A 71680-nucleotide genomic window follows, 5' to 3' on the forward strand; every position below is an offset into this window, starting at 1 on the left:
TATACCACAAGGTGATCTAGCTGTGTTGAATCAAGGTGATGTTTACTGTTTTAAAATACAGATTTTATTATAATTCAGGCCTGACAAAGGCAACAGATTAGGAGATAACTGTCATCAAAAGATAGTTTATTATACTCTCAGGTCCTAAGAGGAGGGTATATATCACGCCATGAGGGGCCACACAGGAAAGTGCTAGAGTTGGTCAGAAGGCAGAGGAAGCAAGGGGAAAATCTGACTATAATTGAAAATGTAGCCTTTATTGTGGTTTCCATAGGAAGGGACAGAAGAGGCAAGGTAAGCAGGTTTAGGATTGGCTAGTTGGAATAATGTCAGTAGGCTCTGGGACTTGGAAATTGTCCCTAGTTATCTGGTACCTGGTCCTGAGTGTGAGCCCGACAGAGGAGAGCTTGGGCGGTGGGCTCTAGACTGGCTGCTTTGCATGTGAAAGGCATGCTCTCAGGAATATGATATTCCTAGAGATAGCAAGGTATATCTCCAGTGCTACCTATATCCAAGGCATTAGTTCACCCTCAGTGGGGCAGTCCCTCCAGAATCAGCAGTATCAAGATGTAAAAGCATCAAACACAAAAACTTGAATAATGTGGTTGGTTATTAGACTTAAGAATAGTCTCAGCCCAAACTCCCTATTTTCCTACCTGAGATCTCTGCCCAGACAACTTCAGGAGCTACCTGGAGCTCCATCTTTAATCCTTTAAAGACACCCAGACTTAGGTTTTGACAGAGCCTCATGTTCACCAACCAGAAATGACATTCACCATCTAGGATTGAGAAAAAGAATATTAAGAACTTTTATTTTCTTCTGAAGTTATAGCAAAGAAAGGGGAAAAAAAAAACATTCTTATGGGGGATAAACGGGCAAAGGATACAAACAGTTCAGAAAAGAATAAATAGTAAGCAAATGAAAAGATAACTTCCTTTTTCATCAAAGAACTGCAAAAGTAAATAATAATAAGATATTTCTCACTTTTCCACAAAGATGAAAGTTAATGCCCAGGGTGGCTGAGTACTGTGCTGGGATTGTAAAGTAACTGTTATAGATCTCTCTGGGGTGCTGTTTGGGAAGAAACATCGCTGAAAACTGTGTTACCTCTTTTCCTATGAAATTCCCCTGAGCAGGTGAGTGAGCTGCTGCTGATAGTCACCCGAGCACTAGGCCAGACAGAAGGAGAAAGCCCTCAAAGAGGCAATGCTGTGGCTCACTGTCATATTTCCTGCTCAGCCTGAGTTCACATGCACCTGATTTTTCTCAATATGGCATTGCCATTAACTTGGAATTAGGTCAGGAGACCTAAGGCTGAGCCAAGCCCTGTCATTCTCTACCCCATGACTGCACATCACCAAAACAGCATCGGCAGTGACTTCCACAGACGGTACCATTGCTATATACCTTAGCTTGCATCATCTCCTTTAATGGCCATAACAATTCTAGGACACGGGTATTCTTGTTTTACAGATGATGAAAATTACCTCTGGAAGGAAGATTACTGGCACACAAAAAAACGCTGACCAGGATTCAGATAGACTGACTCCAAAGTCAGTCTGTTCATCTACAAAATTATCTACTTCTCAAGGACCTTCCTTCATGCGAATTCAAATTTCTTGATTCACAGAGCATCTGGTCCAATGATGTCTGAATTATCTGCTGTCTCTGACCTTCAGCCATTCTCAGCTCCTTTCCTGATCACATTGGGACCCCAGGGGAGCTGGCTGAACCTGTGAGGATGGCATTTGCTTTGGAATTGAGTGGCCACAAGTACACATCCTGGTGGGGACAATGAGCACCCCTTTTCTCCTGGAGCAGCCTGGCTTCAGATTCTGGCCTCTGCTTGGCTCCACTTTGTGCTTTTCAATGACCAAGAAAATCTCAGGCCCTTGGAATTGTTTACTCAGTTAATTTCTAACTAAAGAACCTCTTGTTGCCAAAAGGTATAAAACAGAGCCCTTGTAACTGTGGGCACAACTGTGACCCCCAATGTCAATCATTTGGGGTCTCTACCTATTAGGGAAAAGAACAACAACCACCTCACAGCCTAGAAAAGGAAAACACTGTGTCAAAAGGGAAAAATATTCCACCCCCATTAAAATAATTAAGAAAGAGAACCAGAGGATCATTGGAGGAGAGATTGCCAGTGGGGGACAGATATATATATATAGATATGAAAGTCACCTACTTGTAAAAGGATTAATTCTACCTTTCTGGTTTCAGGTAAGGCTATCTGCAGCTCTCACTTCTCCTAGCCGCTTCTCCCATCTAGTCTTTGCCGGCTCCCATTCTGTTTGAGGGATGGGGGTCTGGAAATGAAGAGATTGGACACTTGAATCAAACTTAGGATAAGTCATTACTTTGCTGACTATTGACTTTAAGGGCTTTGGTAAATCAACTCCCCTCTCTTTGATCTTGCACTTCCCTAACAACAATGACTACAATTTTTGCATTTGTTCAATCCATATTAGTGAAGTTCCTATTATATACCAGGCATTGGGGATGGATAGAGCAGTGAACAAGAGCATCTGCTCTGAACCTGCTTTGCACATATCATCTTTGTTAATACCGGGATGATAATATGCAGTCTGTTATTAGCCAAACTGTAGTTCACATCATTTGTGGGTTACATTCAGAATTTTCTTTTAATTAGAGACAATAGGATATATCAGCAAGGAATGCACATAGTAATGGTAAGAATTGTTTTATAAAACATTTATTTCATGTGTGCATGTGTGTGTATGTGTATTAGCAACTGTACTGGATCATGTCATAAAATATTTTCCTTATAGCAGATCATGGTCACTAAGGTTTGTAAAACACTTTCCTATGAAGCAGGTTCTTTACTAACAGGAGACTTCACACTGAGCCTAATGCATTGTAGCCATTCAGATTGTGCAAGCAATAATCTCTATTTCATAGATGAGGAAACTGAGTCTTAGTGAATTGAAATATATTGCCCAATGTCACATGTGAGTTTACCAGTCATAGTGATTGGTAAAATAGGAGTTCAAATCCTTGTTGCAGCCTCCAGGTCCTATGCCTTTAACCACCATGCCACCTTATTATGCTGCTATAAAAACTGGGGTATTAGTAGACTATTTTGCCAGGTGAGTGAAATAATATCTGAGTACTCTGGAAGCATTAAAATACCTTATGAAGATTAATCACCTCTCAAACTACTTATTTCAAGCCACTTCCTTACAATAGGTGAATTGCATGAAGTCAGGGAACTTGTCTGTCATTTGGTGCTTAGCTTCCTGCTTGGCACATAGTAACTACTTAATAAATTTCTGTTGAAAGAATAAATGCATCTAGGAAAGTTCAGAGTTTTCCATGAGGGGATCAGGAGGTAGGAAAGTTCAGGGTTTTCCGTGAGGGAATCAGGAGGGTGCCTCCAATAAAATGGTGAGTCCAGAACACCCACCCCCATATCTTGCAGGTTCCTGCTCCAGATGAGAGACTCAGCTCTTTCAAATGCACTGAGGCTTGGGGAACTGAGGCTGGGATGTGGTGGGAATTAAGAGTAAGGCCACAGAGGGGAAAACTCTACCAAAGCAAGGACCACAGCACTACACACTTTTTGTGGTTCACATAAATGGCATCTCCTGGATTTGCACAGTACACAAACAAAGCACTTTTCCCAACTGTGGGGAAGGGAGTTCCATCATGTGTTTATCTCATCTGACTCTGTTCACAGGACTTCAGGGATCAGGGACGGAAAGGAAATCTCAAGAGGCCAGCCTTTCCTTGCTTTTGGGAAAGTCTTCCTAGACCAGAAGAAGCTGTGAGGAGCAGAAAGGATGAAGTGTCTTTTCTCTCCAACCTTGATGTGGATGGCAGTGGTGGTGACCTCTTGGGTCATCATACCTGCAGCAACTGACACCTCATCAGCAAGTAAGTGCTGTGTGTGCAGAGAGCAGTGTCACCATTAGCAGAAGAGGTCTCAGTCCCTCTCCTTTTATGCTTGGGATTTGCATAGTCTATTTTAAATTCATTTCTTATACTTTAATGTACATAGGACTCACCCAGGAATTTTACTAAAATGAAGATTCTGATTTGGTAGGCCTGGGGTGGGGCCTGAGACTCTGCATTCTAACGAGCTCCCAGATGATGCTGATGGTGTGATCCTTGGATCACATATGGAGAGACAAAAGTTTAGAACATCACTAAGCCCCCCTGCCCTGGCACTTTACTGGAAGGTCAAGAACACACTCAACCACACAAGAGATGTGAACATACCTGTGTGGTACCCAAAGACATCCCCTTTCACACATACGTGACCCTTCCATTGGGTTGCACATTGCTGTTAGCTTTTTGTTGGAGAAGGGAGCTAGACACCTCTACACAACCCCCAACTGGAGTTCTCTGGAACAGAGTAAATACCATTGTGTCATCATGGAGCACACACACTGTGGTCCTATAACCTCGATTTGTGTCCTGGCTCTGCTGCTTACCAATGAAGCAGATAGCTTAAACCTTCTGACTCTCTAGTTTCCTCACCTTTAAAATATGGCTAAATACAAAAGTCATTCCCCAGGGCCACTGGAGAGGATTCTATCAGATAATGGATAGAAAATGCCTATCCCAGTGTTTGGCATATCCTAAGTGCTTAATACATGAGACCTCATCGTCTTTACTGTTATTATCGTCACAGAGAAACACACAAAGTGTCAGTGCCCCCTGCTAGGTAGAGAGGGGAGGCAGAGAAGGAGATCTGAGCAAAAGGCATAGAATATATCAAGTTGGGGAAGGGGTGACAGGGTTCCCTAAATCCTTAACGAAGTGTCAAGAACTCTGCATTATTCCTCTGGTGGTGGAAAGGTGGATGTTTGAAAATATGATACAGCTTGAATGCAGTGCTTAACACAAGAATGCAGGTGGGTTGTTTAGACATCGGGGGAGGTTTATTGTTTCTTTCAAAGGGGGTCTGCTATGTCTCAAAGAACCCTAAGGACCATGGAAAGAGTCTCTTGGTGAAGAGTGGCCAAGCGGTCCCCACTCTGAATCTGGGTTTTTCTGCCTGCAGAAAGCTGCTCTGAATGTCACGCCAATGCCACTTGTACGGTGGACGGCGCTGCCACGACCTGCGCCTGCCAGGAGGGCTTCACTGGTGACGGCCTCGAGTGTGCGGATCTGGATGAATGCGCCATTCTGGGGGCGCACAACTGCTCCGCCACCAACAGCTGCGTGAACACGCTGGGCTCCTACACATGCGTCTGCCCTGAAGGTTTCCTCCTGAGCTCGGAGCTCGGCTGCGAGGATGTGGACGAGTGTGCAGAGCCAGGGCTCAGCCGCTGCCACGCCCTGGCCACCTGCATCAATGGCGAGGGCAACTACTCATGCGTGTGTCCCGCGGGCTACGTGGGGGACGGGAGGCACTGTGAGTGTTCCCCGGGCTCCTGCGGGCCTGGGCTAGACTGCGTGCGGGAGGGTGACGCGCTAGTGTGCGCTGACCCGTGCCAGGCGCACCACATCCTGGACGAATACTGGCGCAGCACAGAGTACGGCTCCGGCTACGTCTGTGATGTCAGTCTGGGCGGCTGGTACCGCTTCGTGGGCCAGGGCGGCGTGCGCCTGCCCGAGACCTGCGTGCCTGTCCTGCACTGCAACACGGCCGCGCCTATGTGGCTCAACGGCACGCACCCATCGAGCGACGAGGGCATCGTGAACCGCGTGGCCTGTGCGCACTGGAGCGGCGACTGCTGCCTGTGGGACGCGCCTGTCCAAGTGAAGGCCTGTGCCGGCGGCTACTACGTGTACAACCTGACGGCGCCCCCTGAGTGCCATCTGGCTTACTGCACAGGTGAGTGGGTGTCTCCCAGCAACCCCGCCCTGGGCCCTATGGGCACCCCGAGAGACTGGAGCTCATCCTTGTTGACTGTATATGTGACCCTGCAGACCCCAGCTCTGTGGAGGGGACGTGTGAGGAGTGCCGTGTGGATGAGGACTGCAAATCGGATAATGGCGAATGGCACTGCCAGTGCAAACAGGACTTCAATGTCACTGGTGAGGCCGGTGGGGAGGTGGGGTGGTACTCAGAAATGCCAAGGACCTGCCTGGGGAGGGACACATTCCCGTGTGTGAATTGGGGGCCTGTGGGGATGACCCAGGGTGTGCATATTATCCAGTCAGAGTGGAAAGTCAGTCCAGTAATACCCATTAAAATCAGCAAGAAGCTCTCTGGATTCCTGGAGTCTCCCCTTAGTTGATCCATAAGCTCCCAGAGCTTGAGAAACAACCCCACCCCCAGGCTTCTTTCGGGGGCCCCCAAAATCCTGATGGATAAGCAGCAGGTTGCCACCTGTTGGCCAAAGGCTAAACTGAGCTGTATTCCCAGAGCACAAGAACACAGGCCTGGCCAGCAGTCTGTGGTTTCTTGGACTGGGCCCTCCACTGACCAGATGAAGACCCTGAGCAGGGCCCTGGCCATCTCTAAACCTGTTTCCTGTATACATAATGATTGAAGCAGGCTAGTGTTTCCCAAATTCCAGTCTTGGTTTTAGTCACAACCTGCTTTTAAGTAAACTTGGGACGTTGAAGTTCACTACTGTGTCTTATCTGTGGCAAGTAACATCTTAGGTCTGTAGTAGCAGTAATAAGGAGAAGGCAATGGCACCTCACTCCGGTACTCTTGCCTGGAAAATCCCATGGATGGAGAAGCCTGGTAGGCTGCAGTCCATGGGGTCGCTAAGAGTCGGACACGACTGAGGGACTTCACTTTCACTTTTCACTTTCATTCATTGGAGAAGGAAACGGCAACCCACTCCAGTATTCTTGCCTGGAGAATCCCAGGGATGGGGGAGCCTGGTGGGCTGCTGTCTATGGGGTCGCATAGAGTCGGACACGACTCAAGTGACTTAGCAGCAGCAGCAGTAATAATGAATACAATGAAAGAAAGTTGTTAAATTTCAGCATCTATGTAATACTTTAATTTAAAAAATCTAACTGGATCTCTTTATATGCTGCAAATACTTAACCAGAGTTCTGCTCTCTGTGATTTCAAGGAAAATTAGCAAGTGTCTGGATGCTGGGAGGGATTGGGGGCAGGAGGAGAAGGGGACGACCGAGGATGAGACGGCTGGATGGCATCACTGACTCGATGGACGTGAATCTGAGTGAACTCCGGGAGTTGGTGATGGACAGGGAGGCCTGGCGTGCTGTGATTCATGGGGTCGCAAAAAGTCGGACACGACTGAGCGACTGAACTGAACTGAACTGATGGTGTTAATAATAAAAACATTAGCAAATCTTGAAGATTGTCCCCTTGATACAGAAAGGATGGAAAGAAACTACCATTAACTTGTTAGCTTTGTTTGCTTGCTATTTGTTTTGTTTTACTAGGATTCAATGTTATTAGTGCTGGGGCTGTGGAGTCTGGCAGGCTACAGTCTGTCTATAGAGTTGCAAAGAGTTGGACACATCTGAGCACACAGAGAGAGCAGTGAATGACCCAAATGTATTACTTTTCTTTGTGTACAGCCTGTGCTTAGGGTAACATGGGCTGGTGGTTAGTCACATGGATCCATCCAGTGATACTGGGAACCCAGTCTCACGTCTCCACCTCTCTGAGAGGGGAGACCACAGCATGACTCTGAGTACTTCCAGCTGGTGGCCAACCTGGCTAGCTGGACCTGGGCCCTGGGCATGTGCTGAACCTTGAATTGTGGTCACAGGCCTCCAATCCTGCCTTCCCTGACCATTTCAGATGTCTCCCTCCTGGAGCGCAGGCTGGAATGTGGGGTTGATGACATTAAGTTGTCCCTGAGCAAGTGCCAGCTGAAGAATCTGGGGTTTGAGAAGGTCTTCATGTACCTGCGTGACAGCCAGTGCTCAGGCTTCACTGAGAGCGGCGACCGGGACTGGATGTCTGTGGTGACCCCAGCCAGGGATGGCCCCTGTGGGACAGTGATGACGGTACGTTCTGGCCAGTGTGGGACGGGGTCGGAGCACTGCCTGGTTCAAGCCCAGCCCCACCACTTACTAGTTGTGTGAACTGGGTGAGTTATTTAACCTGGATGTGGCTCCACTGAAAATGGAGTAATAGTAACTCCTTCATAGGGTTAGGAGAGTTAAAGGTGTTACTGTGTGTGAAGTGATTAGGACAAATGACTGGCACAAAGTAAATGCTCAATAAATGTCAGTTTCAAATAAAGAGGACAATCCATAGTGACAGTTCCCCATTTGACAGGTGGGAAATGTAGTGCCCCAACAGGGCAATGACTATTCTAAGCCAGTAGGTATCAGCACTGAGTTCAGAAGCAGATCTGTTTGTCTCTGATGGTTCCTGGGAGGCAGAGTCTGCACTTTCAGTGTTCAAAGAACCAGGGCCTCAGCTACAGAAGCCTCCTCCAAAGGGACCCAGAGGTAAACATTTGTGTGAGTGGGTTCTGCTTCCTCGCATGTCCCTCATCCTCCACAGAGGAAAAAAAAAAAAAAAAAACAAACATAAGAAACAAGGAAATAATTGTCATTTGCCAAATATGACTTTTTGACAATCTGCCATTAATGATGACCCAGTATGTGATGTTTAGTCTTTTGGCATGTGCGAGAGGAGGTATGAGGTGATGGGAAGAGTCCCAGGCTTCTTAGATCCCCTGTACCGTGGATAAGTTGCCCAGTTCCCATGAACTTCCATCTGTATTAGGGAGGTGGTCATCCTGCCTCTCAGGGTCATTGAAGGATCCATGCAAAGATGCAGTAGGGACATTCAGCTTGGGCAGGGGGTGCCTAGCTCATGACTTGTGCTCATTGAAAGTGGGAGGGTAGTTTCAGCAGTTACAATGCCTTTGGTTTTGAATCCTACTCAAATTCTATGCCTTTTCTGCCCTTCCTCCCCCCACCTTCCTACCCCAATACAGAGGAATGAGACCCACGCCACATACAGCAACACTCTCTACCTGGCAGATGAGATCATCATCCGTGACCTCAACATCAGAATCAACTTTGCGTGCTCCTATCCCCTGGACATGAAAGTCAGCCTGAAGACCTCCCTGCAGCCAATGGTCAGGTGCGGCCAGAGAGGGCCCCCAGTGTCCCTGGCCAACTCCACCCCACAAATCCTTGGCCACCAGGACCTCAGCTTCTCTGTCAGTTGCCATCAATAAGAAGCTGATTGGAGGTGGTCAGCTGGGAGGCAGTGTTGGACTCCAAAAACAGTCCATGAGGAGCCCAGCTAAGAAATCTGGAGCCCACTTTCAAATCCTGGCTCTATCACACAAATGGCTTTGGGAAATTGATAGCCTTATTCTAGGTGTCAGTCTTCTTGTATGTGAAATGGATTTAGCAGTAATGTACAAAAGTGCTCCACAGAGGTGAAACCCATATTAGGGTCCCTGGTTTACCTGAGGGGTAGGGTGGTCGGGAGAAGGCAATGGCACCCCACTCCAGTACTCTTGCCTGGAAAATCCCATGGACAGAGGAGCCTGGTGTTGCAGTCCCTGGGGTTGCTGTGAGTTGGACATGACTGAGCGGCTTCCCTTTCACTTTTCACTTTCATCATTGGAGAAGGAAATGGCAACCCACTCCAGTGTTCTTGCCTGGAGAATCCCAGGGACGGGGGAGCCTGGTGGGTTGCTGTCTATGGGGTCGCACAGAGTCGGGCATGACTGAAGTGACTTAGCAGCAGCAGCAGCAGCAGGGTGATTGGGCCAGAGGAAAGAAGCGAGGGGTCTCAGTTCAGACCTGCTATGGGAATGGGCAAATTGTACCCCACATTTGGACCTCAGTTTCTTTCTCTGTAAATAGGAGAAATTTGAAATTATGCTTCCTGGAGTATAAAGGTCTTTAAGGAGGTGATTTGGGGATGTGAACCAGAGAACGTTTTTAATTTTAATTTTATTTTTTCAATTGAAGTATAGTTGATTTATAATGTTGTGTTAATTTCTATACATTCTTTTTTTATATTCTTTTTCATTATGGCTTGTCATAGATTATTGATTCTAGTTTCCAGTGCTATACAGTAGGACCTTGCTGTTTATCCATTCTGTGTATAATAGCTTAAATCTGCTAATCCCAACCCCCCTACTCCACCTCCCCTTCCCCTGACAGCCACAGCTCTGTTCTATATATCTGTGAGTCTATTTCTGCTTCATAGGTTGCTTCAGTTGTGCCATATTTTAGATTCTACATGTAAGTGACATCATATGATATTTATCTTTCTCTTTCTGACTTTACTTCGTATGATAATCTCTAGTTTCTTCCATGTTGCTGCAAATGGCATTATTTCGTCCTTTTTTATAGCTGAGTAGTATTCCATTGTGTATACGAACCACATCTTCTTTATCAATTTTGTTACTTAAAAAATAAAAGGATCCTGTTGCTAAATAAACTTGAACATTTCTGAATAGGATGAATCACAGGCCAGTGATGCAGATACTGGGAAAAAAAATAAGAGCTGTGTTCATAACAAGTGTTTATCAAGAGCTGACCATATGTCAGGCATTGTGCTAAGTGCTCTAGTTGGAACACCTCATTGAAATCTTAGCATGGCCTAGAAGGTGTAAGTATTATTATTATTGAAATTGAAGTTCAAAGAAAGCTTAGTAACTTGTCCAAAGTGGTAGAGGACAGTAAGTTACAGAGCTGGGATTCAAACCCAGGCCATCAGGCAGAGAGCCTCCACTCTACCGTGACCTTTTTTTTTTTGAAGCTTCTCCATGGTCACATGTTTTCTGGGCCAACCAGCCTTGGGGAAGGGCACTGCCACTGATGAAGGTGCTTGGCTGACTTGAAGGAAGACAGTTGCTCCTTGTCTGCCTCTGTGTGGAACATCACCTGGACAATGTGGCCGTGTCCCAGACCTGCTAGGTTCTAGGGAACAAAACAGCTGTATGCAGATCTCTCTCTGGCTTAAGCTAGAAATCTCATCCCAGTTGAACACCAAGTCCAAACAAATAACCCAGTACTCACCTCTAAAATGGACTTCTGCATTACTATTTCTCATGTACTCCCTTTCCTGGGGCATCAGTCTTTCAGTGTCCTTTGTAGGATAATCCCCACGGAGTTGCCATCAGTGTGGCTGTTTTTAATGTGATTTAAAATAATATATTTTAAAAATCCAAATCTTCTGCTGTAGGTAGAACCAGAACTCTGACTAAGGCCTGTAGGACTCATAGCCCATCTTTTAAAACTGTTCTATATTAAGATCAAAAGAGGAATCTAGGTGATTCCCTTGAGAATGTGTTTGCCACACTTAAATGCAAGGGCCACCATATGAGGGGGTGGATGTGTTACAGAAAAATATGATCTCTGGATCAGAAGGAGCAGCGTCACCTGGGAGCTTATTAGAAATGCAGAACCTTGAGCCCTATCCCAAAGCTACAGATCCAGAATCTGCATTTCAACAAGATCCCTAAGTGACCTGTGTGTGACTATTGTATTTTGCAGAGCAATGGTTGGTGGATTCTAGTCCTCTTGCTGGATTAAAATCCAAAGAACTGCCAGGGACTGCCCAGGAATGCAGATCAGAAAGAGTGGCCTATCTGTTGCTGCTCTTGGTTCTGGTTCTCTCACCAGCCTCTCTCCCCCTGCAGTGCCCTCAACATCAGCATGGGCGGGACCGGCACATTCACCGTGAGAATGGCGCTCTTCCAGAGCCCTGCCTACACACAGCCCTACCAAGGCTCCTCTGTGACCCTGTCCACAGAGGCGTTTCTCTACGTCGGCACCATGCTGGATGGGGGCGACTTGTCCCGGTTTGTACTGCTCATGACCAACTGCTATGCCACGCCCAGCAGCAATGCCACAGACCCCTTGAAATACTTCATCATCCAGGACAGGTAAGGCCTGTTGGATGGAATTTGGGGCCGGGGAGTGTCTTTAGAGTTGGATGGGTACAAAGTACATCTTCACATTCATTCACCTGTAGCTGAAATTTAGCACTGTCATTCATTATGATATAGGCAACAAACCAGAAAAGTATTAGCAGGACATTTGAAGACATTTACACAAGTCAATATTTTTAGTTACTATATTGTAGTATTAGAATTTCAACTAGATCTTATTATTTGATATATATCAAATACATGTACTTGTAAATATATATTTATATCCAGATATGTAAATATATGATGTATTAAGTTCAATATTTTAAGAATTATATTTAATTTTTTAAATTATCTTATGTAATTTAGTGTATGCATTGAAAGCATTACTTTTGATGAGGAATGCATGGGCTTCATCAGATGGCAGAGGGGGTCTAGGATTCAGAAAAGGATGAGGAACGTATGGAAAGGCAGGCCCTGGACAGCAGCAGGCTGGCACTTGGCTGGGAGGAGTACAGCAGAGGCATGGTTAGACAAGGGTCAGTTGAAACAGGGAGGACACAGATGGACTGCTTTTGACTCAAACACATTAGAGAAATAGTAACCACACTGTGAGAAAGTAGTTCACATTTTCATTCATAAATTGAACAGATATTTTTGGAGGCTTATTGTGTGCCAGGCTATGTGGATAACAGTGAATAGAAGAGACAAAAGTCTCTGCACCCTTATCACTGACATTCTAAGTGGGGAGATCAACAATTAAATGAAAGTGCCATCCATGGCATGTTAATGATGATGGCGCTATAAAGAAAAAAGTGAAGTACAAAAAAGGGAGGGGAATTGCTGTTTTAACAGTGCAGTCAGAGAAAGCGCTCCCAGGAGACCCTGGCCTATTTCTGTCTCAGTTCTCTTAGAATCCGCCTGGTCGCGTCAAAGGGAAAAGGCTCAATTGGGTGCTCATCTGGTGTTCACACTTCTGTTATTTGCTAATCTCCCTTTACAACAAAAAGAAAGGAGAGCAGAAGTCTTTTGATGGTCTTTTACAATCAACAGTGTTGAAGTAAAATGTCATAGCAGTGTCTGACTGTGTTTGTATGGTCGTGTTTTATATATGGCAAGTAATGTGTTGTGTTCCCAGTCGTTCAGTTCTTTGTGACCCCAGGGACTGTAGCCTGCCAGGCTCCTCTGCCCACGTAAGTCTGCAGGCAAGAGTACTGAAGTGGGTTGCCATTTCCTACTCCAGGGGATCTTCCTGACCTCAGGATGGAACCCTCATCTCTTGCATCTCCTGCATTGGCAGGTGGAGATTCTTCATTTTGCCACCTGGGAAGCCCTTGGTTTGCTATTTGTGGTCATGATCTTTTTAAAAAATAAATGTATTTCAACAAAAACATCTGTAGATTTAAAGAAAAATAGTAATAATAATATAATAATATGAAATAATAGTACAGATATTGGTAAACAGGAAAACATTCAGGGAGGTGGTTTCTGTATTAGGCAAAAAAGAACTGAAATTTGAAAAATCCTGACATGACTTTGCCTGGGACATCATGGAGACTTGGGCTTATAGCATGGGTTTGCTGTTTCTTAGTTCAAGATACAAGTCAGCTCATCTGTCTGGATATTCATGTTCTCATATGCGAAACAGGCATGAAGAAAATCTACTGTGCAGGGATTTTTAAGCTTTGTGTGTGTATGTGTGCAGGGATTTTTAAGCTTTGTGTGTGTGTGTATGTGTGTAGGGATTTTTAAGCTTTGTGTGTGTGTGTGTGTGTGTGTGTGTGTGTGTGTGTGTGTATCTGAGTATAAAGGTAGAGCATGTATATTGTGAAAAGCTTAAAAAGTCTTGAAAACAAAGCATGAACAAGTGTTGGCTGTGGCCCTGTGTTTCTGCTGTGGCATGGGTGGGAGCTGGGCTGAGGACTGCCAGTCTGTGAGATGCTCAGAATATCACTGGGGTGTAAGGAGGAGATGAGTTGGGGAGGTGCTTAGGGGCTGGAGGAGATGCGTAGGCGCCTTACTTGGGTTGACTGCCTGGAGCTGCCAAGGACAGTGCTGGCTGCCTCTCCCTCTGCTTTTCGTAAGGTGGGTCCCCTTAACCTCAGGGCTTTTCTTTTGCAAAGTGGAGTCAGGTTTGAATTGTAGGGGACACAGAGCAAAGTGAACGCCATCCCGAGAAGTTCCTTTCTCAGTCCTCCTGTGCAGTCAGCCTTCAGCCCCTTTTCTAAGTCCGTTTTGAGCGGATAGTGTCAAAGAGCAGAAGGGATGCCCTATTTGCCTGCTCAAAGAGCCTGCATACCCTGATCCAGCCCAGCACCCACGTGAGTCTCTGGACGTGCAGTTTTGATTTTCTGTGTGTTTGGGTGTGCTGGGTAGTAATGTGTGCTGATGAGCACACATACACACCCCTATTTGGCCAGCAGCCTTCAGTGCTCAGATGTTTCCAACGTTAGAATTAACACCAGACACTAGTAGATAGCCAATAAATGGTAGGTAATGACTCCTGAATGCCATTTCCTGGGAAATCAAAAAGTGCTTACTTAAGGATACACTTACTTAAGTGCTTACTTACTATCCTTAAGTAACTGTCCTTAAGCTCTGAACTGATCACATTTGTATTTTAGAGTTACATACATGTAGCACCTATTGTACGGCAGATGCTGTTTACTTTGTAATTTTAACTCATTTGATTGTCGCAATTATCTCACGATGTAAGGTAAATTATTCCTCGCACATGGATAGGGCAACAGGCTCAGAGGGATTGCGTAAATTGCCCATAGTCACACAGCTAGTAAGGGACAGATTGAGATCGGAACTCAGGAAGTCTGGCCCCAGAATGTTTGCATAACCAACCATGTTATATGATGTACGCTTCCCAGATGTCCACGCGCTGTGGACTCAACCATCCAAGTGGAGGAGAATGGGGAGTCCCCTCAGGGCCGGTTTTCTGTCCAGATGTTCCGTTTTGCTGGAAACTACGACCTGGTGTACCTGCATTGTGAAGTGTATCTCTGTGACACCGTGAATGAAAAGTGCAGACCTGTGAGTCAGACCTCCCTTCCCTCAGCCTGGTTGCCACACCCTCACACCCAGCTCCCGTAACCGAAGACACTTGGCCACAAGGTTAAAAGAAAACAAACGTCTCTGCCATATTTCCATTTTAGTACGGGGGTAGTCAGAGCTATAGGACGAGGCTGCCATGGCCAGACAGGAGACTAGGCTGTGGGGAAGCTGGGTGCGATCAGGGCACTGCAGTAGGCTGGTAAACCTCTCACTTATCTGCAAGCTTGTGTTCTAATAGCAGAAACTGACATTTTTAAGCACTGTGTGCAGCTTCTGTGTGTTAACTTTTTGATACTTAGCGGCAACTCTATAAGGGAGGTATTTTACTAGCCCCTTTTTCCATATGGGGAGAGAGGCTTAGAAAATGTAAGTGACTTGCCGAACATCATACATCTAACAAGTGGCAGAGCAGGGACACTAACCCATGTATACAGATCTCCTAACAACCCCTACCTCTACCATCCTCAAGTCCCAGCCTGAGGCAAGAGGTTGCTCCTATGAAGGGTGCACCCAGCTCCCCACGGCAGGGCCTCATTCAGTCTCTCTTGTGGAAAGCTTTCTTTGTCACCATCTCCCTGCAGACCTGCCCTGAGACCAGATTCCGCAGTGGGAGCATCATAGACCAAACCCGTGTCCTGAACTTGGGTCCCATCACACGGAAGGGTAAGAAGGGCACTCCCCCCTCTATGTTCCTGGTGAGAAATGTTCTCTGGAGATGAGGAGAGGTGAGAGAACCTGGCACTTGGGATCTTACTGGGGTCCAAAGAGCTGGAGCAAGTGAATCCTGTGAGGCGAGGTAGACTATAAGAGGCCTTCCTCCTGCAGGTTCTCATTCATTGCACAGCTGTCTTCTCATGCCTGCCTTGTGCCAGGGCTTGTGTTAGTGGCTGGGGGCTCAGGATGAGCAGCAATGGGTACAAGCCTGGCTCGTGTGCCACTTATGGACCAGTAGAGGAGACATCATTTAAATAATCATGTGTCTCTGGAGTTGTGATAAGTGCAGGCATGAACATGGATCAGGAACTCTGAGCTCTTGCCACAGGGGAAGCAAACCTAGTCTGGAGGACTGGGGAAGAAAGGAAATGAGGTTTGAAAACTGAGAGAGGATTAAGTAACAGGGGTCAGGGGAAATGGAAAAGAGGGTGGAATCCCAGGGAGAGAGTGGAGAATGAGCAAAAGGCCTGTGCAGGAGGGAACCCAGGGTGTCAGAGGAACTGGCCAGGCGGGCTGAAAGGAGGAGGAGAGGTTGGTGTGGGTGAGCTGATGGAGGTGGGGGACCAGACCACGTGAGGCCTTATCAGTTCAGTTCAGTCACTCAGTCGTGTCCAACTCTTTGCAACCCAATGAACCGCAGCACGCCAGGCCTCCCTGTCCATCACCAACTCCCAGAGTTCATCCAAACTTACGTCCATTGAGTCGGTGATGCCATCCAACCATCTCATCCTCTGTCATCCCCTTCTCCTCCCGCCTTCAATCTTTCCCAGCATCAGGGTCTTTTCAAATGAGTCAGCTCTTCGCATCAGGTGGCCAAAGTATTGGAGTTTCAGCTTCAACATCAGTCCTTCCAATGATAGTACTTCTCTTTTCTCTTCTTCTCCTTCCCCTTCCCTTTCTCCTTCTTCTAATTGAAATATAAATAGCATGTAGTTCTTGCTAAGGTTTTGGGCCCTTTTTCCTGAAAGCAGACGGCAGCCTCTGAGGGGTCCAGAGCAGGGGAGTGAGATGACCAGATTGGGGTTTTTAAAAGACCACACTCTGGCTGCAAGGAAGAGCAGATGGAAGGGGCTTCTTCCAGGCTTCCCGTACACTGATCCTTCTGTTTCCTCCCACAGGGGGCCAGGCTGCAGTGTCAAGGGCTGCTCCCAGTAGCTTGGGTAAGTTCAGATCCTCTTTGCACAGGGACTTGACCAAAACCTTCATCTGGGGCTTTTATCTGTTGGCCTAGGGTGTGCTGGAATGCCCCATCTGCTTGGCCTGAGCGCTGAAGAGGTGACTGCATTTGCGGAAAGTGTTGGGCCTGGGGCTGCACATGCGCACACATACCTGTGTTGTCCCACGACAGTGTACATAGACGCAGGCACACACAGGTGCACAAGAGCAAACATCGCCTAGACTTTTCACACACACCCACAAGGTCACATGCACATATTCATACTCACACACAAAATGCCATGACAGCTGCAGCTGCTTGTGTGTGAATCTGCATATGCAGACGTGTGCATGCTTGAACACACCTGTGCGCAGAGGACAAGCACACTGCATTGTGATCCGCACCCTGGGCATTTCCTGAAGCTTCAAGAGGTATCTCCAACACCTTTGTCAGGATGCTTGGTGCCAGGATGAACATGGCAGACAAACAAAAATCTCTGCTTTCTGCTTCTCTGCTCCTCTGACCACAAAGACCGGAGACCGGCAGCATTTTAATGGCCCTTGACTTATGGCTGCTAAATTGTCTGAAAATCTGGATGAAAAGTGAATCTGTGTAATTGTTACTCTCTTTGGCTCTTGGCATCTAAATCTGAGTGGGTTGTTACACCAACCTAGTGTTTGACATGAGTTAGTTCATTCCAGTATCAGTGAGCTCAGTCCTGGAGACCAAGGTGCCCCCAAGAGGCTTGCCTTTTGTGACTATCCCTCAAGGTCACCAAGGTTGAGTAGGTTGGTCAGTTCACAGGAGTACCCTTTTGAGTGGCTATCAGCTAGTGCCTGCAGAAAGGCTGCCTTTTTCAGATTGGCCCATCTGGGAGGGCACCTTTTCCTAACTGGTTTTCAGGGCAGGTAAAGGAAAAACTTCCTTTTTCTAACTGATCTGCTCAGACAACATGTCCTTTCCTAATTGGTCAATTTAGAGGAGGCATTTTATGTTAGTTTTGCACATAAAATGTGCACGTCAGTGCTAGCGGCAACACTGTAATCTCTTTCTTTTCAGAGCTCCTACAGGTCTGGCTGCCTCTGCTTCTGTCGGCCACTTTGACCCTGACGTCTCCGTGATCAGTGGCTGGAAATCCTGTACTCTGTGGCTACCAACTCACTTTCTGCTGACTGGCGAGGCGATGCAGGCTAGCACTCCACTCACAGAAAAAGGAGCCCACACTTCAGTCACTCTGCTCCTATTTTTCTCCCCTTTAATCCTTGCTACCAAAAAATAGCCTATGTCTATAAATGCTGCTTTCTCTCAAAATGGGGCTTGCGATGTGTCTGTTCACGAGGCCCCTATCTCCTTAAAGGGTATTGCAAAATAATAACTAAAAAAAGCTCAGTCCGTGAGTCATTCATTCATTCAACAATTATTTATTGAGCAACTGCTCTGTGTAGGCACTGTCCGTGGTGCTAAGGATCTGATGGTGAGAAAAACCAGACTCCATTCCTGCCCTCATGGACTTCATGGTCTGGTCACAGACTGGGTTCAACTCTGGTTTTATGAGCTTAAATAAAATGCACACTGTCCCTGAACTTTATCCATCCATCTATCCTTTCAGTCTGTCAAGAAATATTTGCTGGTCACCTACTATGATCCAGGCAATGTACTGGGGATACAGCAATCTCTGCCTTCCCAGAGCTTAAGATCTGGAAGGGGAAAAGTACAACTCATTATAAGTCTGTCAGGCATTGCAGAAATGGAGAGTATAACAGGAGGCTCCTGCTTCTGTCGTATGGGGATAATCATGATACCCTCACAGGGTTCATTCAGCTTTCCAGAAACATTTATTTGAGCACCCAGTATGTGCCAGGCACTATGCTAGGTGCTGGGAAAAGATAGTCATGAATAAGATAGACACAGCTCCAGGCTCTGGAGTGTCACAATCCTTATATAAAGGACTTAGATGGCATGTCCCGCCTCCTTTGCACTTCTCTCCCTGCCCAATGCAGGAGATGTAGACCTGTTTACAAGGCCTTGGCAGCAGAAATGGAAAGCAGACCATTAACTCCATTTAGAGAGGATGTCTTGCAAGGGAGACCTCTAGGAGGTTCCTTGGAGGCACAACTGGAGACCACCCAGGAGACCCAGATATCTCAAGGGGCTCTGGACTTCTTTGACAAGTGGACCAAAGGAAGTTGATTCTCATGGGAAATGTCCACCTTGATGCCAGCTGCTTCCCTGGACCCCAGCTGTGGCTTTCAGAAGAGACCAAGGCCCTGACCCATTTTTAGAACCTCTGATCCCAGGGAAAACCGCACATGTGTATCAGCAAACAGGGGGCTGTGAGGTCAGCATATCTCAAGTTAAGAAACCTCTTATCAGAAACAGACATGCACTGAATCCCCATGCCTGCTGCCTTTATGTCAGAGCTATGGGAGGATGTCCATGGTCAGATGCACCTGCTAGATGTCTGCACAATCTATACTTTGATTCAGGTACAAGAGAACATAAAAAAATTAAAACAAGGGTCAAAGGCCAGGAGGAAAAAATATATCAGAATTTATCCCTTTATCTCTCTGTTCCTTTTTTTCCCTTCCCTTTACGTGTTACTCTTGTTTGCTATCAGGCAGTTGTTCAAGTCAATATTCAACAAATATTTTGAGCATAAATTCAAGACTTGACTCTTTTATAGGCAGCAGGGAAATTGCCAGTGATCAGAACAGAGCCCTGGCTGATAAGGACCTTATGTTTAAAGGGGGGATATGTTTAAACAATTGGAGAAGGCAGTGGCACTCCACTCCAGTACTCTTGCCTGGAAAATCCCATGGACGGAGGAGCCTGGTAGGCTGCAGTCCATGGGGTCGCTAAGAGTCAGGTATGACTGAGCGACTTCACTTTCACTTTTCACTTTCATGCATTGGAGAAGGAAATGGCACCCACTCCAGTGTTCTTGCCTCGAGAATCCCAGGGACAGGGGAGCCTGTTGAGCTGCTGTCTATGGGGTCGCAGAGAGTCGGACATGACTGAAGCAACTTAGCAGCAGCAGCATGTTTAAACAATAGCTATGTTATAAGCCACCTGGGGCATCCCAGGTGGTACTAGTGGTAAAGAACCTGCCTGCCAGTGCAGGAAACATAAAGAAACGTGGATTCAATCCCTGGGTCAGGAAAGTCCCCTGGAGGAGGGCATGGCAACCCACTCCAGTATTCTTGCTTGGAGAATCCCCGTGGGCAGAGGAGCCTGGTGGGCCATAGCCCATAGGATCATAAAGAGTCAGACACGACTGAAGCAAAGGACAGGGGGGCAGGGGGAAACAGCAGTAATAAGGTGATGAAGGTGTTAGTTTACATAACATGACTGGGGAAAGGTCTTACTGAGATGTAGAAACTGAAAAAAGAAAATGAATATCTAAGGAAGACTACCAGTGGTGGGCCAGCAAACGCAAATGCCTTGAGGCCTTGTATCTTTCTACCAAACTTTCACTAAGACTTGGACACCTGAAGTTTGAGACTCACAGGAAAGGGTCTTAAACATACATACTGTCATTTTTGTCCATTTGTTAACTAGTACTTACTAGGTGCTCATTAGAACTGCAAAGATAAGATTGATGTCTGCAAAGATCTTACAACCTTCAGAGGGATACAGATATGCTAGTGGGTAATTGAGTGCGACTGCAATCAGCCCCGAGAGGCGCAGGAGCATGGAAAAGCAGCACCAGCAAGCCTGTGGAATTTAGGAAAGACTTCCTGGAACAGGCAAGCCTGAATGGTAAGCAGTAGGAAGAGGCTGGGCACAGAGTGATCCAAGCAAGCATATAGTATGTCAGCAGAAGCCGTAGATGAGGTGGGAGCTGTGAATAAGGGTCAGATCCCAGGATACTTTGCATGCAAGTCATGGGGAATAATGCAGAGAGGTGATGCCGTGACATCTGGCTGCAGGGAGATAAGAGAATCAAAGGGGACAAGAATGAAAGAGATCCACTAGGCAGCTGTTAAAATCACTCTTCTAAGAAATGGTGGTGGCCTTTCTTAAGGCTGATGACATGGGCATAAAGAAGGAAAGATAGGTTCATGAATATTTGAGATATTAGTGATTATTGGAAATGTTAGACTGAGGAGTAAAGGAAGTAAACAGGTTTCCAGCGCAGGTGACCAGGTGAGCAGTGGTGCCAATGATTAAGATGGATGATGCAATGAGGAAGGTGAAAGTGAAGCTGCTCAGTCGTGTCTGACTCTTTGCAACCCCATGAACTGTGTAGCCCACCAGGCTCCTCTGTCCATAGAATTTTCCAGGCAAGAATACTGGAGTCGGTTGCCATTTCCTTCTCCAGAGGATCTTCCTGACCCAGGGATTGAACCCGGGTGTCCCACATTGCAGGCAGATACTTCACCATCTGAGCCACCAGGGAAGCCCAATGAGGGATCCCCAACGAGGGATGCAATGAGGAGGGAGGGAAATAGGGGAAATCATGGGTTAGGATTTGGACCTGCTCAGAAGCAGGGACATTACTTTGCCAACAAAGGTCCGTCTAGTCAAGGCTATGATTTTTCCAGTGGTCATGTATAGATGTGAAAGTTGGACTGTGAAGAAAGCTGAGCACCAAAGAATTGATGCTTTTGAACTGTGGTGTTGGAAAAGACTCTTGAGAGTCCCTTGGACTGCAAGGAGATCCAACCAGTCCATTCTAAAGAAAATCTGTCCTGGGTGTTCTTTGGAAGGACTGATGCTGAAGCTGGAACTCCAATACTTTGGCTACCTGATGCGAAGAGTTGACTCATTGGAAAAGACCCTTATGCTGGGAGGGATTGAGGGTGGGAGGAGAAGGGGACGACAGAGGATGAGATGGCTGGATGACATCACTGACTCGATGGACATGAGTTTGAGTGAACTCTGGGAGTTGGTGATGGACAGGGAGGCCTGGCGTGCTGCAGTTCATGGGGTCGCAGAGTCAGACATGACTGAGTGACTGAACTGAACTGAACTGAAGGTTCAAGGTGCCTTGAGCATCTCAGTCCAAGTAAAGCAGTCCAGCAGGCACCTGGGAAGGTGAATCTGAAATTAAGGAAGTATTCAGGGATGGAGGTTCAGATTTGGAACTCATCAGCCTGTAGATGGTACTTGAAACCATGAGATAACTTGACAGGTCCTAGGGAGAGTCCATGGAATAACAAAGAAAGATAAGACCCAGCAGCCCTCTCAAGGACAACTGGAGGAAGAAGGTGATTATCATGACAATCATCAGGATAATTTTAGAGCACAGGTATCCAGATAGAGGAGAATAAACAAAGCAGTTGGTGCAGGGCAGTCAAGGAAATGCAGAGTGCCTAAAGGAAGCAGCAAAAAATCCATTGACAAGAGGCCAGAAAAAATGCCCAGTGGACTTGCATAAGAGGGGATGTTTGCAAGGCAGTCTTAGCCATATGCCTCAGATTGGAATGGAGAAGTCAGAGACAGGTGGAGGAACTGATTTTGAAAAGAGGAAAGATCACCTTATCAGAAGCTGGGGAGGAAGTGGAAAGTGGAAGTAGATGTTTATGTTTCTAGAGGAAGGGGACACAAAGGTCAAGTGTGAGGGCCTAAATTTTCTTGAGGTGGAATGTAAGACACCTGCTGAGAATGGAGGCAGCGGGAGAGTGAAGTGAGTAGTAATGGCTGCAGAGACTTGAAAGGAGAAGGTTGAGAGTGGCCACTGGGGAGACTAGGGTGGGTACCTGGCTAAAAGGAACAGACACATGGGCTATTTTGTGGGCTCAGATGGATTTCTGAATCCAGCATTTGTAGTTGTTATAAGTTCCACATTTAGGGGATTCTTCTCCAAATGCATTATGGTTAAGAAGGTGGCTTGTACCACCTCTTCCCTGTCCATGTTGAGTTTTTGCTGGAAGGTGTTATCAAGGCAGGACCTCCAGGCTCCTTGTAGCCTTGGCTCCTTGAAGAGTCCCTGTGTAACACAGAAAGGCAATGGCCATTTATTCTGCTGAAGCTTTGACTCTTTTGTTAATTCCGTAATATCCACTTTGCCACAAAGCCAGGTTCAACCTGAAATTTAAAAGTCCAAGATCTTCAAGTTCCTCTCAGTTCTCTACCTCCCAGTCTCTGCGGTAGCCCACATATCGACAGGCTCTTCAGATGCTTATTTTGTCCAAGGGTCTAGGCTATCCTTTGCTGGTCTGTGATTCACATGTCCCCAGATTGGCCTTTCCCAGACTGCTCATGGAGCATCGGAAGTTGGGTAGATCCTATAGGCCAAAAATGAGAAACACCCATCTGCCCTTCCTTATTTAGTCCCTTGTCCTAACTGACTTCAAGTTGAATGGCTTCCAGACAGAAGCAGAAGTGTTCTAAGGTGATTAGCTAGGAACGCAAAAAACAATTGGAAATCTATTGTGCAAACAAGTGTCTGTTTGATTTCTCTCCACTTCCCTTTGGATATTAAGCTTCCTTTTGATTAGTGTTTGGTTTCCAGTAATAAATATGGTGCTACTTCATGCGTTCATTGTGAGGATTAAATGCGAGAAATAATGGGTGCAAAGCAGTGCCCAGTTATGTTCAGCATTCAGTACATGTTGCTCTTGTTTATAGAGAAGTATTTGCATGAAGGAGAGACTGCTAGAAGGGTTACATGCAGGGGGGTGATGGGCAGGGGGTGTGGGAACAAAGGGGCCTTCCCTTCACCACCCTTTCTGGTAAATTGTTTATCTTACCTGCACCCAACCAACCCAGTGTATGCCTGGGAAGGTAGCTCCAGTCACATCTCTGCACCAATCCCAGAGAGCCACATCGGTGGGAAGCGGCAATAAAAGGACGGTCCACAGCAGACGTGCATTTCCACAGCCAGAGAAGGAAGAACATTCCGTGTTCTCGCTACCAGGTAAGTCCTGCTTCAAGCCCCGGAAGGCTTTCTCCTGAGCCTGGGGGCCTCCTCTGATACTTGACCCTTTCAGAACCCAACAAGGAGTTTGGAGACTGGCCTTTATTGACGACTCCAGATATCACTGTATTTCCAGTTCGACCATGACTCCAGCTACGTGCTGGCTGCTCCAGGGCAAAAAAAGGCCCCCTTCCCTTGTCTCTGAACACTGTCCCCCCCACCCCCCAGGAAGACAGGCGTCTACTTAGGATTTCACCTCTAAGAAATACCAGTCCTGGGCACTCTCTCATAACATAGCCACAATATCCCTTCCAGAAACAAACTTCTGTCTTCAACTGAAGTCTTTCAGAGGCTGTAGAACTTTATCCAAAGATTCTCCCATTTGAGAAGAGAGTTTCCCAGAAGAGGCAGTGTTATTTATTTGAGTGTTGGCAGGCTCTTCACAGTTCCTTGTTCCTATCCACTCCCTCCTTGCTCGTTATGCACAGCTCCCCCAAATGTCTCCTGAGCACCTTCTGTGCTCTGGGCACAGTGTGAGGAGGCCATGACGGGCTCAGTCTGACATGGTCTCACCCTCACAGACATCTGCATACACAGAGGATGCTTTGGGCTCTCTCTGCACAGTGTGTGATGCACAGAACCGAGAAAGGGAAGCTGCTACTTTTGTCTGTAGACACTCATAGCTCTGCCACCCTCCCTTCCATCCAATCTCCAACAGCCTCTACCTTGACCCGAGTAGGACCTGCCCTGAGACCTTCGAGGACATTCACTAGTCTTGCTTGCCTTTGGTTCTCTTGCTGTGAACCTCACCCACTTGACAAATCTCCTGCTCCTGTTATAACATCTCTTCTGTAAGCCACAGAAAGGACTTCAAAGCAATACATCTTTCATGAAAGAAACCATCAGAACAATTCTGAGAAAATGGGCCTAAGCAAGCTATTTCACTTCCAGCATAGTACTTGCACATAGGAGGGATTCAATAAATATTTCTGGGATTAATTTACTCTGAGTCTCCGCTATTTCATCTGTAAAATGGAAACGATAAATACACCTTCCCTGGAGGGTGGTTTGGTGTCTTAAATGAGCTAAGGTATGCAAGGTGCTTGGTACAAGTCATGTGCTAACTGATGTGAGTTCTCTAGTTTTTTTCTTACCCCTGCCGTCAGGGGAGCAACCTCTGTCTCCCTGATCACATCTGGGTCTCCCCACGACCACTGCATGGAGAATCTGCAGGTTGCTGAGTGACCCACATGTCTCAGCTCCTGGAAAGGATGACTTCTGTCCTGTGGCTGGCCCTGGCCTCCTACATTCTGACCCTGTCATCTACAGAGCAGCAGGGTGAGTACTCTGCTCACCTGGCATCTCAGATAACCCGTGATACCTGGAGAGGCAGCAGGGGAGAGCAGAAAATTGGTTCAGGGTCAGCAAGAAAACAGGGGCATGATAAAAACTAAAGGGAAACAAGATGAGAGAACCCGGAATCTAGTCACAATCTCTCAAAGAGCCAAATCAGAAATTCCCCCTCAAGGGCAATGGGAGCCAGTTAAAACCTCCTATGCCTGGATATGGTGGCAATCAGAGGGCTGGGGGTTCATGTGGCTGTGAAGCTCCCAGTCGCTCTGTGCCTTGTTTTGGCAAGCATCTCTCTTTCCTCCAGATCAGTTTGCTCATCTGTAAAATGAAGAGACCAGGCTTAGTGATCTCTCTGTGGTCCTTCCAAAGATCCATGGATTGGGCATCTTAGATGCTTGTAGGAAGGATTCTCAGGCTTTGCACAAGGGTGAAAATTTCTGCTTACGTCCCTGTGGAGGGAGCTGGAGGCACTTAGCTCATGGCCTCCCTTGGGAAAATAGTGTGTGCGATAACCAGTCCAAGAATAATAAGTGCAGTGACTCCTTTCCTTAAAACAAACATGTACAAAAGCAAGGCTTGAAAATCTTTTTCCCAAAAAGTTCCTCTAATGTGATTCAGCTTTGTGGGGATGGACTGAGAGCCCCAGTAATCAGTGCATCAGCGCTGGGCACATGATCACCCATTAAATAGTTTAATACATCAAAAGAAAGGAAAGGAATGCGACCCTGGTAGAATGTATTTAAGTCATCATTGGGGCATTTCAGCATATCAGAACTAGAGGAGAGAACTAGCTTGAACTACTAGGCTCCAGGTGCTGTGCTTGCCATTTTGCACCTAGTACCTCATTTAACCTTCTAACACTCCTTTAAAGGTTTATTCTCCCAAATGGGGCATGCATATCCTGAAATGAGGTTGCACGGCAAACTCTTAACTGCAGGGGCAAGAGTTCACTCCTTGGTTAGGAAACTAAGATCCCACATGCTTCAGGGAAGAGCCAAAAAAAAAAAGAGAGAGAGAGAGAGAATTTTTGGTAGCTAAGCTATATGTACTTTTCTTCATGGGTATTAAACCATATAACTAATACATCATACCTATGGTATCACAAATACTATTCCTTAGGATGAAATGAATCTATAAAGAGAATCACTGAAAGAAACATATGAAATATATAATGACCTTGTTAATCACTCAATACAAAATAAAATACAAAATAAAAGGTTTTTAAAAAATTTAAAGAGTAAACTACAGACATCAGTGCATTTTATCTGTAAATATTTCAGCATGCAAATGATTAGTCTGAGTTCAATGTTGCTTTCACTTGCTTTTTTTTTTGAGATAAACTTAAAATACAATAAATGTACAAAATTTAAGTTATAAATAAAGAGAAAAAACACATGAGACAAATACAAGGACAGATGGACACCTGTGTGGCAACCATGACCTGAAGTATAGGAATGGATGATATTTGCACTAGCTTACAGGTGGCATTTTGCAGAAGAGTCTCAGGGGAATTAAACCATCTGCCAAGGTCAGCCAGTCAGCAGGTGCAGAGCTGGATTTAAACCCAGACTGTCTGGCCTGTGACTTCCTCCACCCTCCACCCCACCCCTGCTTTACTTCTCCATATCTTCACACATCACAGTCCTTGAATCTGTTAAAAACCAGAGACCAGCAATAGGAAATGGCCCTATTAGACCCAGTGGTTCTCAATGGGGGTGGGGTGGTGATTTTGCTTTTCAGGGGACACTTGGCAATGTCTGGAAAGAACTTCAGGGAGGAGTACTCTTGGCATTTAGTGAGAAAACTCAAGGAAGCTGCTAAACATCCTACAGTGCACAGGACAGAGCCCATCCCCCAATATAATTATCCAGCCCAAACATCAGTAGTGCTGGGGCTGAGAAATCGTCATCTACTGATAAAGGAAAAATCTCTATGATATTCTAAATAATCAATGCAAGTGGAAAGAAAGCTGTACAGCATTAAACACATTTAAAAAAAACTATTTTAAATATATGCACAGGAAGGGTCTGAAAACTGTATGACAAATTTATGGTTACGTCTCGAATGGAATGAGCTAGGACAGGTGTCATTTCTACTTTATTCATTTTAATAACCGTTGAGTTTTCTCCCATGAGCCTATGCTACATTTACAATGAGAAAAACAAATACTGGCAGGCAGAACCACAGTGTGTGGTGGCTCAGGGGAGCCCTGCAACAATCCAGAGCCTGCATCACCACTCAGGCTCAGTATGAGTGACACCCTCTGAGGCTACGCAGAGAGTGTGGGGACTCTGATATTCTTAATGCCTACAATATACCACACAAAGCCCTCCTTATTATTCTGACCCCGAGGTGATGAAGGCTGATGTGCAACCAATGGGTCGTGTGCCTCTTGCCCACACCAGGTTCCCTAGCATTCCCAAAACAGAGTGTGCTGGGCACGAAAACCCTGTAGGCCCCAGGGTCTGCTCCGTAAACCCGAGCATACCGTTATTCTCCAGGTTACAGAAACTCCACCAACAGTGGTTCCTATGAAGAGGACTTGGATTGCGGAGCCCCTGGCACCCCAGAGGCCCAGCTCTGTTTTGACCCCTGCCAGAATTACACCCTCCTGAATGAACCCTTTCGAAGCACAGAGAACACAGAGGATGTCCAAGGCTGTGACAGTGACAAACACGGCTGGTACCGATTTGTGGGGGACGGAGGAGTGAGGATGCCGGAGGACTGTGTCCCCACATTCCGATGCCAGACGTCTGCACCCCTGTGGCTGAATGGCACCCATCCCGGCCTTGGGGAGGGCATCGTCAACCGCACCGCCTGTGCCCACTGGAGTGGCAACTGCTGCCTCTGGAAGACAGAGGTGCTGGTGAAGGCCTGCCCGGGCCCATACCACGTGTACCGGTTGGAGGGCACCCCTCAATGCAATCTGAGATACTGCACAGGTGAGTGGGGCAGGGCAACCCGGTGAAGTGCCCAGGGTCAGTAGAGTGGGTGCAGCGGGTCAGGAGGAGACTGAACAGAACAGCCTCGGTTCAGCGCCAGCAGTGGGAACAGACAGGTTAAGCAATTCTCCCAATATCACAGAGCTGGAATGTGGCAGAGCCAATTTGAACCTAGCATCCCAGCTCGACGATCCAAATGCTACCCCCACCCCCACGAGGTCTACATGTGAACTGAAAGAATTAAGGCATGGAAAGTTCTGGGAATAGCATTTGCCCTGTAGTAAAAGCACCAAGCTGGCAGCTCCAAGGTTCTCACCCCACCGGATCGGGAGTTGGGAAATTCAAGTTCGAGGCCTGACGCTTCCACCAAATATGGCACAACCCTTGTCAAACATGGCACCTCTTCTGTAGAATAAGGTTGGCCTTGGTGGCCTCAAGCCCACCCTGCTGTGCACCCTGATCCTCTTCCTCCACGCCTCACCCCAGACCCTGCCACCTCGGAGCACAAGTGTGACAAGACCTGCCGCCCCGAGGAGGAGTGTCGCCTCGTCAGTGGCACCTGGGGCTGCTTCTGCAGACAGGACCTCAACGTCTCCGGTGAGCACTGGGACTGTGCTGACCCAGCGGGCAGGGCAGGAGGGAGGGAGCTCCAGAGGATCAGGACTAGGTGTGGACCACAGTCAGTGGTGATGGAACCGAGCTCAGTGGAAGAGACGTGCAAAGCCAGCGAGTTTGCAAGGATGGGGCCAAGGGTCAGACACATTTCCGGGTCAGCCACTGGACTGTGGCCTTGGGAATGGGTGGGCTTGACTCATGAGGGACAAAGCTACTGAGGATGAGGACTCTGCCAGTGTTGGAAGTTGTGTTCAGGTGTTGGCATGGTCTCCACGTGAGGAACAAGGGCAGACTCCTGTGTCAGTCTTGGATTTGTTGGGTGGGGTCTGGGACCTGGGACCAGCTGCTTACCCTCTCTGAACCTGAACATCCTTATCTGCAAAATGTGGGTGAGATAATAATAATAAAACAAAACCCACAAAGCAGGGCTTTGATGAGAATTCAATAAGACCAGTCCAAGTGGGTAGGCTCTGGAGGTGATGTTCTTGTCATCCCAGCAGGTAAGCAAGCACAGGCAGGTGACCCATGGTTACAGATGAGCCCTAAGCCCTGGGTGGGAGTTGGAGGAGCTTCCCAGTGAGAAGATCTCCTTCCCTCCTAGACTCTAACGAGAGCCTTTAATTCTTGCTTTGGGCACAAGCCTGCTTTCCTCTGTTCATACTCCTCACCCCTGTGGAGGAGAGAGTGTTCTATGTTGAGGGACAAGAAGGAGCTTGAGGTTCCTATCTGTGGTGGCAAGTGTGTCCTTCTACTCCACATGCAGAGAGAGCACCTTTCACATGGGAGAAATATTTCCTGTTTTCAGGGAAACAGAGAGGTGTGTCAGAGCGTGGCTCTTGCATTAGCTGCAACTTAAGTAACTTTAATTCAAAATAATCAATACACCATTTGGCATATTTGGGGATGATCTGCTCTGGGTCCCAGGAGGGACCAGACATGAGAGCCTTCGCCAAGCCTGCAGACAGCATGCTTGGAAATCTTGGACGGGGGCATCTTGGCCAGCCTCACCTACCGCAAGCCTGAGTGTAAATCCCACGTGGGCCTCAGGCCCCTCTAGTCTCCCCAGGCTCCTGGTGGGCAAAGCGGTTTGCCAAAGGGCACAATATGTGAGCTCTGCCCTCTCCTTCCAGACCCCTATCCACTCTACCTGCCTTTCTCTCGACTTTCCAGATGTACACAGTTTGCAGCCTCAGCTGGACTGTGGGGACAAGGAGATCAAAGTGTCACTGGACAAGTGTCTGCTGGGAAGCCTGGGTTTTGGAGATGAGGTCCACGCCTACCTGCGGGACGGGAACTGGAACTGCAGCAGCCTCAGTCAGAGTGAAGAGAACTGGATATCCGTGACCTATCCCACCCAGGCTGGTGCCTGCGGAAACATTCTGGAGGTGAGTGATGTTTATACCCCTGCTGCCAGAGTGCAGGAGCTGGGCAGGCGAGGTGTAACTCAGTAACTATGAGTCCTTGGACAAGTAACTTAGCCTCCATGGACCTCTAAGGGCATGTGAGATTACACATGTTGGTCCAGGAGGCAGCTTAGAATAGGCTTGATGCTTAAGCTCAGTAAATGAAACCTATGATTATGATTCTTTCACTTAGGGATAATGTGGGAGGGGTTCACAAAGGAGCAAGCATGGCAGTTCCTGACTGTTCCCAAGAGTCAACAGTTTATTGTTCTAGTTTTCGATCTGGGATCCTCATTCCCCTTCCAATAAAGTGCCAGTGCCACTCGGGGAGGAGACCCATTGCCTCCGTGAGATCAGAGGACAGGGTTGTCCGCTTGATTGACAGCATCAACTCTGGAGTCACACAGACCTGAATCCCAGATACACTTGTACCTGCATCCATGTCGACATATATGTCGTCTTGTTTTTATGCCAAAGAGAAACCAGACCCATGCCATCTACAAAAACACCCTCTCCTTAGTCAACGATTTCATCATCAGAGACACCATCCTCAGCATCAACTTCCAGTGTGCCTACCCACTGGACATGAAAGTGAGCCTTCAAACGGCCCTGCAGCCCATTGTAAGGTATGGCACTGATCTTTACCCTTTGACCTATAACCCTGACTGACTTCACGCACATTTTATCATGTCCACAGGATGCTACCCACCGCCCTCAGGAACTTCCATTCATTCCACAAATATTTGTTGATTATGTATTAGGATGTTCAGCATGAACAAAGCAGGCATAGAATATTTTGTGGATATTGAAGATTATTACTATGAAGCAATGCGACGACATGAAACAGTGTTAATTAAATAAGCTGAGGAACAGAAGAGCATGACAATTTCATTTATCTTGAGGTAGAAAGGCATTCAACAACTCATTATATAAAAAATTATTTACAAGTGCAATGCAGGCAATGTAGGGGAGGCACAGGGTGCTGTGGGAGCAGGAACAAGGGTCCCTGACCTAATTTTGGTTGGGGGGGAAAGCTGGGGGCAGGAAAGCTTCCCTGCACATGTGGGATTTAAGCCAGATCAGATTTGATTGGATAAACTCATCAGATATAGAACCAAATAGAAATTTGGGTGGAGTTCAATTAGGGCAGGGGGTCTGGTCATTTGTTCACTGCTATCTAAGTGTGCCTGGAATGGGCCCTGCTGAAGGAATTCCTCCACATTCCTAGATGTGCTTAGGAGACTTTCTGAGGTATTCGAAATCCAGAGTACCTGTCCCCATTACCTTTTTGCCTCCTGGGTTCACAGAATGGCATAATCAGGATTCGAAATTTTATAGTTCCATTTCTAGTTTTCAGTCTGTAATGCGTTGGGGCCCAAGGTTCATAAAAATATAAATATTCAAGCTATTTTATTTGTCTTGTTAAAATTGATGTTTCACTGAAAACTATGGGATAGAGGGAAGAGGTGTGCTGCTAAAAATTGTGAGCCCACAGAACTGGTCCCAAGCCCGGTTCTGCAGGTGAGAAGACGGAGGTGCTCTTTGAGTGAAGGAGGTATGTGTGCTCTCTGATGCAGGGAGGACTGGCAGGAAACCTGAAGTCAGACATCTGTTTGTTGAGTTGAATGCCTAGAAGATAGTAGATACTTGATATAAGTAAATGACTAGTTCATTTAGGAATCAAAGGTGCGCCTCTGGCTTCATAATCTTACATAGGTGTGGGACTCGATTTTGTTCTCACTGTTCAAAACCTCACTCTTGTGGTTTTTGTGCTCTCAGTTCCCTGAACATCAGTATGGAAGGGGAGGGAGAGTTCACTGTCAGGATGGCCCTCTTTCAAGACAAGGACTACAGGTCTCCTTATGAAGGGACTGCAGTCGCGCTGTCTGTTGAATCCATGCTCTATGTGGGCGCCATCTTGGAGAGAGGGGACACGTCCCGATTTAACCTGGTGTTGAAGAACTGCTATGCCACGCCCACTGAAGACAAGACTGACCCTGTGAAATACTTCATCATCAGGAACAGGTACTGGACAATCTGGGGTTATCCTTCGGCCTAAATGAGGTTTGGGGTAGAGAACAATGATCAGCTCATCCCTGCCTGGCGGTTGTGTCAATTGGCTTGCCTCTTTTGGAAAACAATTTGGTATGACATGACCATACCCTTTGACTCAGAAATATCACTCCTGAAATTGTGGCCTTAAAAGATTAATACAAAATAGATGGGCAAGGTAAAGAAATGCCAGTCATTTTTCATTTCAGTATCTTTTATCATTTTGGAAGTAGGTTCATAGATCAAAGGGGACTTTTATACTGATGTTAACACTGACTACACAACATGAAAACAAAATATGGGACAAAATATGATTGAATTGTTAACTGGCAAAAACAAAGGAAAATGCATATCTATAGATCATGATTCAAACTATAGTTAAAATACCAGTTAATATTTAGCATAGAGTTTAGGTGTGTACCAAGCACTGTGCTAAGCAGAATACAAGGATTATCTCATTAAATGTTCACATCAATCCTAGGAAGTACATATTCCTGTCCCTACTTTACAGAAAATAAAACTGAGGTTCAGTAAAGTTAAGTAATCAGCTCACAATCATTTAGTTAGAAAGTGGGTTGGGTTGGAATTTAAAATCAGTCTGTCTCATTCTGGGGACTGTAGGCCCTCAAATTTAAACCATGTGAGTTTATTGGTCACATTGTGGAGAAAACCTGGAGGAATAAAAATCTATGCTATAGGTTGGAATGAACCATGGTGGGGGGTGAGGGGGCTCTTTAATTCTCTCCAATGCTGTTTTTACGCTGGATGCAGATTAGAAATGCAGTAAGAGCCTCAGACCCCCTGAATTTTCCTAGAAGTTAGATCCTTGTCCCTGTCACCCTCCCAGCTGCCCAAATCAACGTGATTCCACTATCTCCGTGGAAGAGAATGGGGTGTCAGCAGAAAGCCGGTTCTCAGTTCAGATGTTCATGTTTGCTGGAAATTATGATCTAGTTTTCCTGCATTGTGAGGTTTCTCTCTGTGATTTCATTAAAGAAGAGTGCCAACCGGTGAGTATCTCTTTGGACTAAACTATTCAGTGCCTGACATGGGGCCTGGTACCTCCATACATGTTTATCGGAATTATGTATGGATTGAAAGAGGGGAGGGTGGGAAGGAGAGAAGAAGGGAGAAAGGGAGAGAAAGAAAATCAGATAGATGATGAGATAGAAAGATAGATGGATGGATGAATTAATGGAAGGGAGGGAAGGAGAAACAGAGAAAAAGAGGGAAGAAAGGATGAATGGATGTAACTTAAGTCTCCAAAAGCCCATGTGTCAGCAATTATAGTATCCCCAGGAAGCATATTAGATGAAAGAGCCTGTCTACTATGTTTCCTTGGTACAGAACATTTTAAATGATTTTACTAATAGCTGACTTCTTTCAGTGCTTACTCTGTGTCAGTTCAATCCAGTTCAGTTGCTCAGTCATGTCCGACTCTTTGCAACCCCATGGACTGCAGCACACCAGGCCTCCCTGTCCATCACCAGCTCCCAGAGCTTGCTCAAACTCATGTCCATCGAGTTGGTGGTGCCATCCAACCATCTCATCCTCTGTCATCCCCTTCTCTTCCCACCTTCAATCTTTCCCAGCATCAGGGTCTTTTCTAATGAGTCAGTTTTTTGCATCAGGTGGCCAAAGTATTGGGGTTTCAGCTTCAGCATCAGTCCTTCCAATGAATATTCAAGACTGATTTCCTTTAGGATGGACTGGTTGGATCTCTTTGCAGTCCAAGGGACTCTCAAGAGTCTTCTCCAACACCACGGTTCAAAAGCATCAATTCTTCTGTGCTTTCTTTACAGTCCAACTCTCACATCCATACATGACTACTGGAAAAACCATAGCTTTGACTAGATGGACCTTTATTGATAAAGTAATGTCTCTGCTTTTTAATATACTGTCTAGGTTGGTCATAACTTTTCTTCTAAGGAGCAAACGCCTTTTAATTTCGTGGCTACAGTCACCATCTGCAGTGATTTTGGAGGCCAAGAAAATAAAGTCTGTCACTGTTTTCATTGTTTCCCCATCTATTTGCCATGAAATGATGGGACCGGATGCCATGATCTTGGTTTTTTGAATGTTGAGTTTTAAGCCTGTGTCAAGCACCATTCTAAAATTTTATATGCCTTATCCAATTTAATTCTCACAGCACACTTTAAAGTAGATTCTTTTATTAACCACATCTTACAGGTGAAGAAACTGAGCTCAGAGAGGTTACTTGCCTAAGGGCCACAGAGCTAGAAAGTACCAGGGCTGAGTATGCCCTGGCTGAGGAGTGACTTACATGCCCATGCTCTTAACCCAGATTCAACACTGCCTACTAAGAGCTGGCATTTCTTGAGTGTTTGCTGTGTGCCTGTGTGTTGCACACATATTTCCTTTTAACCTGCACAGCCTAGAAGATATGACTTAATAATAGTAGACAGGTGTCATCATTTATCCCAAGTTAGACAACTGAAAGAAAAGAGAGGAGATTCAAACCCAAGTTCATTTGACATGACTGAGAATTCTCTAGATTGAGAAAACCACAGCATCAGAGTCAGGATCATATTGTGGGTGGGGGCCCATTCCTGGGCCAGAGCTCCTCAAGGCAGGAGCAATTTGGATAGGAACATGCCTTTACGTTTTGATATAATGAGAATTCTCCATCCCCACAGTCTTGCTCAAGAAGTCAACTCCGCAGTGAAGGAGTGGCTATCGACCCAGCCCGAGTTCTAGACCTGGGACCCATCACTCGCAAAGGTAAGAAGTAGCCAAGTCCTGGTGATAGCTCCAGCTGGCCAAGTGCTGACAGTTAACCTCAGGAGCCTGGGGTCACCAACTTAACAGCCCAGGTCCTTTTCTGCTTCCTCAGGAAACCCAGTGGTAAGTGCATCTTTGCAAGAGATGTTTTGGGTAATGATAGTAGCATTTGCCACTTGTGCTGGGCTTCCTATGTACTAGAGATCAGGCTAAAGTCTCAGAACCCACTGACTCAATCCTCCCCGACTGCATCCATTTTACAGGTGAGAAACTGAAGCTCAGAGAGATTAAGTGACTCCCCCAAGATCACCTACTCATGAGCAGCTGGAGTTAGCATTGAACCCAGCTCAGGCTGATTCCCAAGCATGTGTGTTTTGTCTTTTCCCTCCTGCCAGGCGCTCATAACTCGATCCCTTTGAGGTGAGGTCTAAGTGCTAAACCAGCTTAGGTTTCTAGAGAATGACCATGTTTCTCACAATCCAGTTATGGTGTTCTGGGGCATGACGTAGGAGAAGCTTTCCAAACGCTCCTTAGATTTTCCTAAGTCTATCCCACAGGCTAGCAGTTCTCTCATAGCTTTTACTTGCACTGAATTGACAGAATCAAGAAGTCAAAAAACTTAAAGCATTTCTTCTGTCCTAGAGAAATTAAGGTGCAGTAACATTAATAATGGGTTTCCCAGGTGGCCTGGAAAATCCCATGGACGGAGGAGCCTGGTGGGCTGCAGTCCATGGGTTCGCTAAGAGGCGGACATGAGTGAACGACTTCATTCTCACTTCTCACTTTCATGCATTGGAGGAGGACATGGCAACCCACTCCAGTGTTCTTGCCTGGAGAAGCACAGGGATGGCGGAGCCTGGTGGGCTGCCATCTATGGGGTCACACAGAGTCAGACACAACTGAAGCAACTTAGCAGCAGCAGGTGGCCCTAGTGGGAAAGAACCCACCTGCCAATGCAGGAGACATAAAAGACTCTGGTTCCATTCCTATAACCGGAAGATCCCCTGGAGGAGGGCATGGCAACCCACTCCAGTATTCTTGCCTGGAGACTCCCATGGACAGAGGAGCTTGGTGGGCTACAGTCCATAGGGTTGCAAAGAGTCGGACATGACTGAAGCAACTTAGCACGCATGCAACAATAATATTAATAATAGTAACAATAATAATACCTCCTGCCTGGCACCATATTTATATGCATTATCACATGGAATGTTCACAATAGTCTAGGGACATAAGCACTATTACTGCTATCATTCTCCAGATAAGTAAACTGAGGCTGTCTCATGAAGAAGACCCTGCCTCTAGTTATCTTGTTCTTTTATTGAATCTTCCACTAGAAGCTCATGTGTTGTCACAGAGTACATTGGGGAGGAGGGAGGAGGGATTGAGAACTCCACTTTGCAATCAGGTAGACTGGGGTTCGAATTGAAACTCTTCCACTTATTAGCAGACATTGCTGAGCCTCAGTCTTCTCATCTGTCAAATGGGGATGAGAACACTCTTCACAAATCTCTCAGGAGGATTAAGTTTCAAATGCATGAAATGTGTTTAGAAAGGTACTTGCTAAATAATAGATGTTTCCACAATGTGGATTGCCAGTGACTGTGATGACCAGGTCCAGGAGGTCTTGGAGCAACTCTGGCTACAGTGCCGCAGCCAGTGGAGCATAACTGTGGAAATCCTCACCTTCTGATCTTGTCTCTAGGTGCCCAGCCTCTTGGTGTCATGAGTGGAACACCCAACACTGCAGGTACATTATTTTCTCTTGCCTTTCCCACAGCCCTCCCAACTCTCCTTCGTTTTAATTCAGTGCATATTTATTTAGTCTCCTCTATGTGACAGGCCCCATGAACTGTGCCAAGATCTGTGAACCCTGAAATGAATCAAACCCTAGACCCATCTAGAGATGCTCACAGTGCAGCAGGAGGGCCATTATTAGACAAAAAAAAAATGTTTATTGAGCACCAGCTGGGGTTAGGCATTGTTATTGGCACTAAGGTTATAATGGTGAATGGTACAGGTCAGGTGCTTGCCCTAATGGAGATTGTGTTCCAGTTTCAAAATAGACGATAAAAAAGCTCACAAGGCAAATTAGAAATAGAAGAGAATGATGTGATAGAAAATTATCAGCATGGGTAATACTGCCTTCAGTAATGCAGAAGTTTATTTCTCTCACACACAAATGAAGTCAATAACACAAGCAATCCAGGACTAACAGGCCAGCATCATGAGGTCATCAAGAATCCAGACTGTCTTCTTGGGTGGGGGAAGGCTAGCTCCTAATAAAGAGAGCAAGACTCTGAAGGCATTGGTTCAAGGCTATCAGAAGAATCACAATCCTTAGGAGCCTCTATCCAGATGATTCCACCCCATGTTCCTCAGTCCCCAGGTTTTTCCAACCAGGGCTCTGACATTGTTGCAAAGCTGCCCGAACAGCATTCAACCCTCTTTTAAACCTGGCAACTACCATGAGTCCAAATTTGCTCCTTAGGGGTATCCACTCTTCTAATGCTGGAGATAAGGGCCTCTTACAAGTTACCTACCAAAGAGACACTCCAGCTCTTTCACTTGGCCCTAACTATTAAAACCCCTCCATTTCTCACTTTTCTGCAATAGGGCATTATATGGACAGGGAGGCCTGGGGTGCTGTGATTCATGGGGTCGCAAAGAATTGGACACGACTGAGCGACTGAACTGAACGACTGAACTGACCTGACTGATAAAGCAGTAATCATTAACCAAGTCCATTTCCCCTGTACTTAAAGGCCTGAATCATTGCACTGGACAGAGGATTCCCCTCCTCAATAGTAACTTTCTCTTGGGTCACTAACTGAAGAAATTTTTTAGCAATTATTTTGCTACCTTATGATGGGAACTACCCATGCCACACAGATTGTGTTCTTAAAAAAAAAAAAAGAATCCAGGCTCCTTCCATCTCACCCCTCTACCATGTTTAGGATTTTACCATCATATTCATGGTCCAAGATGGCAGACAGAACACCAATCTTTATATCTAGGCCAGGATGGAGGGAACTTGGAAGAAGTCCATGACTTTTAAGGAACAATCCTGGAAGCTGACACCTTATATCTTCACTTACGTCTCATTGATCAGTGCTGAGTCACATGGCCACATCTGGCTGCAAAGGAAGTTGGGAAATACAGTCTTGATCCTGGATGGTCACACACCCAACCAATGTTTGATGGATCTGTTAACAAGATAGGAAGGAAGAATGAATATCAGAATGGATAGTCAGAAAATTTTTTGAAGGAGGTAATATTTGAACTAAATGAGAAAAAGGAGCCAGGTATGCAAATATTAGCAGAACAAGCCCTGTAGGAAAAATGAACAACAATTGTGAAATTAAATACTCATATAAGCAAATAAATCACAAGCAAGTAGATAGTGCAGAAGAGTAATTAATTGTATTGAATAAGATCAGAAGAGAATTTCAGCTGATGTTAACATCTGAATGTGGTTTTGATGAATGAATGGAGTTCTGTAGGGAGACAAATCTAAGAAACATATTTTGGTCCAAAGGGAAAGCAATGCTATTAAGATTTCACTATCCCCCAAAATGGCCTATACTGGTGAACCCAGACATTAAAAAGTTCTACCCATCCTCAAATCTCCAACTAGATAACAGTCTAAATGTTTCCAAATAACCTCAGTGCTAACATTCAGACAATGCTCGGAAAAGCAATACTCATCAGAGAGGGTGGTTAGAGCTCAGACTGCAAGCAGCTTGAGAGCAGGGACCTCAATCTCATTAATTTCTTCCAGTCCTTCAGGTTAGCATAGTGCCTGGAACCACCTGGCTTCTCAATGGACTTTTCTAAATTGACTAATTTCTTGGTGGGTACTGGTTTCTGGAGACTTTCGAAAACAGAGGAATCACTCCAACATGACGCGGTGGCAGACTACTGCAAGAGTGCGCCTATGGGTTTCATAGTTTGCTCTCTCCCACAGCCATTTATGACATTTTTAGAATTAACTGAACATCAACCTACGTTTCATAATTATAAACTGGTTGTCATATAATGATATGTATCTGAAAATTGTGATATTCGTCTCCCTCTCCCTCCTAAGGACATCAGAAAGTTATTTTGAAATTTAGGGCTTGAGGAGCCACTATAATCTGGTGTTGGGTAGAAGGGGCTTGCACATGCCTCTCCGAGATCCTCTAATATGAGACAGCTATGATCCAGGAGACAAGCCCTTCTTTAACCCTGAGTATACAGTAACGTTCAGAAGACATTCCAACCTCCCAGATCTTAGAGTCCGATTTTCAAAACCAATACTTACATGGTGTTTACCATGTGTCAGGCACTGTTCTAAATGCTTGCTATGAGTTCACTCACTCGCCTTACAAAAATCTCATGCAGTAATAGCTATTAGTAATGATCCTATTTTGCACACAGGGACATTCAGGCACAGAGAGGTTCAATAACTCACCTGGGCCTGCATAGCTAGTTGCAGAGCTAGAATTCTAAACTAAGTAGTCAGGCTTCAGAGGTAATGCTTTTTTAACCTCTTTCTGCCTTCAGTGTCTTTCTGCCTCTTCACTATCAGAGTGAGTAATGCTAGCTACTGTGACAAGTGATCCACAGCTTTCCGTGGTTTTATGCAACAGTTTATTTCCCATAAAATCACTGGAAGATGCAGCTCAGTGCCCTTTACAGTCATTATTAGAAACTGGAGTTCTTACCTTCTGGTAAATTCTGGCAACTCTGCTGTCCCCTGAAAGTCCTCTCTTGGAGGCTCTGCATCTGGTCCCTAGATGCTGGATGAGGGAGCATGGAAAATTATGTAGGAGGCTTTAAGAACCAGGCCTAAAAGTGGCACATGTGACTTCTACCCACATTCTATTGGTCAGATCCAGTCATATGGCCCTACCTACTGCAATGCATGGGGGAAAAAGTAACTTCCTATGTGCCCACAGGGAAATGAAGTGTTTGGTGGTGGTGAGTCAGCTTTGCCTCTACGACATGGCCCTTTGCCACCTCCCAGGGGCAGAAAGCTAAAACAGATATTAAGGATACTCTGTGTTTGTCATCCTTGTCCAGCAGAAGATAGGGACGCCACCTCACGTTGGCTGCTGAGTTCCAGAGCCCAGCACCCGACAGTCCTCTCTTGTGTTTCAGGATTCCTGGTGGCCTGGCCCATGGTTCTCCTGCCTGTCCTCCTGGCTGGGCTGTTCTGAGAGCTCGGCTGGGCATCTGGCCTTGAAGCTTGTGTTCTTCCCTCTGGCGGTGGCTTCCAGTCACCCTGCAGCTCTGCTGGTTCTGTCTTCAAACAAATCATGTTGTCTCCAGGCCTGACTAGTTCTGGAGAAAAAGAAGAGCTTTCCCTTGTTTAACACTCTCAGTCCTTTGTATTCCTCTTTTTCTCATGGTGGGGGCTCTGACACCTGGCCTGGACTGACTTTTCTCATTCATTAGCAGGCTCTTGAAAGCAAACTTGCTAGGTGCTTGTGTGTCTACAAGTATAACACATGTTCATAGCTTCAGGGAAGAGGGGCTATGTCAATGAGGGGAAGGAGCAGGGGCAGAGCTTGTAAAAGAGGCACCCTCCACGATCTTCGGAAGCACTTCCATTCTGACTGCCAATAAATTGAACAGACTGATGTTTGCTTTCACCCCACTTCCTCTGGCTATTTCCATCATGGTTTCAACAATTTCTATGAAACATGTTGTAATGTGACCACTTTTGGAGACCTTGCATCAGAGAAGACTAGTCCCCATTGCTCCCCTGACCCCACCACACTGCAGACCTGCTTTGACATCCTAGAACTATACAAACTCCTACCCCTGGGACCTGGATGCTAGAAGAACTGCTCAGTTTGGGTGCAGAGATGTTGTCTCCCAAGAGCACACCTCTAGTGGTAAATAGTGATGCCCTTGCTCTGAAGGGTTCAGCAGGGAGTCCCAGTGTAAAATAATGCATCAATTCTGCCCTGAGGATGTAGCAGCAGAGCCTGGAGGGTGAGTAAAACCCCTTTCTGGAAACCTTGAATAAACCTTCAGGAAGACTCCACAAAGATGCCCCAGATAGAGAATACTACGCATGAGACCCCTCCAAGCTGGCTTCAGGGAAAGTGACAGGATCAATGCTAGGAGATCAGCAGGAGTGTGTGCACAGTCATGTCTGACTCTTTGAGACCCCATGGATTGTAGCTGCCAGGTTTCTCTGTCCATGGAATTTTCCAGGCAAGAACACTAGAGTGAGTTACCATTTCCTAGTCCAGAGGATCTTCCCAACCCAGGGCCTAAACCTGCATCTCTTGCGTCTCCTGCATTGGCAGGTGGATTCTTTACCACTGCGCCACCTGGAAGCCCATAATTGACCAGGGGCAGAGCCTATTCATCTGCCAGGAGGAGACTTTGCAAAGTGCCACACTGGTCAGAGATGATGTGGTTGCAAGAAACAAAACCCCACTCCAACAGACTCAGACCAGAGGGGAATTAATTGTAAGAATATAGGAGCACAAAGACCAAGGACAAAAGATACAGCCTCACTGCACGAAGAGAACCACGAGAAACAGGTTTGTCTCTTTCCACCTGTCAGTCTTCCTGAAAGCACACAGCCTTTACATCTGCTTACTTTTGTGTGTCCCCTTCATTTTCCCCTCTCTGTGAAATTAACTTTTCCCATCCATTCATCATTGTTGACTACATACGGACACTGCAGCTTCACATCACTTCAGGGACTACAGAGACCAACTGGCATTTTGGTGTCCCACATCCAAACTGTACCTAGGGAGTATGAGTTCCCTGCGTGGGTCTGAGTGCTTTCCCTGGCTTGTTGAGGCCATGTGAGTGGGCTCATCTATGACAAACAGAGCCACTAGGGCTGACCTGAGGGGGCAAGTCTCAGATAAATGGGGGTGTTGCCTGGACAGATATACCAAAAGACCGCTGTGATAGTGGCTTCTTTGAAAGGGGGATTCCTGGGAGAAATTGCTTTCTTTTTCCCAGTAAGTTGGAGGATTCACAGCTACTACATGCCAAGGAAGGTGGCGTGCTAGCAATGGACCTCAAAGGAGGTCGGAGGTCCTAAATTTTCCCCTCTCTGAGGCTCATCTTCTCCCTTCTGTAGGGAAAAGGGGCTTGGCTATAACAAGAGTCACAACATTTACAGGAGTGCCATTTTTTTTTTAATACAAGTCTGCCTGAGCATCCAATATAGAGAAGTTAAGAGACTCTTTCTGATGCCAGGTTTACCTCTTCCATTCTGTGCTTGCCTCCTCAACCCCTCAAAGAAACTCCGTGATAACCCACAGGGTTACCAGGGGCAAAATTTTGAAATTCCCTGGAACAAACAACCTCTAATATCTCTTCCAGTTTAAATTACATGGGATTCTACTTAACTAGACTCAATCCTATCTGTCTGTCTCCTATCTATCTATTTATCTATCAATCTATCTATCTATCCATCTCTTTCCCTTTCTGTCTGTCTACCAATCACTGATGTACTTACAACCTTTTGTTTTCTATGAATGGGCATGCTGAACGAGTTAATAGCCACTGAATATTCAGTCTATGTCATCCATCCAATCAACACTAATCTGCTGAGCAATTGCTATGTCCCAAGTCTAAGGGCTTGGGTGAAATAATAAAGAAACACAGCCCTTGCCCCTAAGACATTCAAAAGCTGGTGGAATGCAAACATTCACAGAGGCACATGCATGCGTATCACACTCACACACACACTTACCACTGACCCTCAGGCCTAGTCCTCACACCCATGCCAACATGCACTTGAAATTGTATACATGTCAACTTTCTGTGCTCAAAGATGCATCTCATACACAGAGGACCTGACCTGGGCCCTCAAGCTCAATCACTTACATATTGATTGCCATGAATAACTTAGTAACAGCTAACATTTTACCGTATCCTCTGCATCATTCTAGATGCCCTGTGGACACTGTGTCATTCCACCCTCACATTAGATACTGAAGGTACATGCTTTTATTGCCCCTAGTTTAGAGATGAGTAAACCAAGGAATAAGGAATTACTCACTCAAGAGCTTATAGCTTTTAAACGCTGTATTCAGGGCTTGAACCCAGGTAGCCTGAATTTGGAGCATTTGCTTTTAACTAGACATTCTATGCTGCCTCTATACACAGAGCACACACACACACACACACACGCATACAGAGACATACTCATATACCCCCATGTGTATCACCGCATATGTACATGCACCCACTCACATACAGACACATGGGAACACATACGTACACAGCAACACTCACATGTAGACAGACATATACATTTGCTTACACAGAGACCCTCACACATACACAGGCATGAAGATTAATGGCCACACAGATGCTAAGGTGCACACTGACATGTGTGGCCATGTAAATGTAGACACATACACCGCAGTACAGAAAAATAAATAAAACCAGAAACAGATCTTATGCTATATACATGCCCATACAAACACTTATAGATACATAAGCATATGCATACATACCTACAGCACACAGGACCTGAATCCAGCTCCCCAGGAGCCAGGATTCTAACCACATCTCCTCTCTCATTCATTTTCCTCTCCTCCATCCCCAGTCCTGCACAGCTGGGCACTGAGATAAGAAGTCCATCCCAAGACCCAGTGAAAATAGACTCTAGACTCGGCATCTGGAAGTTCTGGAGTAGAAGGATGACAGAGACAGTGAGAAGGAGCTTGACCTGTATCAGGAACACCGGTGTCTCCATCCTTGAGAGTGGGAGCATCTCCTCGTAGCAGCGATTGAGGATGCAGAGAACAGGGCAGCCCTGCCCTCTAAGACCTTGGAGTCAACTTGGGGAAGCCAGGCATGCAAACTATAGGCTAAAACCAAGCAGTGTGAGACTGGCGCAGACGCTGCTGCAACAGCGAGAGAAAGGAAGACTCGACTTACCCTGGGAGAAGAGGGAAGGAGCCCATCTCAGAAGATTTTTAGTTCCTTTATTTTCCAGGTGGAAACTGAGGTCCCCAAAAGAGAAAGGAGCACATCCATTCTTAAACCTATAAGGGATCCTAGAAGATATACTGTAACCAGCTGGGTGTGAGGCGGCAGGGAGAAAGTGGTCCTCTGAAAATGGGTCACCTGAAGGAAATTGGAATGAGGACCCTAAAGGATAAATTCCACCCAACCTAAGTCATTTCATAATCTCTTCTCACCCTCTCCTTCTACTTCCACCTGGAAATCACCCTTTTATTTTCCTTCTCATCATGGTAGATTCCCCCTTCTAAAACACTACTACATTCAGTCACTTTTCTTCAGCTCCTTTGACCCAGATCTTCTCTAAGTTACTGTCCCCTCTCACCTCTATTAATAGTTCCTCATGTGGTCTGTCTCCAGTCTCACCCCTCCTCATCCACTCTCTACTCTGCAGTGAGCCAGCATTTAAGGCAACTTTACTTCTCTCTTGAAACCCCTTCGCCAGCTCTTTACCTTCTATGGGATGGGATCGGCCTCCTAGCCGGAAAAGTCCTCCACAGTCTGAACCCTGCCTGTCTCTTCAGCCTTAGATCTTAGATGCATCTGCTCTACACCCTTGTTCTGCCTGCTCTGAATTTCCCAGTTCTCTGACCTATTTCACTTCACCTGCGCTGCCTTCGCATGTGCTGGTCTCACTGCCTGGAGACCCTTCACATTCTGGGGATGTGATCCTGTGATCCTAATCAGCTTTAGGGTCATTTCTTCTGAGAAGCCTTCCTGACCCTGCTTCCCAGTCTAGATCTGATCACACTCCATTCTGTGAGCCCTTCTCTACAGAACCTCATGCTCATGCGTTATCTGACTCTAAAGTGATCTATTTACACTCATCACCCACATCCCCCACCCTGGACTGCTGGTTTTTTGAAGGCAGAGGCTTTGCCATATCCGTACGTTACTGGCTGGATAAATGAAGACACAGGCTGCATTATGCTGTCATCTTCCAGGAGGGGAAGAAATAGCTTATATCAAAAATAAAGAAGAACTTCTCACTTGGATAATTCTGGTGGAAGAACCAACTCAGAATGTGAATAGGAATTCTGGGTTCAACTCCAAACGTGCACCCCCATCCCAGGGTCAGCCAGTTTCACTGCAGATCCATTTTCTCTCCCTTTAGTTCCCATCTGCTCTTGCTTCAGGGGAAGTTGATTGGGAATCTGAGTATTTTCTTCCTCTTTTTCTTATTGAGAGGGGTTATAATGAAACTGATAAAGTGGTTATTGGTGGAGAGCAAATTAAGAGGGCTGAAGAGGGATTACTAATTTGCAGCAGCAGGGTAAATACACACAAAATCCCACAAAAACCAAGCCCATAAATGCTAGGGAGACTAAGCCCAGAACTGAATGCACACAGCAGTTGGGTGGAAAAATAGCATTCCCTCTACCCTTATAGGGCTTCCCTTGTAGCTCAGTTGGTAAAGAATCTGCCTGCAATTTAGGAGACCTGGGTTCTACTCCTGGGTCAGGAAGATCCCCTGGAGAAGGAAATGGCAACCCACTCCAGTATTCTGGCCTGGAGAATCCCATGGACAGATGAGCCTGGCAGGCTACAGTCCATGGGATTGCAAGAGTTGGACACAACTTAGTGACTAAACCACCACCACCAACCCTACAGGTGGAGGTCGGACACAACTTAGTGACTAAACCACCACCACCAACCCTACAGGTGGAGGTTGAGACGCGTCCTCCATGTGGGCACACACACACACACACACACACATACACACATTGTAACAAAAGAAAGACTAACAGGAAAAGAGCAAACAGAAACTTAATAACATGTCTGCTGCTGCTGCTGCTAAGTCTGTTCAGTCATGTCCAACTCTGTGTGACCACATAGATGGCAGCCCACCAGGCTCCCCCGTCCCTGGGATTCTCCAGGCAAGAACACTGGAGTGGGTTGCCATTTCCTTCTCCAATGCATGAAAGTGAAAAGTGAAAGTGAAGTTGCTCAGTCATTTCTGACTCTTTGCAACCCCATGGACTGCAGCCTACCAGGCTCCTCTGTCTATGGGATTTCCCAGGCAAGAGTACTGGAGTGGGGTGCTATTGCCTTCTCCAATAACATGCCTACCTCCTATATACATGAGAGATGCCCAGGAAAAGTGTGTAACTCCCTGAAATGGTCGAAGCCATCACCTTAAATACCATCTCCAACCAGAGGTGAAAGACAATTTGGGGGAGCTGAGTGGGGAGGAGGCCAGTTATGGACAGTCACCAGGAAAATAAGGGCCAAGTGGTTTTGCAAAGTTGTTATACAGATTTAAATCTTTGCCTGTCTTTTGTTAGAGGTTTCTAGAGGTTTGGAGTCATCTTTCTCTTCCTGGTACAGAGAAGGAGACACCCTTACAGATGGAATTTTCCCTCACAGATGTGAACGTCTCTTGTAAGACGTTAGATAAATTCTAACACCTTATTAAAAAGATAACTTCTACTCAGGTTTCAGAGTGTCTCCTGTGTCTGCCATTTCTTAAAAATAACAGCTCAAAATGATCCTTATGTCCAAGAATCATATTTTGGAGTGGTGAATTCTGTCCCCCTTAGCAGCCAATCAGCAAACAAATCTTAGAAAATCACAGAGAGGGACTTTCAAACAGACAAGTGTTAGAGAAAGAGTCCATTGTGCACTCCAGCCACAATACTGGATTCTGGGAGCTCTTGTGTTCAAGAAAAATTAGCCTTGTTTCATACAATACTTTGCACGTGAATTGAGTTGGCAAGGAGGCAGAGGGGCCTGGTTTGTACATACTTTATTTCAGTGCACACACCTGCCTCCACACTCACTGAGAAGGGCTATGACTTTAAAGGGCAGCACACTCAGACTCTGGGTCCCAAACAACCCATGCAAGTGCTCCCACTCCTTAAATGTAAAAATGAGATTTTCAAGGTTGCCAGAGAAGCAAAGAAGATACAAGCCATGAAGTCACTTTGCAACCATACAGATGATGACTGCAGCACTACCAACATGACTGATCATCCTCACCGTGGCTATTTCCCCACTGTGGGGTAATAAGCTGTATCTCATGTCTCTGTTTGTACTCCTAGCTTCTAGATGGGACCAAAATAGATTGTTTTTCATAATCTTTGTGCTTGCCAGAAATAGGACTCTTGGGAGCATGTGGAAGGGAGTACCCCTCCCTCAGACATGGGGTAATACTTTATGAGAACTTAATATGTACAAGATCTCATCAAGAAAATTAGAGATACCAAGGGAACATGTCATGCAAAGATGAGCACAATAAAGGACAGAAATGGTATGGACCCTACCAAAGCAGAAGATATTAAGAAGAGGTGGCAAGAATACACAGAAGAATTATACAAAAAAGATCATCATGACCCAGATAATCATGATGGTGTGATCACTCACCTAGAGCCAGACATCCTGGAATCTGAAGTCAAGTGGGCTTTAGGAAGCATCATTACAAACAAAGTGAGTGGAGGTGATGAAATTCCAGTTGAGCTATTTCAAATCCTAAAAAGATGATGCTGTGAAAGTGCTGCATTCAATATGCCAGCAAATCTGGAAAACTCAGCAGTGGCCTGGAAACAGTGCTGGAAAACGTCAGTTTTTATTCCAATCCCAAAGAAAGGCAATGGCAAAAAATGTTCAAACTACTGCACAATTGCCCTCATCTCACATGCTAACTAAATAATGCTCAAAATTCTCCAAGCCAGGCTTCAACTTCCAAATGTTCAAGCTGGATTTGGAAAAGGCAGAGGAACCAGAGATCAACTTGCCAACATCCGCTGGATCATGGAAAAAGTAAGAGAGTTCCAGAAAAACATCTACTTTTGCTTTATTGACAACGCCAAAACCTTTGACTGTGTGGGTCACCACAAACTGTGGAAAATTCTTAAAGAGATGGGAATACCAGACCACCTGACCTGCCTCCTGAGAAATCTGTATGCAGGTCAAGAAGCAACAGTTAAAGCCAGACATGGAACAACAGACTGGTTCCAAATCGGGAAAGGAGTACATCAAGGCTATATATTGTCACCCTGCTTATTTAACTTCTATGCAGAGTACATCATGAGAAACTCTGGGCAGGAAGAAGCACAAGCTGGAATCAAGATTGCCGGGAGAAATATCAATAACCTCAGATATGCAGATGACACCACCCTTATGGCAGAAAGTGAAGAACTAAAGAGCCTCTTGATGAAAGTGAAAGAGAAGAGTGAAAAACTTGGCTTAAAGCTCAACATTCAGAAAACTAAGGTCATGGCATCTGGTTCATGGCAAACGGGTGGGGAAACAATGGACACGGTGACAGACTTTATTTTCTTGGTCTCCAAAATCACTGCAGATGGTGACTGCAGCCATGAAATTATAAGACGCTTGTTTCTTGGAAGAAAAGTTATGGCCAAAACTAGACAGCATATTAAAAAGCAGAGACATTACTTTACCAACAAAGATCCATCTAGTCAAAGCTATGGCTTTTCCAGTAGTTGTGTATGGATGTGAGAGCTGGACCATAAAGAAAGCTAAACACCGAAGAATTGATGCATTTGAACTGTGGTGTTGGAGAAGACTCTTGAGAGTCCCTTGGACTGCAAGGAGATCCAACCAGTCCATTCTGAAGGAGATCAGCCCTGGGATTTCTTCAGAAGGAATGATGCTGAAGCTGAAGCTCCAATACTTTGGCCATCTGATGCGAAGAACTGACTCATTTGAAAAGACCCTGATGCTGGGAAAGATTGAAGGCGGGAGGAGAAGGGGATGACAGAGGATGCGATGATTGGATGGCATCACTGATGGGATGGACATGAGTTTGAGTAGGCTCCAGGATTTGCTGATGGACGGAGAAGCCTGGTGTGCTATAGTCCATGGGGTCGCAAAGCGTTGGACATGACTGAGTGGCTGAACTGGACTGAATACATACAAACTGTTGAGGCAGTCTGAGCACAGGGGGAAAAAGAATTTCCTGACACAGAGAAGTTCAGAAGGGAGTGAGTTTATTAAGGGCAAGAGCAAACATAATGAAGTCACTGCAGTGGGCCAACCTCCTGACAGACCAGAGAGAGCGGATGCTTTTCACGGGTTAGTTGCTAATTTTTATAGCCGCAAGACAAAGAACAGTCCTGCTGGCAGGCTGGTGTTTGGTGAATGGTTAGAGCACTACAGAGAGTACCAGTGTGGGCATTTTTGCCTAATTTGGGGTCAGGAAGCTTGCTGGTGATGATCAAGGGGGCTTTTGACAATGATTACAGTGGGGCTCAGTCAGCTTCAAAAGTGACCTTGATTCTGGGCTCTGCTTCTGTGGCCTTGGTGCAAGACCTCATACCTGTGGCCTTGGGGCAGGACTCCACACAAACCAGTGTCCTGCACATTTTACATTTAGTACCTAACTTAATCTTCACAATAATCCTTTGAGATAGGTGCTGTTATGCCCACTTAACAGAGGAAGAAATTGAGGTATTGGGAGATTTAAGGGACTCATATCACATGGATAGCACACACCCATCATTTGTGCGTGTGTGCTCAATGGGTCAGCGGTTCAAATTTCACCTATTACAGAGGACGAAGCTGAGATTCTGAAACACTGGTAACCTGTTCAAGGTTGCACAGTGAGGAAATGACAGACTCCAAGGCTGGAACTCAGGGTTGCTGTAATTTAAAATATGTGCTCTTGCTTCCATGCCATGCTGGCCTCCCCACATGAGCCTTGATGCTCTGCAATGACAGTTAAAAACCTACCTCAGAACTATGGCAAAATGCACACACGCATATGTGTGTGCGTGTATGCAAGTATGCGGGCTTCCCAGGTGGCTCAGTGGGTAAAGAATCTGCCTGCAATGCAGAAGACACAAGGGACATGGGTTCGATCCCCGGGTTGGGAAGATCCCTTGGCCAAGGGCATGGCAACCCACTGGAGAATCCCAAAGACAGAGGAGCCTGGCGGGTTACAGTCCAGAGGGTCGCAAAGAGTCAGACATGACTGAAGTGACTAGCACAGACGCACACATGCACATGCTTTTTTGTGTATTTGTAGGTGTATGCACGCATGTGTATGTACATGTGTGTTTTGGCAGCCACTAGATAACTAACTGTAAGCTGAATGATATAAAAACCACTTTTCCTGAGACGTCCTTGAAATCCTTTCCCACTCAGTAGGAATTCAGAAGGCTCTTTGGACCTGGGAGGCCTGAGGAGCTTTACAGATGATCTAATCCTACCCCTGCTTGTGTCCGCAGCTAAGGTGAGACCCAAAAGCACTGGGGCAAGAATCCAGAAATTCAGATTTTAGACTGATATCTGCTGATGTGAGTTCAAGAATGCCACATAACTTCCCTCAGGCCGTCAGGAAATGAAAAGAATGATATCTCCTCTGCTGCACTAAATGATCTTTGACTCTGCCATAGACAGGCCGTGGCCGTCACACATTCTAGTCCCAGCACAGCCATCTCTGTCTAGCCTGGGGCTGACTCAAGACACATTCGCAGTGGTATACTTGTCCTTGGCCTCTATTTGCCTCGGAACCTGGGAGAAGACTTCTCTGGTCCTGAAATGCTAGGCGGGAGGGCGGTTCAGAACTCAGAGATTGCTCCCTGCCTTGATTCCTTCAAGCTCTTTCTGAAGAGTCCAGTAGGCCAGCCCTTGTGTTAGTCTTTCTTTGCTTTTCAGGGGCTCACTGGAACTGGTTTACTTTGCCAAGTGTCCCTTCCAGCTGAAACTTCTCAGGTGGAAAAATGGCACATAAAGTCTTTTTTTGTCCTCAAAATAGTTGTGGCTGTGTTGCATTGTGAACAATAGTAATGCAACTGTGATTGAAAAGGTGATGTCACTTTGTAGCCACAGAATGCTTTTACTGGTGTATAATACACATAGCTAAGATCATGGCATCCGGTCCCATCACTTCATGGCAAATAGACGGGGAAACAATGGAAACAGTGACAGACTTTATTTTCTTGGGCTCCAAAATCACTGCAGATGGTGACTGCAGCCATTAAATTAAAAGGCTCTTGCTCCTTGGAAGAAATGGAGAATGGAAAGGCAACTGACTCCAGTATTCTTGCCTGGAGAATTCCATGGTCAGGGGAGCCTGGTGGGCTACAGTCCTTGCAGTTGCATAGAGTCAGACACGACTGAGCAACTAACACTTACCTTGGAAGAAAAGTTATGACAAACCTAGACAGTATATTAAAAAGCAGCGACATCACTTTGCCAACAAAGGTCCATATAGTCAAAGCTATGGTTTTTCCAGTAGTCATGTATGGATGTGAGAGTTGGACCGTAAAGAAGGCTGAGTGCTGAAGAACTGATGTTTTTGAACAGTGGTGTTGGAGAAGATTCTTGAGAGTCCCCTGGACTACAAGGAGATCCAACCAGTCCATCTTAAAGCAGATCAGTCCTGGGTGTTCATTGGAAGGACTGATGTTGAAGCTGAAACTCCAATACTTTGGCCACCTTATGTGAAGATATGACTCATTAGAAGAGACCCTGATGCTGGGAAAGACTGAAGGCAGGAGGAGAGGGGGAGGACGGAAGACGAGATGGTTGGATGGCATCACTGACTCAATGGACCTGAGTTTGAGCAAGCTCCGGGAGATGGTGAAGGACAGAGAGGTCTGGCGTGCTGCAGTCCACGGGGTCCCAAAGGGTCGGACACGACTGAGTGACTGAACAACAGTACACATTTCATGCATATCTCATGTACATGGCTTGATGAATTTTAACAAAGTGAGCACTCCAATGTAAGCACTACCCAGTCCAGAAACAGAAGCCCCCTTCCTGCCCCTCCGGTTATTGCATCTCCCAAATGCAGCACCTGTCCCAGCTTCCAGCACCACAGAGTAGCTCTGTCCGATTTTTAACTTTATCTAAGAGGAGTCCTACAATGTCTCTTTTGAGCCTGGCTTCTTACAGTCAGTGTTATCTTTGTGAACTTGATCCATGTTGTTGTGTTTAGTTATAGTTTGATTGACATTATTCTATTGAAAGAATGCCACCTAAATTATTCATCACTTCTACTATTGACAAGCTTGTCAGTTGTTTCCGGTTTTCAGCTGTCGTGAAGTGTGCTGCCTCTTGTTCAGGGCTTTTGGTGAACACAGGTACCCATTTCTGATGAAGTGTGTACATTCAACTACAGTAATAACAACTAGGGCCATTTTTCAAGCTGACTGTACTTATATCCTACACGCTTCTTTTTAATTTTTTTTTAAAAATCCCAAGATTCTTTATCCTCTAGTATCTAGTGACTATTGACTCCATTTTCTTTCATTCCTTGAGCAAAGCAAGGCCCTTGCCTTCCTCAGGGCCTTTGCACATGTATCCTCTTGGCCTGTCATGATCTTTCCAGGTGAAGGATGGACAAGTGCTCACCCTGTAGGTCTCATTACTGATGTGCCCCCTTTTAAGCCTGTGACTGTTATGCTCACCACTTCATGCGCTGTGACCAGCCCGGCCTGGTAAATAGCCAGCAGTAAGCAAATATTAGCTAGTACTGCTGTTGTTGCAATAAATAGTCTCTTTGCCAAAAGAAAAAGACGACGACGTTTCTCTCTCCGAAATTCTGATTCCAGGAAGTCAGATTTCCTTACTCTTCTTATTTCGATGTGCCGATCCATATGTACCCGCTAAGGATTCTAAATCCTCCGGGGGGTTGAGGGATAGGCATTAGCAAGGGGAGATCTCCGCAGGCCCAGGGGTACCTGCTATCTTCCGGGAGGTGCGCACTGCCTGTTCTCTACAGAATGGCCAGTAGAGGGCACTGTGGGAACATGTCCAAAGAAGGAGGGAGGCGGTCAGAATTAGAGCCGGAAGGGATCTTCACTCTGCAGACCCAAACCATCATTTTACAGCTGAGCAAACAGATGCTTGGATAGGAGACGTGACTGACCCAAGGTCACCCTGCTTCCGCTCGGCGAGGAGAGGTGACTCTTCACCTGTTGGCGTTCTCCGCTCTGCTCTGAAGCTGCCGGCCACCGGTGGGCGCTGCAGCCTTCAGCCGCCGAGGCCCCTTTTGCCAAGCCCCTCACAGCCCCTTCCTTGCTCCTGCTTTCCCCTTCCTCGCCCGTGTTGCATCAGAGAAAGGATCTAGATTTTGGAAGCAGGACAAAGCACACAACGCCCTTTTGATTCCACAATGATCTCTGAGGAAGTATTCTACTTTTCTTAATAATAGCTACCAATTACTGGGAACTTCCTGGGTGCCAAACACTATGCATTACAGATTTAACCCTCAATCCAGGAATGCTTTGCAGGTTCAACTTTTCCATCTCTTCTGGGAGTCCTTTCCTGATCATCACCCCACTGAAAGAGATCTCTTCCCACACCCATTTCCTCCCTATCACAGTGCCTGGTTTATTCCTTTACAGTTCTAACAACTATGTTTATAACACTTCTGGTTATTTACTTATCTACTTATTTATTGTCTGTATCAACTCCTCTCCTCCTCCCAGTAGACTCTGAATTTAGTGAAAGAAGAAATCTGGAGCTAGACAGGCCTGAGTTCAAGTTTCAACTCATTAATTTACAAGCATTATGACAACCTTGCATTAGTCATTAAAACTGAGGCCCTTATTTCCTTTTGTAAAATAGGGATTCATGCTTGTATTGTACAGGTATATGGGTGGCTGTTCCAGTCATTTGTTGATTAGATCTCCTCTCTAATATTGATATTGTGGTCATCGACCCTGTGTTTGGGGGGCTTCCCAGGTGGCTCAGTGGTAAAGAATCTGCCTGCAAATAAAGGAGACACAGGAGACATGGGTTCAATCCCTGGATCGAGATCCCCTGGAGTAGGAAATGGCAACCCACTCCAGTATTCCTGTCTGGAAAATTCCATGGAAAGAGGAGCCTGGTGTGCTACAGTCTATGGGGTTGCAAAGAGTCAGACATGACTGAGTGTGCAGCACACACCCTATATTTGATTGCCTTTAGTGATGGAGAACTCACTAAAAGGCAGCCCAAATAAGACAACATATTTTGGCATCCCAAGGTCATTCATAGCTATGTAACTTTGGAAAAGCCAGAAAACTTTTCTGAGCCTCAATTTCTTATTCTGTAAAGTGGAGATGCTGATGATAATACCCATTTCCCAGGGTTGCTATGAGGATGCAGCGAGATTGTGCATTGTGTATAAGTGGATGGCATCTGGCAGGTGCTTACTAAATGTTAGTTTCCTCACCTTGTTACTTAGATAGGGGGAAATGACTCTAAAAAGCACATCTTATGATATCTGAAGTTTCTATAACTGATGGCATGACATAGTTTCTAGGTACTATTCTTTTATTCTTGGTGATATATATAATAATGGTGTCTTTTATAATCAAAGTAATCTTAGATTCATTGATATCTGATAGTAGTTTCCAGAGACAATATTCAAATTCAGATTTGCCTGACTCCCAAGGTCTGTTCCTGGGGAGAAGAGTGGGGTGATGGAGGACAGGGTTGAGAAGAAAACAGACAGCAGAAGTGTGTTCCAACTAAGGTTTATCTGAGCCCAGCTGTCCAGAATGCCCCCACTGCTCAGCTGGTATTTGAATTTGGAAATATTTTACCATGTAGATCTGTCTGAATAAGACTCTCATAACCACTGGCTCCTCTGCAACCCCAGCCCTATCTGCAGTCAAGCCAAACAAAAACTTAAAGCAGTTAAGGGTCATATTAAAATGCTATGCTTATGTGTCTGGGGCAAGGAGAATCTGGGGATGAATTAAACAAAGATGTCCATCATGTGCTATTGCCAATAGATAAGTCTGGAGATTGTACCTGTGGTTGCTGGAAAGGACATGACACTTATTGAGTTTCTACTGAGTTCAAGGCATTGGGCTTTGCATTTCGACAAAGGCAAGCAAATCAGCTCCTCACCACAACCCTGTGAGGTTCAGTTCAGTTCAGTTCAGTCGCTCAGTCGTGTCCGACTCTTTGTGACCCCATGAATCACAGCACGCCAGGCCTCCCTGTCCATCACCAGCTCCCGGAGTTCACTCAGACTCATGTCCATCGAGTCCGTGATGCCATCCAGCCATCTCATCCTCGGTCGTCCCCTTCTCCTCCTGCCCCCAATCCCTCCCAGCAGGTGTTATTAATTAAGCTCATTTACATATAGGGTTAAGAGACTTGTCCAAGATCGTGCAACTAGAAAGCGGCAGATCATGGACGGGAGTCCAGGGTTACTTGGGCACAGAACAGCAAGGAAGTTGGTTGAAATCACTAGTTGTAAATCTTGAATGGTCCAACACTCATTCTGTTTCTTGGATCACAGGGATCCCCCAAATTCTGACTGTGTCACCTTTGCAACATGTACCCTGTATTCAAGAAAAATTAGACAAAGGGAAGAAAACCCCCATATATAAGCATTCATCTACTTCTCCCTCTTTCAAGACTGGGTGTCTTTTTTGGGTGGACTTTGTAGCAAAATGCACCAGGTTGGCCCAAGTTCCATGTTACTCTTTTAGGCCCCAGTAACAACATCTAAGGGAGGGTGCTAACCCTTCCTTTGTTGTGGGACAAGAGCCTAAAAAGATGCTCTGAAGGTTCAGGAGCAATGATCAAAGGAGAAAGTGTCAGCGTTGACCCAGCTGGGGAGCCAAAACTTAGGGCACAGGGATTTCCAGACCCAAATGGAACAGAAAAGAAAATTAGAAGATTTGAACCCAAGGAGGTAATATTTCAGGGTCCACCCTATCAGTCGTTATGTTATTTGCCTTTCTGATCCTCACTGCTTCTGTCCTCTCAGTTTCTCTGCTCCAATTACTATAGGCCAGTCATTAAACTTCAACTATTTTATTCCAGGATTTCTCAAGCTCAGCACTCTTGACCATTTTGAAGTTAAACCAACTGAAGCTCAGAGAGGTTAAATTACTTGCACAGAGCTGAGCAATCTGAAACAAGTCTGACTCCCAAACCCAAGTTTGTTCCACTACAGTATAATTTCTGCCCACTGGAGCATGGTTCAGGCAGATGGACAGTCATGGGCATGAGTGACAAGCTATTAGAAACAAGAAATAATGTCATTGGGACAACCATTTCGAAGGATGTGTATTTCCCCCCAGACACAACACAACACTTGATAATCAGCACATTCTATGGTTACGTCCTGGTATGCAGTTCCCAGGTCTCAGCCCCATAGTCTAATCCTAAACTGAAAAAACTAAGACAGGGACAAGCTCCTTAACAACAAACACATAGTGTTTATCATGTTGCAGGTGCTGCCCCAAGCATCATAACAATATTAAGTCCTTTAACCCTAACAAGGAAAGTACAATTGTATTCTCCTGTAAGATGGGAAACTAAGTCACAGAGACATTAAACGACTGCCAAGCCACACAGCTAGCAGACTGCAGTGGTAAGATTTCAACCCAGGCAGTTGGGTGGTAAAGCCTGCGTCATTCAACCATTGTGCCTGTCTGAACCCATATGTTTTCAGCCCCAAGGCTTCTCTGCTCCCAGAGCCTTGGCATCCTGGTTTGAAGGATTTGTTTTGTGCCTGGAGCAGAGACAGCCAGTCGTGCTCTCCCTGACAGCCTCTGTAGTCCAGCCAATAAATTACCAATGGGCTGTCAACAAGGAGGCTTCAAAAGTGTACAGAAAGACCCCATAGGATAGATTCTTGGGATGGCTCCATACTTTTTGGGTGGGTATACTTCCAATAGCCTCTGGGGTTTTTATCTATCCCCTAAACTTCCCCTTGTCTTGCTTTTGCCTCGATATATGTTTATTTTACTCTGGCCTAGAAAAGTCTTCACTCTCAGCAGCCAGAGGGGTGAATCATACTGTGGCTTTTCACCTCCTGTTGGCAGTGGGCAAACAGATCGCCACTGATGAGAGTGTCTTCCTACACCTCTTGGAACTCACTGCTGTGATGGCCTGGTCCAGACTGTGATGGTCTGTTTATGTGTCTGTCTCTACTTCTCTAACTTGTGAACTCCTACAGAGAATGAACCATCTTACCCACCCAAGAACCATCTTCCACGCCCTTAGCGTAGAACCTGACACTTAAAGAAACTTTATACGTATTGGTTGAATACATAGGTGGGTGGATGGGTTGGTGGATGGATGGATGGAAGGATGGATGGATGGATGGATGAATATACCAGATAACTCTCAGAGAGACCACTTTTCATCACTACCCCCATCAGTTCCTATTCAGATAGACATAGCAGCTTTCTAGAAGTCTCTTCACTTCCACTTTGCACCCCCTCAATCCATTATTCATACAACAGCCAAAGGAATGCTGTAAAGATCTGTATCTGATCAGCCTTGACTCAACCTCTATCTAAAATATGCTAATGACTTCCCATTGCCCTTAGAATAAAATCCAAATTCCTTCGCAGGGCCTAGGTGGACCTATAAGCTGTGGTTCTGCTGACCACTCCATCTTCATTCTGTGTCAGCCTCGTCCTCACTGATGACGTTTGGACACCCTGACCATCTTTCATTTCCTAGAATGAGCCCAGCTCTTTCCTGCCTCAGCGGTTGTGTCTGAACTTGCTGTTCTCTGTTTCTGGGATGCCCTTCCTCTGACTTTTTGGGTTGCTGGCTCCTTCTCTTTAAGGTTTCACTTTCAAAATAAACTCTTGGGGAAATTTTCTTTGCCTCCCCCTTTGAAGTTGCACCACCTGCATCTCCTTTAAGGCACTCCTGTGTTACATCCACTTTCATTATAGTACTTTGGTGAACATTTTCAGTGTTATTTGTTAATATCTATCTTCTTAGCTGGGGGCTTCCCTGGTGGCTCAGAAGATAAAGAATCTGCCTGCAACACAGCAGACCTGGATCTGAACACTGTGTCAGGAAGACCCCCTGGAGAAGGAAATGGCAACCCACTCTAGTATTCTTGCTTGAAGAATTCTATGGACAGAGCAGCCTGGCAGGCTACAGTCCATGGGTCTGCAAAGAGGTGGACATGACTGACCGACTAACACTTTCATAGGCATCTTCTTAGCTAAGCTGTAAACTCTAAGAGGACAAGGGGGACAGGGACCACCTGTCTTATTCACTGCTGTACCCTTAGTACTAAGCAAATGGTAGGTACCTGAAAATATTTTAAATAGGTATTGTAGGTGAATGGATGGACAGGCACAGGATATGTTCTGACATTTCATCAGACTGAGGACACTTGAAGGACTTCATGAGGGTAATACCCCGGCCTCTTTCCTTTCCCCTGAACATCACTGATAAGTATTAATAAGTTTAGGTTCAGAATCATGAAATCCAATAACCTTGGAGTTGAAATGAATTTTTTTGATCATTTTGAATCATTAAGATGATAAATGAAAGAGCAATCTCATTTTAAATTTATAGAGATGGAGCCCAAATGTACAAGTCACTTGCCAGGGGTTACTGTAGTTGGAATTGCTAGTTACCTGAGCAATATCAGGTATTGCTTCTTTGTCCTTATAAACAGAACCCAGATTTTGGTGGCAATGGTGATAAGCCCAGAAATGAATAAATAAGCAAATAAATACTATATTTATCAGCCTCATTTTCAGGGGGAGATGGTCATGTAATGGTTCTGACCAATGCAATGTAAATGGACATTGTTGATATGGTTTCTAGAACATCTTCTTAAAAGAGGGTCTGACAACAGATATCCCCTTTGTCTTTTCCCCTTTCTTCTTCTGTAACACAAGGATGAAGGCCAGAGCTGAGGGGACTATTTTGTGTCCAAGAGGCAATCTTAGAGACAGAAGCCAAAAGCAAGAGTAGAGCAGAAAGTTAGGGGTCTGGAATGTCGATGACATCCAGAACCTAGCCCTGGATCACTTTGCATTTTATGTCACTTGAGGCAAAAATAGGCCCTGATTTTGTACAAGCCATTGTTATTTGGATTTTCCATTATACAGAGCTAACTTAATCCATAATGGATATGGTCACTGACAGAGCCAGTGGCACAGCCAGGATTCGAAGCCAGGGGTCCTAGCTCCATACCAGATGCCACGTACATAGGGATAGTCCAGTGCACATAATAAGCAAATGCCATCCTAGAGATATTACTGTGATACAGCCATCCTCAACTGGCCCCTAGACAAGCAGTATCAACATCACCTGGGAACTTGAAACTGCAAATTCTCAGACCCCCACCACAGATCTACTGAATCAGAAACTCTGGGATGAGGCCCACTGAGCTATATTTTCACAGGTCTTCCAAATGAGTCTATAGCATTCTAAAGATTGGGAACCACTACCAGGGTAATAATGTGTATAACTTATGGGAAGTACAAGTAAAGCAAATCATATCTCAGCCTGGGGAGGCTTCTGTGGGAAGGGGGCGGGGCGGGGGGGAGGTGCAGAAGTCACTCCTAGCACAGAAAGGAGAGAGTTCTCTCCAAGTTCAGGGGTACACGGGCTCTCACAGACAGAACAGGCAGTTATACTTGCTTTTTTATCCACTTGCTATGCAGAGTGTGGTCTGCAGATCAGGAGCACTTGCTTTACCAGGGACTTTGTTGGAACTGCAGAATCTCAGGCTTCACCAGACCTAGTGAATGAAACCGCACACTTTAATAATATTCCCCCCTGGTGGTGCATACAGAGGTTAAAATTTGAGTGCCCAACTCACTCAGCAAGGGCTGGGGATAGGAATGAGGTGGCCCAGGCCCTGATCCCTGGAAATACATGCAGATGTTTGTAGGAAGATGGCACCCCACCCGATGCCAAAGGAGACGGGGACACAAAGCTGACAATTAGCATAGCTGCCACATGGCACTTATTACCCACCCACCCACCCACCAGCCCCTCCATCTTGCTGTCTCCACTTCCCCCTAACATTCCCCTAATACTTCCTATCCATCCTCACCCTAATGTTTATGAGAGTCTTAGAGTCAGATCTGCCTTGCTTTAACTTTACAACTTTGAACTGTTTCATATCTCTGAGTCTTGGTACCAACTTGATGGAGCTGTCATGGAGATTAAATTTCTAAAACACCTAGACCAGAGCTTCACAATCCTGGATCACCTGAGGAGCTTTTAAAGCATGCTGATGGCTGGGCACCTGAGACCATTTAAATAAAAGTCTTCAGAAAAAAGGGCCCAGCATCCATATTAAAATAGATCAAGCACAAGCTTCCACAGGTCTTTCTAATGTGCAGCCAGGAGAAAGAATCACTGATGTAAAGCAGCAGCAGGCACACAGTGGATACTCCATAAATGCTGCTGTTGTTATTCACACCGTTTGCCCTTCCACACACAACCCGAGACTGTCATCATCCCAAGGCTTAATCCTTTGCCTCAAGTGACCTGCCCCTCCAAGACTGCCTGGCACACAGCTGTTCCTCCAAGATTCTGCAAAATCTCATCACCTTGAGGAAGACTTTCCTGATTCCTCCAGACTATGGACCACCTCCTCCCCCAGGCTCTCATGTAACTGAGTTGATAATAAACATACTGACTTCACCCTTTTATGGGGTATGAATTTATCCTAGGTGTTCTGCTGGGTCGAGTGTACCTTCTCTTTCATGTCTCATAAATCTAGGAAGGTTCCATTGAAAGCCCCATCATATGAGTGAGGAGATAAGGATCCAGAAAGGTGTAGTCACAAGTCTGGAGTGCCTGCTGATACCTTCGACAGGTCGTATTTGCACTCAGACTTAGCGGCTCCAGGGCCTGGGCTCAAACCCCGGCACCACACTGCCTGTATCTGCATGCCTGTCTCCTGCTACAGCTTCTTAAACTTTTCAAGGACAAGGATTGTGTGAAATTTATCATTCATTGTATTTCTAACACCTGAGATATGTTGGGCACATAATAAATGATTTAATTAATTAACTGTCAAGGTAGGATGTGATATATATCTGCCACCTACTGTGAGCCAGACAGTCAGCTTGCTGCTTTCTCAATACTGGGGACAAAAAGTACAGAATTTGAACGCAAGAACTGTGGTGGTGGTCTCACTGGGCTCAAAGACTGGCTGTCTACAGGACTCCACTGAGATGGTGACCTTGGTAAGTAACGTCATCTCTTACAGAACTAGCTCCTTGTCCGTAAATGGGGACAGCGAATATGGCCTCCTTATGGGATTCAGTTACTCACGTGAGGTTCCTAGCCTGGAGCCTGGCACTCAGCCAGGGCTCATCAGTGTGAGCGACTATTGGTATCCCCTTTTATCTTCATAATAACTGGTTTAGATGGATGGTGTTACCATGCTTTTCTTTTTTTAGTGGAGAAAGCTGAGTCTTTGCCACTCCAAAGCTGAGAAGTTGCCACTGCCAGAAGTCACTCCTACTTCAGGGGGCAGAGAAGGGACTAGAACACAGTTTGGCCTGAGAGTAAGTCTGAGCTGCTTTCTAGGCTCACTCAGGCAGACAATATGGTCTAGTGGCCTTGAGCTCTGCCCTGGAGGAGGTTGTAGGTGGGGAGCACATGGGGGAAGAGGCTGTCTGAAGCATCACAGCTCAGAGATTCCTCCTGTTTCCGCACTTCAGTGTGCACCCAGGAGAGTGGCAGCCCCAAGGCCCGCGGGGGCTATGGCCGGTGGGCAGAGAGCAGGGGGAAGCCAATGAGCAGGGGCCAAGTGCAGGGAGAGGACGGATGGGGAGGCTGGGACGAGAGGAGGGGGTAGGATGGGGGAGCATGATGGAGGGGGGGGATGGTGGCGGCGCAGGACGACTGTCAGGAGCAGATGGAAAGGTGACTAGGACGACGGTGTGGTGGGGACGAGGTGGTACAGGGGCTGAAGAGAGGGAGAGGTGGCCTGGGAAGAGGAGGCGGGGAGACTGAGGACAGTCTCCGCTGTGGCGAGCTGATCTCTTCCGAGTAGGAGAGCCGTTGCCATGACAACGCTGAGAGCCAGATCGATGCTTGGCGCTGGCTGGAGCTCTCAGTCACTGACAGCTCCCTCCATCTCTTTCGCCCCTGAAGTGGGGAGTGTGGCGGGGAGTGTGGCGGGGAGTGGGGGATCATTTCTCACTCTTCAGAGCCTTCCGCAGTGACGACCGGGGTCCCCAGAGCCCCTCTACCGGAGTACTGCACATCCTGTCCCAGAGAATGGGCCAAGTGGGCGATAAAAGGGATGTTTCTTCCTCCCTCCCAGCTCCTTTGATGATGGGGTGAGGAGGGAACACGGGGTTCCCTGAGAGCTGGGGGAGCCTCCTGGCTGCTGTCACTAAGGCTCAAGGGTACAGAAGCCAGGTGACAGCTCCTCCCCTCCGTCTTGCCGAGAGACCTGCAGAGGGTATCACAAGGCATGAGTTCAAATTCCTTTCTAGCCTTCCTGTTCGAAACGTGGAAAACAGCAGTAGATTTTCTCTGAGACTCCGTTCCGTCCTAAAAGCCATGACTTTTTTTCTTGTTAGCTTTCTGAGGTGGGGTCACCTGGTATGACTGCAGAACCCTGTGGAATCCTCTCCCGCCTCAATACAGGCTTTTCCACTGATCAGTCAAGAAGGTCTGAAAGGACATTAGAAGGTCAACTTCTTTGAACTGCTATAAAAAGGCGAGTTCTCCATGGCAGGGTCATGTGTTAGCTTCTTACCAGGCTCAGGCCTGGAGCTCCCAGACCTTTACGTAAAAAGCTGAGCCCTCCATGCGCTGGCTCTTTGATCCTTGCAAACGACACAACTTCTCTGAAAGCAGTTCCTCCACCAAAAAGCACTGTTTGTGAAAATAATAATACAAGAGGGTATGGTGAGCATGGGTATAAGTGAGATGACAGAAATTAAAATATATTTAAAAGTAGAAATCATTATGTAACTATTTTAAATTATTATCAGTCATACCTGAGTGAGTCAGCCTGATAGAAAGAGGTTTTAATGAGCATGGGGACCTGGGAACAAGCCTTGTGCAGTGCCACGTACTATACTATATCATTTGATCTCAACAACACTGGTGGGCCTGTTATTCCCATTTTTTGGTTAAAGAAACTGAGTCTCAGAAAGGTTAAGTATATCACCAAGGTCACATTAAAGGTCGGAGACCATTCTGGGATTTGATCTCAGGACTCTCTGATTCCAAAGTTCCTCAGCTATCCTCAGGAAGGATAGCTGTTGAGCTGAGTCTCTCGTCCAAGAAGGGCCAGGCTTAGGAGCTATCTTGTAAAGACATTAGAGGTTTTGGCAAGAAAGGTAATGAAGTTGGTGAGGGACTGAAGATTGATTCTACCCACCCCCTCTGTGGGGTCCCAGAAGAAGAATTTCTGAAGGAGTTCAAGTTCAGAGGATGCCTCAGGGGTGAGCAGTTTGTCATTGACATCAGCTCAGGAAGGAAGATAGAAACCAAGGAGGGAAGGAAGGGGGAAGGGAAGAGAAGGAAGAAGGGAGGGAAGAAAGGAATGGAGAGCAAGAAATCCTGACTCCAACGTAATGCAGTTCTCCTTTCTCTAGGCCAAGGGTGACAGGATTTCATAAAGGTCCCACCTAGACAATCCAGACAAGCCCCGCCCAGGCACTCCCAACTTTGCCAAAGTCTGGCCCCCTGGGTTTGTGGGGAGCAAGGAAGGCGAGTGCAACTCTGCAGCAGTTTGAGCATTCTTTGGCACTGCCCTTCTTTGGGATTGGAATGAAAACCGATCTTTTCCAGTCCTGTGGCCACTGCTGAGTTTTCCAAATTTGCTGGCATACTGAGTGCAGCACTTTCATAGCACCATCTTTTAAGATTTGAAATAGCTCAGCTGGAATTTCATCACCTCCACTAGCTTAGTTTGTACTAATGCTCCCTAAGGCCCATTCCAGGATGTCTGGCTCTAGGTGAGTGATCGCACCATCGTGGTCATCTGGATCATTAAGACCTTTTCTGTATAGTTCTTCTGTGTATTCTTGCCACCTCTTCTTAATATCTTCTGCTTCTGTTAGGTCCATAGCATTTCTGTCCTTTATTGTGCCCATCTTTGCATGAAATCTTCCCCTGGTATCTCTAATTTTCTTGGATATCTCTAGTCTTTCCCATTCTATTGTTTTCCTCTATTTCTTTGCATTGTTCACTTAAGAAGGCCTTCTTCTCTCTCCTTGCTTTGGGACTCTGCATTCAGATGAATGTATCTTTCCTTTTCTCCTCTGCCTTTTGCTTCTCTTCCTTTCTCAGCTATTTGTAAGGCCTCCTCAGACAACCATTTTACCTTTTTGCATTTCTTTTTCTTGGAGATGATTTTGATCACCACCTCCTGTTACAAACCTCCATCCATAGTTTTGCAGGCTCTCTATCAGATCTAACCCCTTAAATCTATTTGTCACTTCCACTGTATAATTATAAGGGATTTGATTTAGATCATACCTGAATGGCCTAATGGTTTTCCCTACTTTCTTCAACTGAAGTCTGAATTTTGCTATAAGGAGTTCATTATCTGAGCCACAGTCAGCTCCAGGTCTGGATTATGCTGACTGTATAGAACTTCTCCATCTTCAGCTGCAAAGAATATAATCAACAAAGAGCAGTTTATCATTGATTTTGATGAAAATGGTGTTTACTATGACCAGCATATTCTCTTGACTCTGTTAGCTCTTGCCCTACTTCATTTTGTACTCCAAGGCCAAACTTGCCTGTTACTCCAGCTATCTCTTGAATTCCTACTTTTGCATTCCAGTCACCTCTGATGATAAAGGACATCTTTTTTTGGTGTTAGTTCCAGAAGGTCTTGTAGGTCTTCATAGAATTCTTCAGCTTCAACTTCTTTAGCTTTAGTGGTGGGGGCATAGACTTGGATTACTGTGATGTTGAAGTTTTGCCTTGGAAACAAACCGAGATCATTCTGTTGTTTTTGAGATTGCACCCAATTACTAAGTACTGAATTTTGAACTCTTTCATTGACTGTAGGGGCTATTTCATTTCTTCTAAGGGAATCTTGCTCACAGTAGTAGATATAATGGTCATCTGAATTAAAATCACCCATTCCAGGCCATTTTAGTTCACTGATTCCTAAAATGTCGATGTTCACTCTTGCCATCTCCTGTTTAACCACTCAAAATTTGCCTTGATTCATAGAGCTAACAGTCAAGGTTCCTATGCAAGGTTCCTTCTTTACAGGATCGGACTTTATTTTCACCACCAGACACCTCCACAGCTGGGTGTCATTTCTGCTTTAGCTCAACCTCTTAATTCCTTCTGGAGCTATTATTGCACTATTCTCCAGTAGCATATTGGACATCTAAGACCCTGATGCTGGGAAGGATCAAAGGCAGGAGGAGAAGGGGACAACAGAGGATGAGATGGCTGGATGGCATCACTGACTCAATGGACATGAGTTTGGGTAAACTCTGGGAGTTGGTGATGGACAGGGAGGCCTGGTGTGCTGCAGTCCATGGGGTTGCAAAGAGTCGGACAAGACTGAGCAACTGAAATGAACTGAACTGAACTGAACCAACCTGGGGGTTTCATCTGTCAATGTCATATCTTTTTCTTTTTTCATACTTTTTTGGGGTTCTCAAGGCAAGAACGCTGAAGTCGTTTGCCATTCCCTTCTCCACTGGATCATGTTTTGTCAGAACTCTCCACCATGATCTGTCCACCTTGCGTGGACCTACATGGCATAGTTTTATTAATTACACAAAACTGTGGTCCATGTGATCATTTTGGTTAGTTTTCTGTGATTGTGGGTTTCATTCAGTCTACCCTCTGGTGGATGAGGATGAGAGATTTCTGCAAGTTGAAATGGCAACCTACTCCAGTATTCTTGCCTGGAGAATCCCACTGATGGAGGAGCCTGGTGGGCTACAGTCCACGGGGACACAAAGAGTTGGACACAACTGAGCGACTCACTTTCACTTTCCTGATGGGAGGAGCTTGCTTGGGGAAAACTGGGTCTTGCCCTAGTGAGCAGTACAATGCTTCAGTTGAGTTCAGTTCAGTCACTCAGTCATGTCTGACTCTTTGCGGCCCCAAGAAGTGTAGCACACCAGGCCTCCCGGTTCATCACCAGCTCTAGGAGTTCACTCAAACACATGTCCATTGAGTCAGTGATGCCATCCAGCCATCTCATCCTCTGTCGTCCCCTTCTCCTCCTGCCCCCAGTTCCTCCCAGCATCAGAGTCTTTTCCAATGAGTCAACTCTTCGCATGAGGTGGCCAAAGTATTGGAGTTTCAGCTTTAGCATCAGTCCTTCCAATGAATACCAAGGACTGATCTCCTTTAGAATGAACTGGTTGAATTTCCTTACAGACCAAGGGACTCTCAAGAGTCTTCTCCAACACCACAGTTCAAAAGCATCAATTCTTTGGCTCTCAGCTTTCTTCACAGTCCAACTCTCACATCCATACATGACCACTGGAAAAACCATAGCCTTGACTAGACGGACCTTTGCTGGCAAAGTAATGTTTGCGCTTTTGAATATGCTATCTGGGTTGGTCATAACTTTCTTTCCAAGGAGTAAGCATCTTCTTTTGTAAGTTTGTTTTTATTATTTATTTACTATTTTTTTTTTACTTTGGCTGCAGTCACCATCTGCAACGATTTTGGAGCCCCCAAAAAATAAAGTCTGACATTGTTCCCACTGTTTCCCCATCTATTTCCCATGAAGTGATGGGACCAGACGCCATGATCTTCATTTTCTGAATGTTGAATTGAAGCCAGCTTTTTCACTCTCCTCTATCACTTTCATCAACAGGCTTTTTAGTTCCTCTTCACTTTCTGCCATAAGGGTGGTGTCATCTGCATATCTGAGGTTATTGATATTTCTCCCAGCAATCTTGATTCCAGCTTGTGCTTCTTCCAGTCCAGCATTTCTCATGATGTACTCTGCATATAAGTTAAATAAGCAGGGTGACAATATACTGCCTTGAAGTACTCCTTTTCCTATTTGGCAGCCTGTTGTCCCATGTCCAATTCTGACTGTTGCTTCCTGAGCTGCATACAGGTTTCTCAAGAGGCAGGTGAGGTGGTCTGGTATTCCCATCTCTTTCAGAATTTTCCACAGTTTATTGTGATTCACACAGTCAAAGGCTTTGGCATAGTCAATAAAGTATAAATAGATGTTTTTCTGGAACTCTCTTGCTTTTTCGATGATGCAGCGGATGTTGGCAATTTGATCTCTCATTCCTTTGCCTTTTCTAAAACCACCTTGAACATCTGGAAGTTCATGGTTGATGTATTGCTGAAGCCTGGAGAAGGGAATGGCAAACCACTTCAGTATTGTTGCCTTGAGAACCCCATGAACAGTATGAAAAGGCAAAATGATAGGATACTGAAAGAGGAACTCCCCAAGTCTGTAAGTGCTTAATATGCTACAGGCGATCCGTGGAGAAATAACTCCGGAAAGAATGAAGGGATGGAGTCAAACCAAAAACAATACCCAGTTGTGGATGTGACTGGTGATAAAAGCAAGGTCCGATGCTGTAAAGAGCAATATTGCATAGGAATCTGGAATGTCAGGTCCATGAATAAAGGCAAATTGGAAGTGGTCAAACAGAAGATGGCAAGAGTGAACGTTGACATTCTAGGAATCAGCAAACTAAAATGGACTGGAATGGGTGAATTTAAATCAGATGACCACTATATCTACTACTGTGGGCAAGAATCCCTTAGAAGAAGTGGAGTAGCCATCATGGTCAGTAAAACAGTCCGAAATACAGTACTTGGATGCAATCTCAAAAATAACAGAATGATCTCTGTTCATTTCCAAGGCAAATCATTCAATATCACAGTTATCCAAGCCTATGCTCCAACCAGTAACACTGAAGAAGCTGAAGTTGAATGGTTCTATGAAGACCTACAAGACCTTTTAGAACTAACACCCAAAAAAGATGTCCTTTTCATTATAGGGGACTGGAATGCAAAAGTAGGAAGTCAAGAAACACCTGGAGTAACAGGCAAATTTGGCCTTGGAATATGAAATGAAGCAGGGCAAAGGCTAATAGAGTTTTGCCAAGAGAATGCACTGGTCATAGAAAACACCCTCTTCCAACAACACAAGAGAAGACTCTACACATGGACATCACCAGGTGGTCAACACCAAAATCAGATTGATTATATTCTTTGCAGCCAAAGATGGAGAAGCTCTATATAGTCAACAAAAACAAGACCAGGAGCTGACTGTGGCTCAGACCATGAACCCCTTATTGCCAAATTCAGACTTAAATAGAAGAAACTGGGAAAACCACTAAACCATTCAGGTATGACCTAAATCAAATCCCTTATGATTACACAGTGGAAGTGAGAAATAGATTTAAGGGCCTAGATTTGATAGATAGAGTGCCTGATGAACTATGGACAGAGGTTCGTGACATTGTACAGGAGACAGGGATCAAGACCATCCCCATGGAAAAGACATGCAAAAAAACAAAATTGCTGTCTGGGGAGGACTTACAAATAGCTGTGAAAAGAAGAGAAGTGAAAAGCAAAGGAGAAAAGGAAAGCTATAAGCATCTGAATGCAGAGTTCCAGAGAATAGCAAGGAGAGATAAGAAAGCCTTCCTCAGAGATCAATGCAAAGAAATAGAGGAAAGCAACAGAATGGGAAAGACTAAAGATCTCTTCAAGAAAACTAGAGATACCAAGGAAGATCCCATGCAAAGATGGGTTCGATAAAGGACAGAAATGGTCTGGACCTAACAGAAGCAGAAGATATTAAGAAGAGGTGGCAAGAATACACATAACTATACAAAAAAGATCTTTATGACCAAGATAATCATGATGGTGTGATCACTCACCTAGAGCCAGACATCCTGGAATGTGAAGTCAAGTGGGCCTTAGAAAGCATCACTACGAACAAAGCTAGTGGAGGTGATGGAATTCCAGTTGAGCTATTTCAAATCCTGAAAGATGATGGTGTGAAAGTGCTGCACTCAATATGCCAGCAAATTTGGAAAACTCAGCATTGGCCACAGGACTGAAAAAGGTCAGTGTTCATTCCAATCCCAAAGAAAGGCAATGCCAAAGAATGCTTAAACTACTGCACAATTGCACTCATCTCACACGCTAGTACCATGCTTAGTAAATCTTTAATCCAATTTTCTGCTGATGGATGTTGCCTCCTTATAGTTTGTCCTGAGGCCAAACTATGGTAGAGGTAATGGTGGTAATGGCGACCTCCTCCAAAAGGACTTATGCCAGCATACTGTGCCTCCAAGGACATGAGTTTGAGCAAACTCTGGGAGATGGTGAAGGACAGGGAAGCCTGGTGTGCTGCAGTCCATATGGTCACAAAGAGTTGGACATGACTGAGTGACTGAACAACAACAAAGAGAAAGGGAGCATTTTATAGTAAAGCAAGCAGTTGACACGGAGAGCATGGCTTTCCCAGAGAGGAGAGGGGAGGATGGCATGACCGCAGGTGCCCTGCACAGTCAGATTTCAAGAAACCCCCAGCCAGTAAATGCCAGTCTGGCTCTCCAGTAATCAGACCAGAGCCAGAGGCTCAGAGGCTATGGGTGAGAGCCAGCCCTGCAGGGAGGGCAGTGAGCTCTGCTAACTAGCAGCCGCATACAGATGCCAGCCTTCTGCTATCTGTTTTGGTTTGGATACTGGGTTTTGTTTTGTTTTTTTTTTTAAGGAGTAAGTTTTGCTCTAACTTGGAAAGTGAGCAGATTTTTCTGCACATAGTGATCAATTTGCTTCTTAACAACATGGTCTCTGCTGTTAGGTGTTACTGGGTTCTGCTCCTGTCCAGCCTGTGATGAACCGTACAGCCTCCAAGGACCAGTGTCTTTGGTGATGTCTAGCCTGGAGGGTGGCTGTAGGGATTAAATGAGATGATGTGTGAATGGAGCTTAAAGGGTCCCTGTCTTCCAATTTCAGATGTGCAAAGGGGCTAAGTGAGATTTCTCCTAGGAATTCAGGGTTCAGAGCAAGGGCTGGAATGGACTCTGAGGTCCCGAAGAGGGCACATCACTGAGGGTGTGAGGAAGCAGGTGTGGGTCACAGGGCTGACGAGGGGTCCTGCAGGAGCAGAATGTTTCATTTTCACTGGGTGGGACACCATCAGCCCCATTTTACAGATATGGGGCTGAGAAAGTTTATCTGGTCACCAAGTTCCACCGAGTGGTAGAAACAGAAGGCAAGCCCAAGCCTTTCTCACACTGTCCCTGGAGAGGGCAGCATTGGAGGCAGGCAGCCCTGGGTGCCAGCTTCACCTCTCCCACTGTAGACAGAGGGCTTCATCTCACTGAGCCTCAGTTTCCTCATCTGTAAAGTGAGGGTTATCTCTGATAACCTACTAAAAGAACCCAGCAATTTCAGGTGAATGAAGATGTGTTGGGAAGACTGTTCTGAGAACCAGGAGTCCTGGGCTCTAGCCTTGCCTCTGCCTCTTGTTGTATGACCTTGGGCAAATCCCACTCTCTCTGGACATTAGGATTACCAGGGAAACTTTAAACACACAAGCAATTTAGCCTGTCTTCTAGAGATTCTGATTCAGTTGGTCTGGACGCCGACATACCCCGTGCTGTGGCTATATAACCAGCATTGAGATGACAATGGTGCTTCTCAAATGTAGTCCTGAACCAGCAACATCACTGAGGAACTTGCTAGCAATGCAAAATCTTAGCCCTACAGAGACCCACTGCATCAGAAACTTCAGAGGTGGAGCCCAGCAATCTGTTTTTATAAAACCAAGTCTGAGGGTCCCTGGGCTACAGGACCCAGCCCTAAGATCTTGCACTTTTCAGGTTGTGTGCATCAGAGGAGCGAAATGAAGTGTAAGAGTAGGAGAAAGCATGGGTGAGATCAGGAAAACAAAGAGAGATGGGAGAAGAGACCCAGAGAACCAAGAGGTGACCTCAGCCTTGTCCCTGGGTGTGTTGGCATCACAGCTATGGAATCTGTTAAAAAATTTAAAAGCCTCCAAGGACATGCTTCTGAAAACAGCATGTGCAGTGTGGGTGGTGGAAGCCACAGAAGGAAGATAACCATCTTCCTCCTGGAAAGTCAATTTACCAGAAGATGTTTTAGGTGGCAGGGGGTGGGGGGAGAGTTAAATTATTTCATCAATGAGTAATTGAAAACAAGACCATTAGATTAAAGCAAACAGATATATTATGGCACAGAATACACTTCAAAGATAAAAGAAAAATCCCCAAAACACATTGCACTTATGTTCAGGAGCTTCAGACCCCAGTCTCAGGCCCTAGGAGGTCAGTTCTCTTTTCCTTGCCCTTTGGACAACTGCAGTAGAAGACAACCATTAATGAATGAATTAATGGATTGACTGATTAGACAAATGGCTGAGCCCTTACCCTGTCCCAAGCTCACTGCTAGACACAGAGAATTACCAGTAGCAAAAATAGGCAGAGTTTCTGTCTTGCAAAAGCTTATGTGTAATGAGTGTGGGAAGGGTGGACAAACACCAACATTAACCCAATTATCACACAAAGAGATAGATAATTACAATCTGTGATAAATGTTTTGAGGGGGGGGAAAGGGAGAAAAAAGGAAAGGGAGCATGTGATAAGAGAGCAAAGTGACAGGGAGATCAGGAAAGACTTCTCCCAGAAAGTAACACTGGACCCCAACCCTAGAGTCAAGAGTGGGAAGCCTGTTCCAGGTCTGGAAACAGCACACCAAATCTTTGGTTTCCCCACCTGAAACTGTCTTTCTTCTGCATCAATTTAACCCCTAGATCAAGCCCAGCCCCCTCCAGGAAACATGGCCTGACCTGGACAAATTCTGGCTATTTTGGCCATGCTCTGAATCTCTATGCCCCGTTTTTCTAGCACCTACTGTCATTTTTTTTTGTCATTCAGATCCCACCTTCATGATATTCGCTGCTGCTGCTGCTGCTGCTGCTAAGTCGCTTCAGTCATGTCTGACTCTGTGTGACCCCACAAAAGGCAGCCCACCAGGCTCCCCCATCCCTGAGATTCTCCAGGCAAGAGCACTGGAGTGGGTTGCCATTTCCTTCTCCAATGCATGAAAGTGAAAAGTGAAAGTGAAGTCACTCAGTCATGTCGGACCCTCAGCGACCCCATGGACTGCAGCCCGCCAGGCTCCTCCGTCCATGGGATTTCCCAGGCAAGAGCACTGGAGTGGGCTGCCATCGCCTTCTCCGCATGATATTCTCTAAACCCAAGTAATATCAATCCATTTTGTCTTCAATAAAAGGTAAATAAAAGTAACTGCTATGCCACTTCCTTTGTGATGAAGGGAAACTGGCCAATTTTAGAAGTATGTTAAAGGCATATTGGCACTGAGACGTCTTCCTCAGATCAGAAAG

General features: G+C 45.8%; 2 protein-coding genes across 2 annotated transcripts; both read left to right on the forward strand.

Moving 5' to 3' along the window:
- Positions 1–3807: 3807 nt before the first annotated feature.
- UMOD (uromodulin) lies at positions 3808–17823 on the forward strand. Its single transcript, XM_052635999.1, has 10 exons — positions 3808–3901; positions 5034–5810; positions 5906–6013; positions 7713–7921; positions 8866–9014; positions 11539–11784; positions 14649–14811; positions 15414–15495; positions 16665–16706; positions 17762–17823. Exons 1-10 carry the CDS (start codon positions 3808–3810, stop codon positions 17821–17823), a joined length of 1932 nt encoding a protein of 643 aa, XP_052491959.1.
- A 6991-nt stretch (positions 17824–24814) lies between these two features.
- GP2 (glycoprotein 2) lies at positions 24815–39872 on the forward strand. Its single transcript, XM_052635869.1, has 10 exons — positions 24815–24902; positions 27419–27859; positions 28346–28456; positions 29645–29859; positions 30355–30503; positions 31657–31902; positions 32777–32939; positions 34587–34671; positions 36377–36421; positions 39814–39872. Exons 1-10 carry the CDS (start codon positions 24815–24817, stop codon positions 39870–39872), a joined length of 1602 nt encoding a protein of 533 aa, XP_052491829.1.
- The last annotated feature ends 31808 nt before the right edge of the window (positions 39873–71680 follow it).

This window comes from Budorcas taxicolor, chromosome 2, assembly GCF_023091745.1.
Source record: "Budorcas taxicolor isolate Tak-1 chromosome 2, Takin1.1, whole genome shotgun sequence".
In the NCBI taxonomy this organism is placed as follows: Eukaryota; Metazoa; Chordata; class Mammalia; order Artiodactyla; family Bovidae; genus Budorcas; species Budorcas taxicolor.

Bases quoted from the DNA above. Each gene is read 5' to 3' on its own strand.
- UMOD (XM_052635999.1), top strand. From the start codon at position 3,808: ATGAAGTGTCTTTTCTCTCCAACCTTGATGTGGATGGCAGTGGTGGTG. The intron at 5,811-5,905 runs GTGAGTGGGTGT...GTGACCCTGCAG, and splicing joins CCATCTGGCTTACTGCACAG to ACCCCAGCTCTGTGGAGGGG. The intron at 9,015-11,538 runs GTGCGGCCAGAG...CTCCCCCTGCAG, and splicing joins TCCCTGCAGCCAATGGTCAG to TGCCCTCAACATCAGCATGG.
- GP2 (XM_052635869.1), top strand. From the start codon at position 24,815: ATGTCTCAGCTCCTGGAAAGGATGACTTCTGTCCTGTGGCTGGCCCTG. The intron at 29,860-30,354 runs GTGAGTGATGTT...TTTATGCCAAAG, and splicing joins CCTGCGGAAACATTCTGGAG to AGAAACCAGACCCATGCCAT. The intron at 31,903-32,776 runs GTACTGGACAAT...TCACCCTCCCAG, and splicing joins TACTTCATCATCAGGAACAG to CTGCCCAAATCAACGTGATT.